General features: G+C 46.6%; 1 protein-coding gene across 2 annotated transcripts; it reads right to left on the bottom strand.

Annotated features, from left to right (window-relative positions):
* Nucleotides 1-5,062: 5,062 nt before the first annotated feature.
* LOC133357489 (cullin-3-A) lies at nucleotides 5,063-54,090 on the bottom strand. 2 transcript variants are annotated; one of them, XM_061575449.1, is made up of 16 exons: nucleotides 53,714-54,090; nucleotides 36,744-36,941; nucleotides 29,484-29,597; nucleotides 28,652-28,812; nucleotides 26,636-26,750; nucleotides 25,698-25,926; nucleotides 23,813-23,958; nucleotides 21,773-21,949; nucleotides 19,535-19,705; nucleotides 17,649-17,756; nucleotides 16,127-16,251; nucleotides 14,890-14,986; nucleotides 10,144-10,275; nucleotides 9,336-9,522; nucleotides 7,485-7,630; nucleotides 5,063-5,800 (listed from the first exon to the last, which is right to left on the bottom strand). In XM_061575449.1, the coding sequence occupies exons 1-16, from the start codon at nucleotides 53,780-53,782 to the stop codon at nucleotides 5,669-5,671; spliced, it is 2,307 nt and encodes a 768-aa protein (XP_061431433.1). In that variant the 5' UTR covers nucleotides 53,783-54,090; the 3' UTR covers nucleotides 5,063-5,668. The 2 variants fall into 2 exon arrangements, with proteins under 2 accessions (XP_061431433.1, XP_061431434.1); XM_061575450.1 differs by having other exon boundaries at nucleotides 10,144-10,272.
* Between the last annotated feature and the right edge of the window lie 6,669 nt (nucleotides 54,091-60,759).

Raw genomic sequence — 60,759 nt, 5'->3', positions numbered from 1 at the left:
TTGCGTTGTGGCCGAAACGTCTTGAGAATTATTTTAGGTTTTATTTTTATTATTTTATTATTTCCATTCTACGTGACTTTACCGAAAGAACCAAGAAGATGAATCCCTGCAGTCACGAAAGCTTTAAATCGAAAAATGCCTATCTCCTCAATCCACCCCACCCCACCACCGATTCGATGAATCGGCAATCAATTCTCCTCTTGTAGTATTGTGTATGTTAGCGGTGGGCTCGCTGCACCCCCCCCCCCGCCTCCTGCGCCAGCTTCTGTGTTACGCAAAATCGCGCGCACTCAACAGCTCGTTTAAAACAAGTATAACCCGTAAAAACAAAGTTTTTCACTATAAATCCTTTATATGCGTGGCGGCTAGAGTCATCTCGTCCTCTGGCTTGAGATGGCTGCCACCTATGGGTCAGATGATTGCATTGCACCATTAAGCAATTGGTAATTAAATATAATTTTTGTCCAAAAAAGTGTAAAATTTTGGAAAAAAAATTTCACGAACATTAATTGTCACGCACAACGAGTCTGTGTGGAAAATGTCAGCTCAATTGGATCACGGGAAGTGGGTTAAAAAACGACCGAAAGATTTGCACGGTCGTAAGCAAGCAAGTGAACTTAATATAAAGGATTTAAAAATGTTAAAAACTATGTCGCCCGTCTGTCTGTTCGATTGCCAATCTGGACATTGGTTTCGGAATCTCGACATGGGGCCCTTGAAAGTATTGGCGCAATACCTTTAACGCGTTGACAAGAATCTTTCTTGAGAATGGAGAGGAATCCGATGTCCAGTAAGAAACCGTGCCTACCAGTCTCGACTGTTTGACGCGTCAAGTGTTTTGCGTTAAGGATGTCAAATGATAATTGCACAAATAATGGATCACCCGTCGTGTGTGGAATAAAAAGCAAATTAACTAATGAGAAATGTCTCTGTTATATATACTTTTAATTCAATGATTGTACAAGAGAATCGTTGCTGGCATGCTGCTTCAATCCAGAAGGCTCCGTTGGCTGACAGGACAACAATTCCACTTGGTGTTGTACCATTCACACGTTTGTGTAAATCACATTCGTCCGTTTGAATGTATTTCGTTTAATGTTTTATTACGCAGAAACTAATGCAGCATTGGCAGAGGAGGGTTTGTGGATTGCCGTGCAAATGTTGACACATTTCCTTCCCGTGGGCAAGGGAGGTGGTACAGGAACTCTACTTGTTAGGTTCGTAAGTCGATTTGTTCGTAAAACCAACTTTACTCCCCGTCGATTACAAACACGTTGCACGGCGTGTACACTAAACACGGGGAATGGCTTTAAAAGTTGTATCATCTGTGGATGTAGATGCCACTGGTTCTTGATGTTCTGCAGATGTAGATGCCACTGGTTCTTCACGTTCTGCAGATGTAGGTGCCACTGGTTCTTCACGTTCTGCAGATGTAGGTGCCACTGGTTCTTTACGTTCTGCAGATGTAGATGCCACTGGTTCTTCACGTTCTGCAGATGTAAACGCCACTGGTTCTTCAAGTTCTGCAGATGTAGATGCCACTGGTTCTTCACGTTCTGCAGATGTAGATGCCACTGGTTCTTCACGTTCTACAGATGTAGACGCCATTGGTTCTTCACGTTCTGCAGGTGTAGATGCCACTGGTTCTTCACGTTCTACAGGTGTAGATGCCACTGGTTCTTCACGTTCTGCAGATGTAGATGCCACTGGTTCTTCACGTTCTACAGGTGTAGATGCCACTGGTTCTTGATGTTCTGCAGATGTAGATGCCACTGGTTCTTCACGTTCTACAGGTGTAGATGCCACTGGTTCTTCACGTTCTGCAGATGTAGATGCCACTGGTTCTTCACGTTCTGCAGATGTAGATGCCACTGGTTCACGTTCTGCAGATGTAGATGCCACTGGTTCTTCACGTTCTGCAGATGTAGATGCCACTGGTTCACGTTCTGCAGATGTAGATGCCACTGGTTCTTCACGTTCTGCAGATGTAGATGCCACCACCGCCATCTACTGCACGGCGGTTGAATTTACGACTCTCGGTCCGAACAGGCCATGAGGACAGGTTTGTTCGTATCTCTGAAAGTTCGTAGGTTGAAGTTGAGAAGTCAGTCTACAGAAAAAAGTGGACTCCACCTGTTCCATATGCAAGGAATAGCGCGTTTCTCCCTCGCACGAGGTGGGTTTCATCCGATTTCCTCGCACACGTAAAACCACTCGTTACACATCTGACTTCACTGCAAAACGTTGAGGACCGCAGAGCTTGGGACAACAGTTGAGGCCAGATCATCACTTGGCTTCCTCTCGCGCTTCAGAGTCGTTGAGATTGCCGTCGTCATTATATTTCCACGGCACGTAACGAGTTTTTGCACACTATAGCCATGGCGTAGTCATAATTGGCAAGCAATGGAGAGGAGGGGAAGGGAGGGGGACCCCCCCTCACCCCCAAAAGCATCGCGCGCTTTAAAGGCGCGTTTCTGCGGCCGTCTGGAATGCTCTTCCTTCCGATATTAGCAACCCACAGGGCAGCTATGCCTTTAAAATCATCTCGATTGAAAACTAATTTCTTAAAAACTATGTTTTTGTATCTTCTTGGTTCTTTCTTTCTACGTGACTTTACCGAAAGAACCAAGAAGATGAATCCCTGCAGTCACGAAAGCTTTAAATCGAATTTATTTTTGTATTTAGTATGTCCCCCCCCCCCTGCGCGCACACCCCTGATTAGCGCGGTTGGCTACGAACCGGTGGTGCGAAAGTTCAAAGTTCAACATACACAAAAGACGCGGTCGTTTCACCGTCGACTTTGATGGAATTGTCCCCCCCCCCCCCACCGCTGTACCTTTCCCCGGAGGCCATCGCAAAACACCACTCGTGCCGTGCGTCCTTATTGACCGTAACGTCTTTATTATTCGGCAGGCAAACCGCTGGGCACCCCACGGGTTTGGAGGGTGAACCCCATCCACTAATACTAAACATACAAACCATGTACCAAAAAACTGAACGCAACAACTGTTCGGATTCCAATGTACAGGTTTTTTTTTTTTTCCTCCTCCTCAACGTTATCATTTTACGTCTCGCGCTATATAATTACAGGACATTGCGGATTTCTTGAATCGATTGCGAGTGGAGAGAGCCGCGGAGGGGAGAGAGAGGGGGTGGAGAGAGGACGCATTGCGTGCACAGTTCCGTACACATCTCTCAAGAGGCGCTTTAAGATCGGGAAGAAATGGGCCAGTTAAACCGCCAAAAAAAATAAACCAATACATTTTTCCAGTAAACCCAGACAGAGAAGGGTGGGCAGCAGTCAAAGGACGAGGAAGAAAGGGGGGGGGGGGGGGGGGAGAGCCCAAAAATAATAAAACAGAAAAAAAAAAATATATTCTCTTTATGAAAACTAGAAAAAAAAAGAAATGCAGCGTTGCTAAATATATTCAAGATATTTAAATTATATTAAATTAAAACTTTTCTCCCAGGGCTGGATGACTAAGTAACATACCGTGTGTGTGTGTGTTTGTGTCGATGAAGCCGCTGGGGTAAGCGATGCTAAAGATTTCATTTAGTGGAAGCGTTGCCAGACCAGAAGTCTTGCACGTCTGCAAAATCTATTTTTTTTAAAACACGAGTTTTAGTTGGACACAGGATTTCACTGACAAGCTGTTTATAGAACTACGTAGGTCGGGGGAAAGCCTCGCCGTATCTCAAAGACTCAACTTTGACGGGGGGCGCCGCTAAGAGCTGGGCAGAAGGGTGCGAGATTTGTCGTTTCAGATGATTCTACCTCTTTAGAACGGGGGGGGGGGATTTAATTCCCACCGCTCACTCAGCGGTACCAATAGATGGCTGAAGCCCCAAATGCTCTTCATATGCGCGGTGGCCAGGAGGGGTGGGGTGTGGTGGGGTCACGAAGAACGACGATTTAAGTGATCGTAACTCATAAGTGCATCACGTATTCGTTTTCAATGCTCGTTTGAGACTTAAGCGCCTGACTTTAAGCGCCTTAAGGAGGCGTTTGGGACACTTTTTCCCACCGCCGCCGCACAGACTGTGGCCAAGGAAACCGGGGTGCTTTTGTTTGTAACCACCACCACGGAGAATTTTTTTAAAAGACGCCGAAACGCCGTGGTTCAAACGTGGCGGCGGCGACGTGTCCTCTCGCCGATCTGGCAACGCTGCGACCAAGGGCAAGGTGGGTGGGTGGGTGGGTGGCGGTCATACGTGTAAAGTTTGTCGGGGTGACGCGGACAGCCGAACGACACACGCCGTGCGTACACACACACAAGCACTGCACATCACTTGCCGAAATGGTCACACGCGCAATCAAGCGTTTTAAGTCGTGCCGCTTAATACCGTGTAGAGGGGGGGGTGGGGTGATGAACAGGTTCCATAAAAAAAACAATGGGCATGAAGCGCCGCATTTTTTTTTAACTGTTAATTTCTTTTTTGGTTTGTGTTGCTCCTGTTATTATCTTTGTTTTTTCCTCCTCCTTTCCTGCGTTCCTCCCAAACTCCCCGTCGAAAGCGCCGACGCTTCCGACGGAATGAATTTTACACGGCGGGTAGCGCGGCGCGGCGGCGGTCAAAACGGGGCGCTTGGCAATGGCGTGCGTGACACAACGCGCGCGTACGATAAGAGCCGCCCCTTCCCCTGTCCCGCCTGGCTCACACGGAGGGGGGGGGAGCGGGGTTACAACTTCCCCAGACGAGACGAAATGAGCGAGACGCCGCAAAATGAGAAAACGACAACAAAATGAAAATCAGACCGAAGGGCAAAAACAAACCGAAAAACAGACGTTAGCGTTTCAGCTCAGCTTGATGGGGCGGGGGGGGGAGGGGCCCCGAGATTCTGATAGGCCAACTTCCGCCAAGTTTTTTTTTTTAATACTCAACAGCGTAAAATACAGCCTTAAAATGCGGATCGCAGGGTCAGGGGGCTGAGTAGTTGAGGGGGTGGGTGGGGTTGCGATGAGAAAAGGTGACCTTGACCTTCGCGACAAGATCCTCAACCCTTCGGACAGACGGGCTTCACAAAAGCCCGGGCGAGCAAAAGAAAAAAACGTGAAAAGCGTTTGAACGCGTGTATTTTATTATTACCATCCTTTTTTTTTATACATATATAATCTTCGTCTTTCAATTACACCACTTATTTAACGGTTGTTTTTTTGTTTCTCCTCCTCACCCCTTCTCGTGTTAAGTTATCCGAGGGGTTTTTTTTTCTCTTTTCCTTTCTTTTCTTTTTTCCCCCCAAGTAACGGGAGCGCACGCAGTCCGGGACGCACGCCACACCGCGAACATGACCGGGCCGAGCGTAATGTGTGCGTGGCGCGCGTGCGCGTGCATGCACTTATACAATTAGTGTAAGATGGGTGAGGCGGGTAGGTGCGCGTGTCCGTGTGTGTGTGCGTGTGTGTCCCCGGCCCCCCCCCACCGCCCAACGCCCATCGCCCCCCCCCCCCCCCCACAGCAGCGTGAGTGACGGTGCGACGGCCTTAACGGGCGCTCGCTAACGGCGCTCCGACCCCACGCGTTTAGTCCGGCTGTTGGCGCGCGTGGGGGCGTGCGGCGGTCGGGGGTGGGCGAGTGAGCGGGCGAGCGAGCGAGCGAGCGATTCAAAGTGTGGCTGCCCCCCTCCTCCTGTTCCGCCACCACCACCACCACCACCACCTCCTCCTCCTCATGCCACGTAGGTGTACACCTTGCGGTCCTCCGGTGTCCGCGCCAGGTACTCGCGCTCGATCAGACCCTCGATGCGTTTCTTGATGACGATGGGACTCGGCAGGAAGCGAGCCTTGAGCTGCTGCGTGACCTGCCGGGGTCGGAGGAAGAAGGGGGGAGGGGGGGTAGTGAGCGAGGTGCACGGGAGAGGAAGGCGTGCAGAGAAAAGTAGAAATTCTAAAACTAAACTAGAAGCTCCGTTGGAACCTCATTTGCCAGTAAAAATATGATAATTGGTTTTTTACCCTTCTATCTGGCAACAAAACTGACACCTTTTTTACAAGGAGTCATTTTACATAGACCACAATACCTGCAGTCATAATGCAAACAAAAAACATAACTCTGATAATGTGCGCCTTTTGGCGTCATCTGGTCCAACCCATGTGAGACTAGGCTCTAAGGAAAGCTGTCTCGGGTGTGGACCAATCAACTTCAAGGACAGTGCACATTATCAGAGTTATGTATTTTGTTTGCATTATGACTGCAGCTATTGTAGGTCTATGTAAACATGACTCCTTGTAAAAAAGGTGTCAGTTTTGTTGCCAGAGAGAAGGGTAAAAAAACAATTATCATAAACTAGAAGCTATTTTTATGTGAGCAGGGAAGGTCCACTGAGCTGCACGGATTTTTTTCGGAAGCGACCTGGTCACAAAAGATAGAGCTCACCCAAGTGCCTCATCACATGGAAATTTACAGCAGTATCCAAATATTGATTGTCAATGAGGGGAAAACCGCAGGACCCGGAGAATAAAACAATAACACGACCCCGGGGACAACATGCACAGTCCACATATACAGCAGGCGTCAGGGTCGGGATCGAACCCACGACCGTCCTGTATACCAGGCGAGGTCGGTAAAATCTCGAGTGATGGCAAGAATTAGGCAGGAGGGATTCGGAGTAAGAAAGCGGCACGGATGGATGGAGAGGAGACAGTTTAGAATGAACGAGCGGGCGAAATAGCAAGCGGGTGAGAGTGGACGGGGGGCGTGGAGTTAAGAAAGATGGCAATGGCAGCAAATGTGGCGATGCGAATCTCCAAGCGCTCTAACACAAGAGCGTCAGCGGTGGCCGATGCCGTGGTGGCCGATGCAACCTGCGAAAGGGAGGAGCACTCCCCACTAAAGGACCACCACCGCTGTTCACTTCGCGCGAAAGTGGAAGCACGCCACTCGTAAACTCACGCGTTTACACGAACGACGGCAACGACGGGCCTTACCTGGTAAAATAAAAAGTTTAATCTTCTTGGTTCTTTCGGTAAAGTCACGTAGAAGGGAAATAATACAAATAATAAAAATAAAACATAATAAAATAATTCTCACGACGTTTCGGCCACAACGCAAGCAGCCGTCCTCAGGTGAAGAACAGGTCTGTCGGGGAGACAGCGTCTGAAGGACGGCTGCTTGCGTTGTGGCCGAAACGTCGTGAGAATTATTTTATGTTATATTATTTTTATTATTTTATTATTTCCCTTCTACGTGACTTTACCGAAAGAACCAAGAAGATGAATCCCTGCAGTCACGAAAGCTTTAAATCGAAATAAAAAGTTTCTTAGTTTTAGTTTAGGGTGCTTGGATAACGGGAAGGGGAGGGGCGGCAGTTCAACTCGCGACTATCCAATCACGAGCCAGACGCTCCCACATGGCATCCGCCCGGCACCGTCGAGTAGCCTCAGACACCTCAGAGAGCCCCCCCCAACACCGCCCCCACCACCGCCCGGCGCCTGTCCCCCAGGGGACATGGGATTAGCGCGGCACGGGAAGGGCTCCCCACCCACCTCTGCCACGAGGACATTGTGCTGCATCTTCTTGCGTGACTTCATGATGCGCACGATGGCCGCCTCGATCTCGTGTTTGCGATCGTCGTCCACCTTCTGCCGCGTCTCCTTGCGCTCGGGATCCGTCTCGCCCTGCTTGGCTGCCACTGCCAAAGAAATAAAGATGCCCCGCCGCCACCCACCGCCACGTATAACTTTTAACACACTGATAATTATATTCTTCGTTTTTTTCGGTAAAGTCACGTAGGAAAAAAAATGTAAATTGATAAAACTAAAATAAAAATAAAATAAAATAAAAATCACGACGTTTCGGAGGCAACACAAGCTTCCGTCTTCAGGTGGAACCGTCACAGCACGATAGCTGTATCAAGTGAGAGAAATTCCAAGAAACAGTCTTTGTATATATACTGGTTGAGGGTGGGAGGAGCCAAGGTAGGCCCTGAATATTATTTTTGTGAGGTTCGGTGCGGCTGAAGCACGCTGTTAGGAATGAGCCTTTGTTGTGTAAACTAGGTGCGGCTGATGTAACGGGGCGTGTAAAAGGGACTGAGCCTTTTTGTTATGTAGAGATGATGCGGCTGAAATCGCATCATCTTTACTGATAATTGGTTTTTTACCCTTTTATCTGACAACAGAACTGACACCTTTTTTACAAGGAGTCATGTTTGCATAGACCACAATACCTGCAGTCATAATGCAAACAAAAAACACAACTCTGATAATGTATGCATTGTCCTTGAAGTTGACTGGTCCACACCCGAGACAGCTTTCCTTAGAGCCTAGTCTCACATGGTGTTGGACCAGATGACGCCAAAAGGCGCACAACTCAAAGACAATGCACCATCAGCGTATGAGAGCTCAGGGTAAGCATTTACACCATTGGTACCTCATTTGCCAGCAAAACATATGATAATTAGTTAAACCAATTATGATAATTGGTTACACCAATCATCATATTTTTTTATGGTTTAACCAATTATGATAATTGGTTAAACAAATTATGATAATTGGTTAAACCAAATATAATATTTTTACTGGCAAATGAGGTACCAATGGTGTAAATGCTTACCCCTTTCAACACACTGTTGGGGCGAGTCCTGTTAGCGAAGGCTGGATGGCGCACGAGAGGGGTGGGTGGCCAGCACCACGCACCTTGATCCACCTCAACCCATCGCCCGACTTGCTCACTCGTCAAAATCACCCTCTCATCCATCCACTCACTCGACCCACCTACTCACCCATCCACACCACTCACCACCCATCCGACCAATGACCCAATAACCCCATCCAATCCTCTCGCCCATCCGGTAACCCACCACCCGCCAGCTCACTCAACCATCCACCCACACACACACATCCTATGGATTATACAGCCACCCACATACTGACTCAGTAATTAGCATGGTTGGCTACGTACGGTAACGAAAAAAGTTCAACAAACATACACTAACCAGATCCACCCTCTCACCCACCCACCTACCCAGCGCTTTCCACCCCCTCCCACCCCGACCCAGCGTACCCCCTCACACACCGTGCCTTTCTACTCACTCACATTTCCACCCACCCTTCAAAATCACTCACTCACCCAACTACCCACCCACAACTCACGCATCCTCTCATTTACACGGCCACCCACATACTCACTCCGCAACTAACCAACATCCGTCCTACCCACTCAACTCACCCACCCACCCGGCCTTCTACCCACCCAGCATTCCCCTCACTCGCCGTGTCCTTTCCGCCCACCCTTCAAAATCACTCGCTCGCTCACCCGCCCACCCACCCAAACCCAACCACCACCAACCACCTACCCCACCGAGCCCAACGCGCACACCGCCTTGTGCCGGGCACCTGTCTGTATCTTGACGCGGTGCAGCTTGGAGGTGAACTGGTCATTGACGGTGAAAATGTGGCTGGGCTCCATCTCCTTAGTCTTGGGCTCCTTGGTGAGGACGCGCTGCGTGGGCTTCCCGCACGCCAGCGACTGCAACGCTCGCACCAGCTCCTTCTCGGGGATGTCCGTCTCCTGCTGGATCTCCTGCAGAGGGGGGTGAGGGGGTGGGAAGGGCAGCAGCATTGGGTCAGACAACCCACGAGTCTGCAATACCCCTTTTTCCATTGGCACATGCGAGCCGAGCCAGCGCTAGTCGCTCACGGTACGAGTGTTGGTTTTCCACTGGCACATCCAAAGCCAAGCCATGCCAGCCACTCACAGTTCGAGTGTTGGTTTTCCACTGGCACATCCAAAGCCATGCTAGCGCTAGACACTCACGGTACGGGTGTTGGTTTTCCACTGGCACATCCAAAACCACGCCAGTGCTAGTCGCTCACGGTACGAGTGTTGGTTTTCCACTGGCACATCCAAAACCACGCCAGTGCTAGTCGCTCACGGTACGAGTGTTGGTTTTCCACTGGCGCATCTGGAACCACGCCAGCGCTAGACGCTCACGGTACGAGTGTTGGTTTTCCACTGGAGCTACGCCGAGCCGGAAACGGAACTGCGATACGCTTGGCCTCACGCGGCGTCCCGATGCTCGCTCGTTATCGGTGCTCGGAGCGCTTGACGGCGCCAGTCCTGACGCAATCCACCTACCCCCCCCACCTGGCAACCGTCAGAGGAGGATGTCGCTTCGCCCCAGTCGCCGCCGCCACCGCTCACCTCAAAGGTGTAGCTGTCCCTGTTGTTGAAGAGGATGAGGATGGTCATCTGAAACGTGGAGACCTGCAGGATGTGCTTGCGCGTGTTGCTCCCCGTGAGTTGCGCACCACCCATGCTCGAGTCCCCTTCCTCCTGCCCACAAACGTAGGGGACACCGCGGACACAGCAACGTTGGCAACTTAGCGTTGGTGGCTGCATTGGTTGGGAGGGGGGGGGGGGAGCGCTTTCTGCCACTGCCATTTGTGGGCAATCGCTCGCTCGCAACGCACTCATCCGTTTATTGTCCCTCCGCGATGCTGGCGAAGGGGAAAAAATGATGATTAAGTGGACACAGGTGTCGGTGGACGGTGTGTGTGTGTGTGAGATTGACTAGGTGATGGCGTGAGACTGGAGATGGGGGGGGGGCGGGCGAGGTGTGATAACGCCCTAGGGACTGCAAGACTCTAAAATACAAAAAAAAATTTTTACCAGGTAAGGTCCACTAAGCTATTTAAGATAGCTCTTTCTCAGAAGCGATCTGGCCACAAATGATAGCGTAACGGAAGTGGATTAATCATGTGGAAATTTATAGCTGCATTCAAATACTCTAAACGCGTGATGTTGATTCTAAATTGAGGTAAAAAAATGGGAGGACCTGGAGAAAACTTCACGGGGAGAGAGAAATGCAAACTCCAAATATACAACAGCGTCGGAGTTGAGCATTTAATCTCCCCGGCTATTGCCAAGCGTTACTGCGGGCATCTTCAGAAGTTTAGGAAGCAAAGGAAAACCTGCGTGCCAGACATGCGAGAAGTCTTGCCCGTTAACGGACGAGTCAGCAGAACTAAAGTCTGCGAGTGAATAGTTTAAAGTCTCTTATCACTGGCAATAAGATCAATGCGAGTCCAAGCGTGGTCTTGACCGTGGTCAAAGCCGGAGGGGGAAGAAATGTTTTAGCAATGCAGCCAAACCCGATAGACCACAATTGGACCACGGAATAGCCGTCAACACCTCTACCGTGCCAAAAGGAAAAAAAACCACGAGAGAAGTCGCACCCGTGGACAGAATGACTCTAGAATGGTATTTGCCGAGTAGGAGTAACGAGAGGAGCCCGTAGAAGTATCAATTCAGATTGTTCTTCTTGGTTCTTTCGGTAAAGTCGCGTAGAAGGGAAGTAATAAAATAATAAAAATAAAACATAATAAAATAATTCTCACGACGTTTCGGCCACAACGCAAGCAGCCGTCCCCTCAGGTGAAGACCAGGTCTGTCCTGCATACCAGGCGAGGGAGTTAACGTGTCATAGCCACTGAGAGAATTGACACTTGCGTCCGCGCAAATTCGGCCCCTCTTAAGACTTTATGACCAGAACACTGCCCCTGTCTGAATTCACAGGCTTACGTTGGTCTGGTGCTGGGGTCGGCAACCAAAATCCCTCAATATTATTCAAGAGACAGCGTCTGAATCAATTCAGATTGTCTGGAGATAAACCAACTCATCGGACCAGGGGTCGGCAAACCTGCAGGCTCTGGAGCTGCAACGTGGCTCTTGAAGGAGTGCAGTGAGACTCTTGAATAATATTGAGGGATTTTGGTTGCCGACCCCAGCACCAGACCAATGTAAGCCTGTGAATTCAGACAGGGGCAGTGTTCTGGTCATAAAGTCTTAAGAGGGGCCGAATTTGCGCGGACGCAAGTGTCAATTCTCTCAGTGGCTATGACACGTTAACTCCCTCGCCTGGTATGCAGGAGGTCGTGGGGTCGATCGCGACTCTGATGCCGGCTATATATTTGGAGTTGGCATGTTCTTCTCCCCGTGGTCGCACAAATTTTTCGTGTCCCCCAGTTTTTTACACGCTTTTTATTAACTCTGTTGTTGTTGTTGTATCCTCAAATCTTGTAACTCAATTTTAACCCACTTCCCAATGTGGTATCGACTGCAAACTTGGTATACTTATGTCATACTGATGACAATACCATATTCTATCATAAAAATTTAAATTATAGGTTATGTTTCGGCTTGGGTCTAATTGTCCACGCTCAACTGACGTTGGCTGTAAATCACCACGGTCCCCAACGTTGTGGCAAGCTTCAGGGCCACTTCCTGGAGTCGTGGAGTTCTGCCATTACGAGTTACGGTACATTTCATGAAAGCGTGTTTTTAAAAAAGTTTTTTTTTAAATATTACTCATTCCCTCCACATTTAGAATCAACGTCACGCGTTGAGAATATTTGGCTACTGCTATAAATTTGAACGTGAACATCCGCTTTGTTGAGCTATCATTTGTGGCCAGGTGACTTCTGCATGAACGCTAAACAGCACATTGGGCCTTACCCTGAGAAAATCTAAATAGTTTAGTTTAGGGAGCTCGCCCGTGCGTGTGCTCACGGGTAATTCCGCGCGTTGTTCGGCACGGCGTCCGACGTTTCGCCCCCAGCCCTGCTGTGGAGGCGTTTCGGCGCGGCGCGACTCAAAGACGACGCTGCACGAGGCACGACCGCCAAAAAACCTACGCGGGCGGATTCCTTCGCTTGGCGGAGAAACGCAATACCCGACGTTGCTTTACTTTAATCGTCTCGGCAAAAACATTGATCCACTGCAGCACTGCGGCAGTTGACATTACGCTAGCGTAAATAAAATAAAATAAATGCGCGCTCACGCCCTCCCCTCATCCCGTGCCGTCATCCTATCTGTGGACGGGCACAAATAGACCATCACACAGCGGTGCACTAATCGGCTGCTCGTGACACGGTTGTCTGGCTCGACCGCCCGAATGTGAATTTGTCGTCGCTGCTCCTGCATCTACATCAGCAGCCATAGGAAAGATTGTGGGTGTTCACATTCCCGTCTAAGTAAGGGTGGCGGGGGAGGGGAGGGGGTATGCAGGAGGTTGTGGGTTCGATGCCGACCGTCGTGACGCCTGTATAGGTAGTCCCTGACTTACGATGGAGATGCGTTACGACGACCCCATCATCGCAAGTCGAAAATATCGTAAGTCGAAGATGGCCTAGCCTACCCAGGAGTCTTAAAGAATGGTGATAATTTAGCAAAACAGAGCAATTTACAGTACCGTACTATATAAACTATATACTGTATGTATTTATTAATTACAATACTGTATTGCACAGTGAAATTTAAAGTCAAAATCAAGGTAAATTCTTAGCCTACCTATATGAAATGCAATTTCATAGAAATTTTTTTCAGGAAACATTCCTATCTGCTATAAAAACTTTTAACATGCATTGAACACCGAGATAACTTAACTCTGTCAACCGCTGGTGAGAGTGAGAGGCATCACCACACAAGGCGGGAGATGCGTACAGTACATCCCGGCAGCGTCCCAACGTACAGTACGCTGCTGCGTTGGCCTGCCGCGCGAAATGTAAAATATTTAACAATTTTGTCGTATCGCTATCGCCATCGTAAGATCGAAATATCGTAAGTTGGACCACCGTAAGTCGGGGACGACCTGTATACGTGGCGTTTGCATGTTGCTATCCTCCGTGGTCAAGTGTATTTGTCTCCGGGTCTTCCGGTTTAGTAAAGGGGAGTAAGGGGGAGGGGGGGAAGCAGAGGGGGGGGTGGTGGTCTCCCGCAAGGAGCAACACGTGGAGCGGATTCCAACAATCGGATTCCAATAATCTCAGGCGTCATTCAATTCCTTTGGCTACCATTCCATTGCTCGTCTTACACATTGGCGATCATCCACGCTGCCCGCGACCTGCCCCTGCCCAAACGCAATTCTTCTTATCAACCATCAGTGTGACGTCTCACTTATTCGGGAGCGTTTGTGTGCCGCTGCTCACCGTCCTTAAACTAAGCACTCCATCCAGCTGTTGCTTGTCTCTGCATGTCATCATTTTAAAACCAATCTGCCTCCAATAATTGCCCTTCTGCAACGCTGTCCGTCGATCACTTGATTTCTCTCAAGAGCCCCTTGTCGCGCGAGGCTTTTGTTCATCGAGTACATTTTGGTAACCGCAAAGTAATTTCTCAGTATCCACGCAAATATTTAAAGTTGTTTTTTTTTTTCCCCACAATCAAATCTCGTGCCAAATAGTCGCCGCCACGTCCCAAGATGCGTATTCCGCGCGCAAGGGCGGGAACCACTGATGAAAGGGGGGAGGGGGCCAGTGAATGATTCCATGGTGGCGAGGAGATGTTAGCTCCCTCGCCTGGTATGCAGGGGGTCAGAGGGATCGATCCCAGCCCTGACACCTGCTGTATATTTGGAGTTTGCATGTTCTCTGAGTGAATGATTCCATGGTGGCTAGGAGATGTTAACTCCCTCGCCTGGTATGCAGGGGGTCAGAGGGTTCGATCCCGGCCCTGACACCTGCTGTATATTTGGAGTTTGCATGTTTTCCCCGTGGCCGGAGGAATATTTTTTCTCCGGTTCCTCCGGCTTGTTTCCCTCCTCCACATTTAGAAACGTACGTTTAGGTTATTTAGATGATTTGGCTGCTATGAATTTCCTCATGATAACCCGCTTCGTTGAGCTATCATTTGTGGCCAGGTTGCTTCTGGAAAAGAAGCTAATAGCTCAGTGGGCTTTTCTGGGTAAAATAAAATTGTTTAGATGTATTAATCTTGCTAGCGATTTGCTTACCGTTCCCATACTTTGCACTCCTATCGTGTTTTTATATTGTTTCTTTGCTGTAACATTCTGACCCCGTGCCCCAACTGGACATCTGTGAGAGACAAAAAATAGCTTGATAGCGCATCGGATTCCTCCAGCAATAAACGAATATTCCGATTCCACCGTACCCGTCTGATGGGACCGTAGAAGGTGGCGTTGAGGTCGGCTGAGCCCATGTGGTGTTGAAGCGTGAGCTGGCGCCCACTGTGCTTGGCAAGGTAAAACCTACAAGGCACAACAAATAACACGCGCACGCACGCACAACGCAAGATAAGACAAAGACGCTCCCAATCAAGCCTTAGCCTTTGAGACTGTTAAGGCAAGTGCTGTTAGCGAGCACCTATGAAGGCCGGCAAGGCGCATGACGGGGTGGTGTGGCCAGCACCACGCCCGGCCGCCTTTGTGTTCCCAGAGTGCTGATGTTTACACACCGCGCCAGGGCACTCATTTGAGGCCGGGCTGACCTAGGGGAGGAACAGGACAGGTTAGCATCCAATGTGCCACCGATCTGCAGCGTGGCCGGGGAATTGAACCAAGGTGTGGATGGGGTAGCAGCGCAGTGGCATGAATCACAGAGTCACTGCAACCGATAGAAGAGACAGGCCCACGTACACGCAGTGACACACGTACACAGAGTGACACACACACAGGGTAATATTCGCGCACGCACATATACACACATATACCAAGCAGACAATGTCTACTTGTAGCTCATGAAAAATGTAAGCGCTGACGCCAATAATTTTTGAGATCGACACCTAACAATTTATCGAACCCATCCTCAATTTTCTTGCTTCTTTCGGTAAAGTCACGTAGAATGGAAATAATAAAATAAAATAATTTCTTTTTGTATGTTTTATTATTATTTTATTATTTCCATTCTACGTGACTTTACCGAAAGAACCAAGAAGATGAATCCCTGCAGTCACGAAAGCATTAAATCGAGAAAAAATCCATCCTCAATTCACTAATCTGTGCCTTCTCTGTACCATCCCGCACTGCCTCATTTTGCACCGTCTCATTTTTACCAAACTCATTCGTTCCAGGACGATTGGGCAAAGTACAAATTGTGGTAAAACTGCCATGAATCGACAAAAATCGACCCTCACACACGCGCAGATCCCACGGCACGCACGACCACGGGTACGATTTAAGCGATGCGATCGTCACACGCCAACTTTTAAAAGTCAAGCCAAAGCCGTGCCCTTACTAAAACGAGCGCGCGCCGCTCACCCCCCTTTTGACGGCTTTCGGCCAATGGAAGAAAAACTCCACGTTCCTATGCCGAAGACCAGCGACATCCACCGTCGGGATTCCTGGGGAACTGGGACTGCTGGGGTGGGCGGGCGGGGAGCGGAGCAATACCTGCGGAAGACTTCGAAGGCGTGGCGCGGCGCGGGGGGGATGTTGCACTTTGGCGTGGCCGCCTGCGTGGGCCAGTAACCCGTGGTGAGCACGCGCACCGTCAAGTCCACGCCGTGCAGCGACGTCTGAGGATGGTGGGTGGTGGGGTGGGGGGGGGTGGCGGCGACATGCGTGTGCGAGGTGAGCGTCGGCGGGCACGAGTGCGTGCGTGCGTAACGGTTAGCGCGTTGAGCTACGAACCTGATGACCCTAATTCGACTTACGCTCGCGGTCAATTGTCTGAACCGGTTCTGGGCCTCCTCTAGGTCGACTCAGCCTCAAATGAGTACCTGGTGCGGTGTGTAAACATCGTCACTCGGGAGACAAAGACGGCCCGGCGTGGTGTTGGCTACGCACCCCCTCGTGTGCCGTGCCGGCATTCATTGATGCTCGTTAAAAGCACTTGCCCAAACAGTCTATTAACACTATATGGGGTTTCTTTGACTTTCTATTGGCATGGAGACATATTTTAGCACGGGTAAACGTGTGTTTGTTTCATCGGCATGGGTACACTGAATGTCGAAACTGGCGCAGAGTTCGCTTGTCGCGAATATCAATGCCGTTAAAATTACTCACTCCCAGAAGGCAGTGAGGCCTGTAGGTTGTGGAGGAAACGGTACGTTGTTTTTAAGTGGAGAGAAGAAAAGGAGACTTAAGTTGTCTGCTTACCTATGTTATAATTTAACGTGCTCATCAGATGAGTCCGCTAGTCTATTGTAAAAAAAAAACATCAGTGATCGCTCTCAGTCTCGTGAAAACAAAACTATAAAACTAAACTAGTTTTATGTTACCAGGTAAGGCCCACTTCAGCTATAAAACGCTTTTTCAGGCGTGACCTGGCCACAAATGATACCTCAACGAAGTGGCTTATCACGTGGAAATGTATAGCAGCCAAATACTCTAAATGCATGTTAATTATAAATGTGGAGTGGAAAACCGGAGGACCTGGAGAAAAATCCAAGCAACCACAGAGAGGGAGACATGAAAACTCCAAATATACAGCAGCAGGCGCCAGGGTCGGGATCGAACCCACGACCTCCTGTACACCAGGCGAGGTAGTTAACATCTCCTTGCCACCGTAATGATGATGAGAGAGAGAGATATGCAAACTCCAAATATACAGCAGGCATCAGGGTCAGGATCGAACCCACGACCTCCTGTATACCAGGCGAGGTAGTTAACATCTCCTCACCACCGTGATGATGATGAGAGAGACACGCAAACTCCAAATATACAGCAGGCATCAGGGTCAGGATCGAACCCACAACCTCCTGTATACTAGGCGAGGTAGTTAACATCTCGCCGCCGCGAGATTAAACGTTCGATCCCATTGTCAAAAGACAACGGAGGGAGGGAAGCTCTCACTGGCCGTGCATTTCTACCCAGAGGCCGTTTCTACCCAACAGTTGTCACCGAATGTCGTCTACGTCACCGACGAGCGTGGAGGAGTCACGGGCTCCTGCTCCCGCGCTGCATGCCGTACCCCCGTGGTGTGCAAGTGAGTCCGGAATTCCTCCATGGTGGTGTTGGAGATGCTCATGTCCTTGAACATGCCCTCCAGCTTGGACGTGAACTGGCAGCCGCATTCCGTCTGCGAAAATGACGTGGGGGGGCGGGGGGGGGGTTGGTTGGAGCGACAGGGCGAGGGGAAGAAGAGTCAGAATATTTATTACTGGACGAATCCGATGAGTTGTAAAGCTTTTTTTTTCCCACAGATGTCCAGTAGGAAGGCACCGTCGCCAATCCCATTTCAAAACTAGCCTAGAGCCCAGAGAACCTCATCCCGAGTTGTTTAGCGTGCTACAACAGAGTAACACGTAATGCCACAGAGCAAAGTTTGTCGCACGGCATCCAAACAGGCACTGAATTGTCAGAGCCAGAGCGCGTTCACCAAGTGAATTGAAATTCATTTTTTTTTGTGCAGTCATCGGCGACAGTGCCGAGACCATCAACTCACTACACTTGAGAACCCGGTTAATTACACAGATGGGATGTCTGGATTCAAATCCCAGGATCGTAGCAGTGCCAAGCTCAGCGCCCGTGGCATCTGGTCAATCCAAGAGCTGGCTCAAAGAAATATTTTAAGATACTTTTTTAAAAATACGCTTTAATGAAATGTACTGCCCGAGCTGCCCCTGCCCCCTTCCCCTATCGCCCCATAGCCCCTCCCTCCACATCCCCCGCCCCTGGGCTTAGCTCCCCGAGGCTTGCCGTGACGTAAGGGACCGTGGTGATCTACAGCCAACGTGAGTTGAGCGTGGATAATTAAGCCGTTAAAAAGATTGTTTAAAAATATTTATTTTTAATTTCCAATGATAGAATATATTATTGTCATCAGTATGACACACCTATACCAAGTTTGCAGTCGATACGACATTGGGAATACGGTTGAAATTCAGTTACAAGATTTTTGGATACGACAACACATACAGTAAGTTAAATAAAAGCGTGTAAAATGTTTAAAAAATATATGTTTTGGATTTTTTTATGATAGAATATAGTATTGTCATCAGTATGACATAGCTACACGAAGTTTGCAGTCGATAGCACATTGGGAAGTGTGTAAAAATTGAGTTACAAGATTTATTTTTTGAGGATACAACAGATGAAGCGAGTTAAATAAAAAGCGTGTAAAAATGTCTTTTGTCGGGACTCCGTCTTCTTCATTTGTACGGCTGATGTAGATGCAGAGCAGCAACTAAAATTTCCCACCCAGTGGTCAAGCCTGACAATCGTCGTACGATGTCTCCTTCCTATTGTGGACTCGCTCCACCCTGGCTAGCCATCGAACAAAGACGGTCACCGCTTCGGGCTCTTTCAGACGTACTTCTGTGGCCGTCTAGAGCGCTCGTCATTCGGGTATTAGGAAGCGACTGGGAGCTACGCGCTTTTCAATCGAAAACGTCTTGAAAATTGCTTGCTGTGTTTAGTTTGTCGTCCTTCCCCCGCACCTCCGATTGGCACAGCTGCCTATGTACGGTGTGAAAAAAGTTCAACATACACACATACAGCACAGGGTGGTGGTTTGCCTTTCTAATTCATGTTTAGGATTTTGATAAAGAGTTTTTTTTTAGTCTATCATTTATGTATTATCCCTTGTGTGTGGATTTTCACGGGATACTTTATCTATGCTGAACGTCTTTCGCGCCGTACGGAGCCAACCCTGCCGATCTGTCGGCGTACAAAACTCTCGCAAACTTGGACTAGGACAAACGCCCAATGCGTTTGTCCTCCCCCCACACCTCCCATTAACACGGCTGGCTACGTACGGCGCCAAAGAAGTTCAACATACACGCACACATACATAGAGAGGCCTGCAAGGGGTGCGCGGGGGAGACGTGGCCACGGGGATCGGAAGGTCGCGTTCACCTTGAGCTTGGAGATCATGTTTTTCTCCGAGTCGTCCGACACGCTCTTGTTGGTGAGCAGTCGGCGTGCAAGGTGCTGCTTGTAGTAGCGCTCAAACACGTCCTTCTCTTGCAGGAAGCGGAAGAGGATCATCGCCTTGTCCAGAATCGCCTCCACCTCCTGCTCTGACAGCTGTGAACGCGAGCACACACACGCAAACACACACAAGACAAAGATCCCCCTCCCCCCGCCTATTAACTAAACTAAAAACAAAACTGCTTAGGACCGTGCAAATCTTTCGGTCGTTTTTTAACCCACTTCCCGTGATCCAATCGAGCTGACATTTTGCACACAGACTCGTTATGCGAGACAATTAATGTTCGTGAAAATTTTTTTCCAAAATTTTACACTTTTTAGGACAAAAATATTATATTTAATTACCAATTGCTTAATGCTGCCATGCAATCATCTGACCCATATGTGGCAGCCATCTCAAGCCAGAGGACGAGAGGACTCTAGCCGCCACGCATATAAAGGATTTATAGTGAAAAACTTTGTTTTTACGGGTTATACTTATTATTCTACTAGGTAAGGCCCACTGAGCTATGCCACTCCAATGCCATCTGCCTCTGCAACCGCAACCTGCCCTCAACAATCTCGCACACGTGTCCCACCCATCACAAAACCTCCTCTCTTCCTGGGTAACACACATTACATTATATATTGGTTTTTAATAGAGTTTGCATTATCTCTGTTTCAAAGAACCAAAAACTATTTATATTTTACCAGTTAAGGACCACTGAGCGACCTGGCTCAACGAAGCGGCTTATCACGTGGAAATATATAGCAGCCAAACACTCTAAAACGCACGTCGATTCTAAATGTGCAGGGAAAAACCGAAAGAAAAGGGAAAAAAATCGACGGGACCACGGGGAGATCATGCAAACTCCAAATATACAGGCGTCAGGGTCGGGACCGAACCCACGACCTCTTGTATACAGGGTGAGATAGCTAACATCTCGCCACCGTGGCAAAGCGAACGAGGGGGGTGATTGCAGCCAGTACCCAATGCTGATGGTGTGCACACCGCATCAGGTGCTCATTTAAGACTGAGGGGAGGGCCCGGGACGGGTTCTGATACCAAGTCACCGATGTAAGCGGTGGCTAGGAGCGCGGGTACCACTGTGTCACTGCTACCTATCACACATCATATCAGAGCGCGAATACGTGAATGCCCGTCTGTGTTTCCGTGCATGAATCACTGTACGTGCGATTAAGTGTATAACACAGGGTGCTACAAAAAATGTTAGCACTTATTTGATCATTTTTAATGGAAAAAGAATGGATAATACTCCGTAACATGATAACAAATGTATGTTAATAGCTTCAAAAAGTCGGTGTCTCCTCCACTCGTTCGCCATTATTGTCAACACGTGTCTGGTGGTCTCCAGAGCCCGGAGGCACATTTATCGTGGTATTGTTGCAAATTCTTAGAAGTGTTAACATATTTTTGAAGAGCCCTGTAGTGTGTGTGTATGTACACGTGAGAATGTGTACGATTATGTGGTAGCGTGCGAATGCGTGTGTGTTTGCGAGCGTTGATGTCTGTACGAGAGCCTGTGCATTTGTGTACACCACATTGCGTGCGCGTTAAGTTTGCACAGCAGGTAGCACAGGTGGTGTTACCCGACAGTAATCTCAACCCATAATACCTGGCTCTGTTCCGTGACATCCTGTCAGCGAGCATTCCAACGCTTCACTTGACCTCAAAGCAGAGTTCGCAACCGGGTACCCGATACCCGTACCCTACCCGATACCCGGCTACCCGTACCCGGCCGGGTACGGGTACGAGTACCCGTTTGCGACCCTGGTGCGGTCAGGTACGGGTAGGCCGTGAGTCACTGGTGAGTCACCGTTTGTCACTCATTTCCCAACGTCTTGTCTCTTCTCACAATTCAAGTTCCTAGAATCAACCCACCCGCGCCTGCAACATTGCTTCATCCCAGAGGTCGCAATCGGGTACCCATACCCGAACCCTACCCGATACCCGGCCGGGTACCGAGTAGGGTACGGGTACCCGTTTTCGACCCTGGTGCGGCCGGGTACGGGTACGGGTAAGGAATCAAAACCCGTTTGCGACCTCTGCCTCAAAGTGCACCTAGCTTGGCACAAGCGCTGTGGTGATGTCACCACCAGCAGTGAATGGCGGCCGTTGTTGGCAAGTGAGCGAGCAAGCGCGAGTGTGTTGCTCGTTCTTACCCCCTTCACTCCCTTCTTGAGTTTGTCGTCGATGAACAGGGAGAGGTATTCTGGCGAGCGCGGGTTGAGGTTCAGGAAATACTCGAAGTCGCTCGAGATGGTCTGCTTGAACAGGCGGTCATTGCCAAATGACTGCTGGAGGAAGTGATCGAAGCGGTCTTTGAGGTCCAGAAGACCCTACGGGAAGTGAGAATCACAGACACAGATTCACAGACTGTTGGTGCAAGTGTTACTAGCGAGTAGCTCCTACCAATTCTAGATTTGAAGCTTTCGTGACTGCAAGGATTCATATTCTTAGGTTTTTTCTGTAAAGTCACGTAGGTAAAAATTCTTAATTAAAATTAATAAAAGTAAAATAAAATAAAAATCACGACGTTTCGGAGGCAACACAAGCTTCCGTCTTCAGGTGGAACCGTCACAGCATGACTGCTGCATCAAGTAAGAGAAATTCCAAGAAAACACTCCTTGTATATATACTGGTTGAGGGTGGGAGGAGCCATTGTGAGGTTCGGAGCGGCTGAAGCACGCTGCAAGGAATGAGCCTTTGTTGTGTAGACTGGTTGAAAAGGGAGGTTCCAAGAGTTGTTAAGGTGCGGCTGATGTAAAGGTGCGTTTGCTGTATTTTTTTACTTTTATTAATTTAAATTTTTGACTTACGTGACTTTACCAAAAAAACCTAAGAATATGAGCTCCTACCAAGGCTGGCACGGCATGCGAGCGGGTGAGCAGCCAGCACCACGCCTGGCCGCCTTGGTCTCCCCAGTGGCGATGTTTACATATTGCACGAGGTACTCATTTGAGACCGAGTCGACCTGGCAGAGGCTCAGGACCAGTTAAGATAATCACCACTGGTGTTGGCCGTGAGCGGGAATTGAATTCGGGTCGAGGGGCTTCACAGCGCAGCGTGCTAACCACAACACACAAACATCCTCCTTTAAACATTAAAGACTAAAGGACCAAATAAACATTTGTGACTGCAAGACGTCCTTGCAGTCATAGACACGACTGCACATGCTACGGTTGGAAAGTGTTTCCGTGGTGAAAATATTCCCTTCTATTGGCCAATTAATGCTGCCAACATCATAAGACCTCCTTTGCCAGTACCAAAATATAATAATAGCGGTTTTCCCCTTTTTTCTGGCAACAAAACTGCATTAACCACAATACTTGTGGTCAAATGCAAAAAAAAACAATATGATAATATATGCATTGTCCTTGAAACGGATTGGTCCACACCAGGGAGGGATTTCTTTGGTGTGGACCAATCAGTTTCAAGGACAATGCATATATTATCAGAGTGTGTTTTTTTGCATTTTGACCACAAGCATTGTGGTTAATGCACACATAATTCCTTGTAAAAGGTTTCAGTTTTGTTGCCAGAAAAAAGGGGAAAAACCCTATTACTATAATGCTGCCAAGATGCTAGCAGCGTTGGATACAAATTACCTTTCTGATGTACAATTGCAGTTATGAATAAACATCGTTTGGGGCCATTTCAAAGTGGCAGGACTCTGGCCGACACAGTTAGATTCACCAATCCACTCACTGCAAGTCCCATATGCTGGTCACATTAAGTTAACAGACCAGGATTGTCCGACTTGCAAGAGTGACCTATCACCAAAAAGGGCACTCAAAATGACAATCGAAATGACAATCCCCGATACGTGTCGACATCTAACCCACGACATCTACCAACCCCCTTGCCTCCAAAGCATTGGATTGCACTGGATTTACAGGCGTTTCCCATCTGTTCGCGCGCCACTGGAGGGAGATGTGCGCTTTTAAATCTGATTTAAAAACTAAATTTTTTTAGAACTGCTTTTTGTGTTTAGTTTGTTGTCCTTCTAACGCACCTCCGATTAGAGTACGGTGCGAAAGAAGTTCAACATACATAACACAGACTCGCAGAGACCAATAGACTCACACAGAGACACAGACTCGCACAGAGACATATATAGTTTGCTGTCCTTCCCTGCACGTCCGATTAGCACGGTTGGCTACGTACGGTGCGAAACAAGTTCAACACACACACGCACGTACCTGGATGTAGTCGACGGGATTCTTGCCCTCCCCCTCTTCCGTGACGAGCGCCTTGCCTTGCTCACGTAAGTAGCCGCTCATGCACTCGCACATGGTCTTCAGACCATTGGGCACGCGACCAAACAGCTTGTACATACACGCCAAGTCTGCGGGGACGAGAGAGAACACAAACATACACCCACCCACGCCAGCGCGCTCAGCCTTAGGAGTCCACAGAGGAGGCGCCGTTAGCGAGCACTGAATAAAGATGCGTCGGCAGGCGGACGCTCTCGGTACGTGTGCATTGCCAGTCATCTCAGTCAGTCAACCCCATGGCACGCGGGTCTTTCCCGTGACCTGCAAGGGGGCCTTCCGACACTTCACGTGGCCTTGAAGTGCACCTAGCCTGGTACAAGCGCCCGTGGTGACATCACCGCTACTTAATGGCGAATGCCGGTTGGGTGCTGGTTGGTCAGCGTGGGGAGCGGTGGTGTAGCGTTTGGCACATTGCACTACGAAACCAGGCCACTTGAGTCCGATTACCGCTCACGGGCAACACCGCTGGCGATCATCTGAACCAGTCCTGGGCCTCGCCAAGGTAGACTCAGCATCAAATGAGTAGTGGGGAGACAAAGGCTTCTGGTCGAGGTTGTTGGTCATCCATCCCCTGGAATATATGAAACTCCCCCGAGGTCGACTCAGCCTGAACAAAGACCACCTGGTGTGGTGTGTTAAAAAAAACCATCAGCACTGGGGAGACAAAGGCGACCGGCCGTGGTGTTGACCACCGCCCACCCTTGTGTGCTGTGCCGGTCTTCATAGGCGCTGCTCGTTAACAACCCCAACAGCCTGCTAAAGGCTGTACGGGGGATATTTGTATTTTGGCCGTGGACAATTGAATCTCCCCTTGCAACACTGCAAGTGCGAGTACAATTCATAGGTAACTTTGTGTATATCCCTACACCTCCGCAGGAGAGCGATTTACGCTGCGCTTTACTGTAAACTGACAAGAGGTCACTTAAAAGAAGTGACTGAGGTGCAACCAAAATGCTCACTCGGCATGTGCAATTCCCACCAGTGTACCTGCAATTCTACTACTGCAATTACAACGGAATTGTTTACAAAGCTGCGTCTCAAATGATGCAACCACCACACCAAAGATGAGTTCGATAAATCATACCCGTAAGCGACAAACACACACCCTAATGACTCACACAAGCTGACAAGTTAACGAGCGTAGCAATGTACGCCCCAAAGCCTTGATTTGTTAACTTTGTCCACCTACGTCTCCTCGTTTATCCGGTAAAACCTACCTCAGCTAGACAGACTGATACGGGGGCGATCCCTAGTCCAGTTAGCTAAAAAACGAATTAAGATTAATGTAAAAAACACAACAACAACCCTATTACTGTATACGTATGAGTGTAAATGTATAAATAAGAGTGTGTGAGATTATTATTGTACAAAATAACACCCAGAGAAAATCCACGCCATCACGGGGCGGCGGGCGGGGAGAGACACTGCAAACTCCAAATATACAGCAGCAGGCTTCAGGGTCGGAATGAAACCAACGACCTCCTGCATACCAGGCGAGGTAGTTAACATCTCCTAGCCACTGTAATGATGATGATGAGAGAGAGAGAGAGACACGCAAACTTCGAATATGCAGCAGCAGGCGTCAGGGTCTGGATCAAACCCACGACCTCCTGCATACCAGGCGAGGTAGTTGACATCTCCTAGCCACCGTGATGATGATGAGAGAGAGACACGCAAACTCCAAATATACAGCAGGTATTGTCAGGGTCGGAATGAAACCAACGACCTCCTGCATACCAGGCGAGGTAGTTGACATCTCCTAGCCACCGTGGCGCCCTACCCCCACTCCACCACCCTCCGCTGAGCTCACCTTCGGTCTTGCCGTTCTTCAGCATGTGCACGAGGCCCGAGTTCTCCATCTCCACGATGGTCTTCATGTGCTTGGAGATGAGCTCCTCCTCCACAACGTGCACAATCGGCTCCTCGGTCGACTTGTCCAGGTAGTGCACGGCACGTTCCGTCTCCTCCGTGATGCGCGCCTCCACCTTCTTGATGTAGACCGACGCGCTGTTCTCGGCCAGGAACTTCTGGCTCTCCATCTGCGGGCGGAGGGAGAAACGGCGTTGCGGCAAGCGCCACGGTGGTGAGACGGTGACTACCTCGCCATGGGTATACAGGAGGTCGCGGGTTCGATCCCGACCCCGTGACGCCTGCTGTATATTTGGAGTTGGTGTGTTTCTGTCTCCCCGTGGTCGCGTGGATTTTTCTCCAGGTTCTCCCTCCACATTTAGAATCAACATCACGCGTTTAGATTATGTAGCTGCTGCAGGAAATTTCCAAGCGATGAGCCACTTCGCTGGGCTATCATTTGTGGCCAGGTCGCTGCTGAAAAAGAGCTACATAGCTCAAAGGGTCTTACCCAGTCAAAAAAATAGTAGTTCTAAATAGTAATTATCACCGCTTAATAATGATACCGTGCCCCCCCAGCCCACGCGGTCCAGCTTTAGATGCCCTGCTGGAGGGGACCCCCAGCGACAGCTGTCCCTGTGTGGGTGCAAGCTCAACGAACGCAGCAACAGCCTGCAAGCGGACATAAAGCCTCCCAGCGGCGGGCCGATGTTACTTTGTATGCATGTATATTAAACTTCTTTCGCTCCGCACGTCGCCAAACATGCTGATCGGAGGGTCCCGCAGGGGGGGGGGGAACATGCAATTGAATTAACTTAAAATTGGCCACGTTGCACATTACAAACTTTTCTCTTTTTTTATCAAATGACATTGCCGCAAGAGGTAAGAGTCGAAGCTGACCTGGAAGAACTCTGCCGACATCCGCAGGAAGGGGATCTCGAAGTCCTCCTCGTACACGGTGCGGCTCTCGATGCCGAGCATGAGCAGCATCTGGCACGCGTTCCGGATCGCTCCCCTGCCGATGCGTCACGGAGACGCACACGGGGTGACGCACACGGGGAGACACGCACAGAGACACGCACAGAGACACGCACAGAGACACGCACGGAGACACGCACGGAGACACGCACGGAGACACGCACGGAGACACGCACGGAGACACGCACAGAGACACGCACAGAGACACGCACGGAGACACGCACGGAGACACGCACGGAGACACGCACGGAGACACGCACGGAGACACGCACGGAGACACGCACGGAGACACGCACAGAGACACGCACGGAGACACGCACGGAGACACGCACGGAGACACGCGGAGAGACACGCACAGAGACACGCACAGAGACACGCACAGAGACACGCACAGAGACACGCACACGGGGAGACGCACACGGGCAGACGCACACGGGGAGACGCACACGAAGACACACGCACGGGCAGACACACGGGGAGACACACGCACGGGGAGACACACGCACGGGCAGGCACACACACGGAGACACACACACATAACATCCATCACCACGTGCGGAATACAGCAGGACATCCCTAAGGTTGTTAACGTGCTATGGGGTAGGGGGGCGGACACATTCAGTTGTCTGGGGACAGAAAATCACATACAAGCTGGAAGGCAGCCACAAACACAGGTGCCAACAATTGCCCAAGCTCTGCAGGTCTGCCAGGAGGCAGTGGGGGTATACTTACCCATATACAATCCCCAGTTGAATCATTTGCAGGCAATTTATTTTATTAACTTTGGAAAATGTGGACCATGATGACGCTGGCACACAATGGCCCACTTTTGCGAATGACGTCGTGGGATCTGTAACGTCCACCACGAAGCAGACGAAGTTACATTTTTTTGTTAATGGTTAATACACCGGCAGTATTAACCAGGGCGGCCGTTGGATTTGAACCGTTTACTTCGGTAATAACCATTGGTGAACGCGCTGCCGGACCGCCCCCTCCCCCCGACCGCACAACCACTCACAACACTCCTACAGACAGCCCGTGCACCGTCGCAATTCCAACGAACCACCGTCACACGATTCCGCTCAACAATTGATTCTATTTGCCTTTTTTTAGTATCATCTTGTTTGTATCCCTGCTGGTTTTTTTGTTTCGTCTGTGTCATTTTGATCGCTCCGCGAGCCCGACTGTAGCATGAGCAGATTATCGACGCGCAACTTGCAGTCTTTAACGGTGTTTACCCACCCTTCTCAGGATTTCCACGTTGATCAACGATGTGAGTTTTTATCGCGTATTTCACACGAGCTTTGCTGGCTGTGTCTTTATTGATCAGAGCCTTTCCGTAAGCACCCACACGCTTGCACCGGCCCAACATTCCTCCTCCTCCTGCTCTCTCCCCTCTCTCCCCTCTCTCCTCCCTCCCCTTCCCTCTCACTCCTCACTCTCTCTCCTCCCTCCCAAGCCTCTCAAACCTCCCTCTTCTCCTCCCTCTCTTTTTTTTGTTTGAAAGTTGTCTTTGTTGCCAGTGACAATGTACAGGAACAATGAGACCCCAACAAAAAAACACATTACCGTCAACTCGGCGAAAGAATGAGCAAAGCTTTCAAGCAATGGCCATCAACCGAGGTACAGGGTTAACCATGTTTTTCAGTACGACGAGCTTACTAATGGCAGTTATTACAAAAATAAAACTTAAAAATAGGAAATACATATTACTAATTACAAAAATACAATTTGCAATAAGCCTGCTAGTTCTGATGGTCATATTTATTTGGCCCGTGCTTTTCAAACAGACATTGACTGGTTGAACCTTTACACCAATTAAAAACTCTTTAACATTGTTTTGTTCAATCTGAAGCAATTACATCTCCTGCCTCGCCTCCTCCCTCTCTGACCCCTGGGCTCGGACGAGGGCGTCGCGACCGTCACCGCCGTCCCCACCTGTCGACGACTTCCCCGCGGCGTTCACGCGCGATCATGTCGAGCAGCGTTTGCCGTAGGTGGTCTCGGATGTTGCCGTAGCGCACCACCTGGTCGCGGAAAATGATGAGGCCCAGGTTGTAGACGTTCTCCACGTTGTTCTGCAGCACGTAGACACGGTCCTGCGCAGCGCCGCGCGTACACGCGCGTGAGCCTCCGGTGTGTGCGAGTGCGGGGCAAACGTGCCGGCATGTGTGTGAACATACCAGCAAGTGTGCGAGCGTGTGTGTGTGTGCGTGCGTCTTTGTGTAAGCGCGTGCGAGCTTTCCAACGTGTGTGAGCGTGCACGAACATGTAAGCTAAAAACGTAACTGTTTTTATTTTTATCAGGCAAGGCCCACTGAGATATGTAGCTCTTTTTCAGAAGCGACCTGGCCACAAATGATAGCTCAACGAAATGGCTTATCGCGAGGAAATTTAGAGCAGCAGCCACAAACTCTAAACGAGTGTTTATAAATGAGGGAAAAACCAGAGGACCTGCAGAAAAATCCACCCGACCACACATTTTGATTCTAAATGTGAAGGTGAAAAAATTGGAGGGCCCGGGCTAAAATCCACACGACCACAGGGAGAGAGACATGCAAACTCCAAATATACAGCAGGCGTCAGGGTCGGAATCGAACCGACGACCTCCTGCACACCAGGCTAGGTGTTAACATATCCTAGCCACCGTGGCACCCTAACTTCGTTGAACAAGGCAACGTGAATTTGCGTGTTGCGCGGATACGGGGGAGCAAGTGACTGCGCGCGAGCGTGAGCGTGAGCGCGTGAGCGTGTGAGCACGCCAACGCACCATGTACATGAGGATGTCCCGGATCATCACCATAGAAGTCTGGTGGTCGTTCCACGCCTGGTTTAGCGTCTGCAGGAAGTTGTTGTTCAGTGAATTGAGCACATCTGTCCGCACCTGCTCGCCAAGAGAGAGAGAGGCAAAGACCACCCACGTTCATCTTTCAAACGCCGTTGGCGAGCAGCGGTTAAATGGGGTGCGCGAAGAGGTTGAGTGACCAGCATCACACCTGGCCGCCTTTGCCTCCAATGTACTGATGTTTGTACACCACACCAAGTACTCAGTTGAGGCTCCGTTAACCAAGGGGAGGCCCGGAACCGGCTGCTAATTCTGCATAATGCACGGGCATAAGTAGTACTAATCACATAACTGCATTTCCCATAAATATGCTAAATTCCTCTTGATATGCATATTCTTTTGTCAAGGCACCCTTTTTCCCCCCTTCCAACCCAGCCTATATACATGCTCCAAGCACGTGTGCTGTTTCATTCAGATGCTGTCGCCTCGACAGACCTGGTTTACACCTGAGGACGGCTGCTTGCGTTGTGGCCGAAACGTCGTGAGAATTGTTTTATTATGTTTTTTTTATTATTTTATTACTTCCCTTCTACGTGACTTTACCGAAAGAACCAAGAAGATGAATCCCTGCAGTCACGAAAGCTTTAAATCGAATTTTCATTATTTAATGTTTTATTTTTATTATTTTATTACTTCCCTTCTACGTGACTTTACCGAAAGAACCAAGAAGATGAATCCCTGCAGTCACGAAAGCTTTAAATCGAAATTTTATCGGTTCAGATAAGTGCAAGTAATATTGGCCATGGCCAGGAATCGAACTCGGTTACACAACAGTAAATTAACTAATTCACTACCACTCCCAACATAGTATGCTGAACTTGCCGCACCATTTGCAGCCAACCATGCTGATCATTTATACGTACAGACATCCCCAAAATCTCAGTGCCTCTGGCATGAAAGAGAATAAGTATAACCCGTAAAAACAAAGTTTTTCACTATAAATCCCTTATATGCGTGGCGGCTAGAGTCCTCTCGTCCTCTGGCTTGAGATGGCTGCCACCTATGGGTAAGATGATTGCATTGCACCATTAAGCAATTGGTAATTAAATATATTTTTGTCCTAAAAAGTGTAAAATTTAGGAAAAAAATTTTCACGAACATTAATTGTCACGCACAACGAGTCTGTGTGCAAAATGTCAGCTCGATTGGAACACGGGAAGTGGGTTATAAAAAAAGACCGAAAGATTTGCACGGTCCTAAGCAAGCAAGCGAACTTAATATAAAGGATTTAAAAATGAGACATCATTGAAAGACAGAGTACGATTCTTGCCTTTCATGATATTCGTGACAACAAGTTGAGGCACATTAGCCTTTAATTTAAAAAGGACAGGTGTTTTTTGTCTCCTGCAAAAAGACCGTAGTCACCATGAATCTTAAATCCCACTCATCATCGCAAAAAAAGCTCAAGCAGGCACGGACACCATCAAGGGCAGGGGGAACTAAATAGACAGTTCTGCTTGGGAAGCACAACAAACTATGGTGGCTCTGCGCGAGTTTATATACGCATATACGTATGTTGAACTTCTTTCGCATCGTACGTAGGCAACCGTGATAATCGGAGGTGCGGGGGAAGGACAACAATCTACAGGTGTCTCTGCGAGTCTGTGGGACTCTGTGCGAGTCTCTGTATGTTTGTATGTTGAACTTCTTTCGCACCTTACTAATCGCATACCTGTCAACTCATACAGTTTACCCAGATTCTTGTACAAGGAAATTGAGTTCAGGGCCATATGGCACACAGCCGTTTCAATACAGGCAAAAAAATGTAAAGAAATGTGTCTATTTGTTTGTGTTTCTCCCTTGTGATGGGACTTTGCAGGATGAACGTTGAGACTTAAAAGGGGCACGGGGTGACCAGTAAGGTTTGAATTGGTCTGTAATAAGGTCGGCACTGATCAGGGGTTGACAGGTATGTAATCGGAGGTGCAGTGGCAGGGAAGGACAACAATCTAAACAAACACACAGCTCTATTTCCAATCTGGCCTTCGAACCCACAGCATTAAAGTGTACAAGGAATGCGTGCGAATTAGCAATTTCCAGGGCTCAGGGTTGGGGATGGGGGAGGATATACACACAGCGGTGTGAAATGACAGTGCAGAGCTTTGCCGACTACTTCAGCCAATCGCCACCGTGGGGGGAATTTCTGGCCGATGACCGCGAGAAGTTTTTCTGCAGTCGCAAAGCCTCGGCTTTGTGCCAAAACTTGCCGTCACGATAATTCAGTGCTCGGATGTATTCGCCGCCGCCGGCTGTGTACAACGCATGCCCCCAAAATGTTCCGTCACGAAATGAGGTCGCGTACAATTGGAACTCTCACAAAAGGCAGAGTGACAACGCTCCCATGTTAAGACGTTAGCCTGTGGAATATTACGTAAAAAACTCCTTTAAAAAAAGTTTTTTTAAACATTTAAAAGTGCACTAAAAAGTCAATAACTCGATTGGACAACGGCAAGTGGACGACATCTTGATCACAAGAGACACGCGGCGACTGCTTTTTGTGCGAGCCGATTCCACAGTTTAGAGACCGCTGCGTTTTTCACCTACACAAAAATATAAAATGAATATGCTTGAAAGGAGGCAATTGATGAATTGATGGCGATTTTAATACAGGCATGCATTGTCACTGGATCTGAGTACGTGTGCAAATTTTTGAATTGATTGGACAACAACAGGAAGTAGACTAACTTTTGATTACAAGATTTGGCCACGACACAGCTTTCAAGTTAAGTAAAACCGTTGAAAAATATAAACTTCCAAGGTGCCTTCAAATACCTCCTATGCACCTTCACAAATGCCCTGCTAACGAGCTGTTTGTCACGCGGCAATCAAACTGTTGTCTTGATTGAAAAGAGAGCTGGAATGTCAAATAAAGCGACAAAACTGTTAATATTGGTAGGAACCACCTGGTTACATCAGCCCACAGAGGATTATTGTGTCCGTCCGTCCGTCGTGCATCCAAAAATGGGAGGGGTGGGGCTGGCTGGAGAGGGGAGGGTGGGGAGGGGCTGGGTAAGGAGGGTGGAGAGGGGCTGGGTGGGGAATGTGGGGAGGGGCTGGGTGGGGAGGGGCTGGTCACTCCGTGGTGCCCTTATAAAACTCACCGTTCAACCTACTCACGCCGGCTTGTGCCCGCCCTCACAGTCAGGCATATTTGCGGAATACACCACGCCACCGTTGACCCTGGCCACTGACCAAGCAACCCAAAATTCCTACCAGCTCCCTCCGCAGGAATGGGTTAGTGTTTCATTGCTTTCATGGCTTTATTTTGGTGATTTCGAAAAGTTTTTTGGTTTGGCCATGTTTGTTTGTTGTAGTACGTAGTTAGACTGATGGCCTTAATCTAAGTTGTCTTGTGGTTGTTGTTGTTGTTTGACTTGCATCCCACTGGGATTTTTGCACAGAGCGTTGGTGTACGGTGCTTTTTCTGCAATATTTAGCTGTTTTATCTTGGATTTTATGTTTGCACATAGTCACTTTAAGATGTTTTCTTGTTCATGTTTTAGTTTTTTGTCTGTTGCAGTTGCACCCGATTCAAGAGCCGAATGGCTCACAGGGCTATACCAAATAAATGAACTTGAACTTGAGAACCCAATTTAATCACAAGTGGCTGAAACCTTGATTACAAGCCAGGACCAGCGTTAGCCAACTTGTCACCTCCAAATATTCTTCATAAAAGTTTATAAATCAAAAAACCGGTTGCCTTGGACAACCGCTGCTAATTTGCTACGATTATCTGTCAAAACGGTAAATGAAAGAAGCAAAAAAAAACCTTTAAATTCTATAGCAAATCGGCTGGAATGTATTATCTGGGTGAAGATACACGGGTCAAGTTCACAAATGCAAGTGCCCAAAACCATCAGGAGGAAGTTGGATTCAGGGTAAAAAAAAAAGCCACTGGGGGCACGTCTCTAAACGGCGGAGGAGCGAATTAGTGCGCCATTTGCAACGCGATATTAAACATCCATACTGCAATCCTCGTCCGATCGATTTTTATACCTGCAAGGGGATTCTGCGGAATATTAACGATTAAAAAAATGCAACACGACCCGACACAAATTGCAGGAGAAATTATAGAAGCAAACAAACAGGTGCCGACAGCCATCGGCATTTGATGGCAGTGTAAAAAGACAACGCTGAGATGATTAAAAACCTTTACCCAGCCGGGCCTGAGACATTCCACTGTTATTTCAAGTCTCCTCGTTACAATCCGGCAGCCCTGAGCCAGCGGTAGGAAACTCCATATTTCTATGGCAGGTGTCAGCAACTAGATAACATGTATATTCTTGGTTCTTTCGGTAAAGTCACGTAGAAGGAAAACAATAGAATAATAAAAATATAAAACAATAAAATTCTCACGACGTTTCGATTGCAACACAAGCAATCGTCATCAGGTGTGAAAACCGCTTTTTCAAATTTTCTTGCTGTGGTTTTCACACCTCAGTTTAACACGTAGGCTTTCGCGACCAAAATTATTCATAATCAACGTTTTTGGGTTTAGATCGCGTTATTTATAAATGTGTCGTAACCCTCCACCACCCGACACGGCCAATCAGTAAAAAAGTGTCACGTTGACAAAGGACAAATAGTTCACTGCTTGAGCCCACCGGTGTGTTGAAGCGTGAAACCACAACATTTACAATTTGAGTACTCAAATTGTAAATGTTGTGGTTTCAACGTGACACTTTTTTACTGATTGGCCGTGTCGGGTGGTGGAGGGTTACGACACATTTATAAATAACGCGATCTAAACCCAAAAACGTTGATTATGAAGTTTTCACACCTGATGATGATTGCTTGTGTTGCAATCGAAACGTCGTGAGAATTTTATTGTTTTATATTTTTATTATTTTATTGTTTCCCTTCTACGTGACTTTACCGAAAGAACCAAGAATATGAATCCCTGCAGTCACGAAAGCTTTAAATAAAAATAGATAACATGTAATATATACTTATACCAACAAAGCCTCAGGTTTTTTTTTCCTGAGGGTCCTGCATTGGGCGTTTGTCCTATTGTAGGTCAAGGAGAATTTCGTATGCCAACAGATTAGAACGTTTGGCTACGTACGCACGTATGGCGCGAAAGTTAAACATACAAAATATCCAGTGAAAACCCACACACAGGGGATTCAACAGAAATTAATAGGTTGTGTGCTGATAGACTGAAAAATAAATTTCATATCCTTTGGGTCTTTTGGTAAAGTCACGTAGAACAATGTTTTAGTTTACAGAAAACTCCGACGTTTCGATCGCAACACAAGCAATCGTCATCTTTTTCCTCCTGATGACGATTGCGTGTGTTGCGATCGAAACGTCGTAGTTTTTTGTAAAAAACAAATTGTGTTCTACATGACTTTACCGAAAGACCCAAAGAATATGAATTCCTGCAGTCACGAAAGCTTGTCAAGATGAAAAATTATCACAATCCTAAACATGAATTAGAAGGGAAAAAAGTCTCCCCCTGTGCTGTATATATCTATGCTGAACTTCTTTCGAAAAGTGTATTGGTTTAGCCATGTTTGTTTGTTGTAGTACAGAGTTAGACTGATGGCCTTAATCTAAGTTGTCTTGTGGTTGTTGTTGTTTGACTTGCATCCCACTGGGATTTTTGCACACAGCGTTGGTGTACGGTGTTTTTTTCTGCAATATTTTGCTGTCTTTTCTTGGATTTTCTGTTTGCACTTAGTCACATATTCACTTTAAGATGTTTTCTTGTTCATGTTTTAGTTTGTTGAGGTTGCACCCGATTCAAGAGCCGAATGGCTCACAGGGCTACACCTAATACATGAACTTGAACTTTCGCACCGTGAACGTCGGAAGTGCGATGGAAGGACAACTAAACGCAAAAAGCAGTTCTAAAGAAATTAGGTTTTTAATCTAGATGATTTAAACGAGCATGGCTCCAGTGGCTTCCTAATACAGGAAAGAAAAGTGTTCCAGATGGCCGCCGAAGCACATCTGAACAAGCACGCAATGCGTTGACCGTCTTTGTTCGATGGCCAGCCAAAAGCCGCTGCAAGTATAACCGGAGTTTGCATGACGGTTTATGCAAACCATCACTTTCCAACATGCATTTTTATTCAACGTGTTAATTAATTAGCAGTAAGGAAACAAATGGGTAGGTGTCAGGACAAAATGCATTTATATATACGCATATAAGTCCTTTTTGTTTTGGCTTGTAACTCTAAGTTTTGGGCAGCCCTTTAAATTGGTTGAGCCGGTTATAACAAAGTAAGCTCCTAACAGCAAAACAACTTCCTACTAACATTACATTCAGATTGAATCATCATTCCAAGAGCTATAATTCCCCTGCCATCTTCCCTGTGACATACATACAAACAGACAAAGAGGACCAACACAATGCAACCTGATTCGGAAAGCATTAAAAAGATACCATTCTAGAATTGAACCACGACCTCTGAATCGTAATAATACATTAAATCGCTTGACCAGGGGGGGATGGGAGGAGTGAATCATTCATTCCAAGTCTAAAACTATGAATAAGAAACAATTTTTATTTCACCACGTAAGGCCCACAGAGCTATATAGCTCTTGTTCAGAGGCGACTTGGCTATCACAATTGACAGCTCAATAAAGTGGCTTATCGTCACGTCAAAATTTATAGCGGCCAAATACCCTCCACGCGTGATGCTGATTATGAATGTGGGGGGAAACTCCAAATATACAGGTATCGGGGTCGGGATCGAACCCATAACCTCCTGTATACCAGGCGAGGGAATTAACATCTCGCCGCTATGGCACCCAAAGTTAAAAGCCTGTGTGTCCCCAGCCATCAATTGCGAAAGACAAGAGGGAGGGAGGGAAGTCAGGCAGGTGCCTTCGCCGCTATGGTGCTGGTAGCGCAGTAGCAGGGGATCTGGTGATGGGTTTTTGGGGGTGATTTGTGTTTCTTGTTGGTGTCTATGAACACAGTAACACACAATGGGACTAATGTTACACGGGAAACTCGCGTTATATCTTTGATTAAAAAAAAGGGAGCACATAAGTAAAAAAAAAATACAAACAAACGACATGATGAACGAAGTAAAGTGCCGAAAGACTGAGCATCTTTCTCGTCTGATCGTTTTTTAAAAAAAAAGGAGGGAGGGAGGGAGTAAGTGAGTGAGTGAGGGAGTGAGTGAGTGAGGGAGGCGTTATTGCTGATGGACGCCATGCGGGGCCTCGTGCCTTATTGATGAGGTGTTCCGTGACGACCTCGCGCAGGCCCGTGTAGAGCTTTTCGCCGTGCTTGTGCAGCACCATCGTGTACGCGTTGCGGTACAGCTCCTCGAAGCTCAGGCCGCTGTTGTTCTTCTTCTGGATCTCCTGGATGGCGTTCTTGAGCAGGTTCCAGATGTTCGCCACGTACTTTTCGTCCATCGTCATCTGGAGGAGCGTGCCACCGCGTACACGCACAAGCAAGTTTCGCACCTCCGATTAGCACGCTTGGTTGAACAAAGTTGAACATACGTACACTTCTAGATTTGAAGCTTTCGTGACTGCAATGATTCATAACAAAGGCGCAGCCTGTGCTACAACTCGGTGGGCTCAACCATTATTATGCAGTCTATTCTTAGTCTTAAGCCTCACCTTACCATATTAATAAAAGTATGCGGCCCTTGCCCCACCACCATTTTCAACCATTATATAAACGGAGTGGTAGCGCTCCTACAATCTCTCATTTACTTGATACAGCCGTCGTGGCTGTGACGGTACCACCTGAAGACGGAAGCTTGTGTTGCCTCCGAAACGTCGTGATTTTTATTTTATTTTCATTTTATTTTACTTTTAATGTTTTTACCTACATGACTTTACCGGAAAAAACCTAAGAATACTTGCCTATAATTGAAACATTCTAGGTATGTGACAAAAATAAATACCGATTAAATGACAAGGAATTGAACTCTCACGCTCCGTGCTTCGTGTTTGAGCGAATATTTTTGGGGTTGTTGGTAGACTGGAGCAGACATGTGACTGGTCTCCAATCACTGATGGTTCCTCTTTCTTTCTCTCTCTCTCTCAATGTACTGTAGTTCCCAGCGTGCACCTTTCAAAAGGCTTCTTGTGACACTTTTCGGCTTTTGTTCCATTTCTGATCCATGGCAGAGCACTAACTAAAAACGCTCCTACTGGGGCACGTGCGTACGCTGAATATCATCTCATTCGCAAGAGTCCCAAATGCTCTTTTTTTTACGGAAATACATTTTTAACAGATGTACATATCCTATCGATTTCTAAAAAACACATTTGAATCAAACCTGCACTATTCAAGCAAATGAAACTAAGAAAATGTCAAACCGAGACTATCAGAGAAGTTATAGTAATAGGTTTTTACCCTTTCAACTTGTACAAAACTGACACCTTTATACAAGGCATCATTGTTTGCAATAACCACAACCAGTCAAAATGCAAACAAAAAGAAACAACTCTGATAATGATGATATGCACTGTCCTTGAAGTTGATTGGTCCACACTCGAGACAGCTTTTTTTAGAGCCTAGTCTCCATTGGTGTTGGACCAGATGACGCCAAAAGGCGTACAACTCAAAAACAGCGCACTATCAGAGTATTGAGAGCTCGGGGGTAAGCATTTACACTATGAGACCTCATTTACCAGTGGAAAAATATAGTAATAGGTGTTTACCCTTTCAACTGGTACAAAACGTTGAAAGGGTAAAAACATATTACTATATTTTGCCACTGGTAAATGAGGTCTCATAGTATCAGAGAAGTTGTTTAAAGGTCCCCTCTGCTCTCATGAGAAATCCTGAGCCAGTGGTGGAAATTCCACTTCTCTATGGCAAGAGGAGCAAGTCTTCCAGAGAGCTTCATTTGGAGGGTCCAGTCAGCAACCAACCGAGATATGAAATCGTGACATTCGAATAATAATATCGGTCACAAGTCCTCCGACCGCAGCATCGCTTGGGCTTGGACGTGGTTTGAATACGAAGGCAAAACTGTAATATGAGAGTACCGGCAAACATCACTCGGAATGTTATTGCGACACCTCTCAGCTGTTTGAGAAAGTTTAAAGGTTTAAAGAGGTTTATTTGAAATGTAATATCATCCCCCACTCAAGGGGGTACCCATCACAACATTATACAAACAAATCCAAAGATGAAAAAAGAGATAAAGATGAAAAAATAGAGGTACAAAAGATTTTAAAACAGCAAACGAACACCCATGAATACTACCAAAGGAATCCCGGAGATAAAATGCACAGAGATAAAAAGGTGGCTATTTTTGCACAATGCTTTGTTATCTTACACACCCAGTCATGAATGATACAAATTCTTGGGTGAGAAAAGCTGATATTAAAAAACACAGCAGTCAAAACTGTGCTCATAATCAGAAAAATCACGACAAATAAATGTTAGACACTCCAAAATTGAGGGTTTACATTTTTCATGTAAACCTTTTCCTTTTTTCAACATAGGCTCACGAAAATGTAGTTTAACATTTCTGCTTTTCAACATAGCCCAACAATATCGTTTGCTTCCGAAGACTTTCCATGAAGGCGAAGCCAAACGTGACACAACATATTTAGGATCTCCTTTTTGTATCGAGCACATTCTGAAATAATGTCACTCACTGAAGCCAAAGGAAAGCATGGCAATGCCAACTGCAATTTTTTGAATGATAAAACAAAGCTGGAATGGCCACATAAGTTGTGCACATCACTGAATGAAACAGAGGGGTTTTTTGTTTTGTTTACAAGGTAAGGCCCACAGAGCTATATAGCTCTTGTTCTGGAGTGATCTGGCCACAAATGATAGCTCAACAAAGTGGCTTATCATAACGTGATAATTTATAGCAGCCAAAACACGCTCAACGCATGTTGATTCTAAACGTGGAGGGAAAAACCGAGGACACGGAAAAAATCCACGTGACCACCATGGGGAGAGAGACATGCAAACTCCAAATGCATCGCAGGGTTGGGATCGAACCCACGACCTCCTATATACCAGGCGAAATATTCGTTTTACTGCCAGACGCAGGCTTTGTCCGTTTCCGTCGTGGCTTCCCCCACACGACTTCCTGTGTCTGTTCTTGCCTGCAAACACGTATGTGTGTGTGCATGGCTGTTCAAGGTATTCATATTTAGAGCAATGGGGTAGTTATTTGTCGTTTTGTATAATCTTGCCTTAAAACCGATGCAAACGTGGGTTCGATTCCAAGCTATGCACGCATCTTTTTGGTTCTTTCGGTAAAGTCACGTAGAAGGGAAGTAATAAAATAATAAAAATAAAACATAATAAAATAAATCTCACGACGTTTCGGCCACAACGCAAGCAGCCGTCCTCAGGTGAAGACCAGGTTTGTCGGGGAGACAGCGTCTGGCCGAAACGTCGTGAGAATTATTTTATTATGTTTTATTTTTATTATTTTATTACTTCCCTTCTACGTGACTTTACCGAAAGAACCAAGAAGATGAATCCCTGCAGTCACGAAAGCTTTAAATCGAAATATGCACACATCATTGAGAATTGGTATTTTGTGCCGACTGGATGCCTCCCCTGGGTTTGCTCAGCCTGAAATTATGCTTGAACGTTTGTCGGCAACGTGGGACAAATGTGAGTGGCAAGAATTGCTGATGGCATAAACACTTTGTGAAATGTTACAGTTAAAGTGGCTCACAGCTCAAACAAGCATGCGGACAAGCTTATGTCTGTTGGCAGTTGGAAGCCAGTAGTGGAAATTCCACATTTCTAGTGCAAGGGCCAGTCCCAAACAGTTACATTTCCACAAACTGATTCTCACGTTATTAAACCTGAATGGCAATTAGCCGAATCAACCTCAACCCGTAGTAGAAACTCAGAACCTGTCAATTGCAATTTGAGCACTCGTATGACAGCACGACCAACACTAAAGTACTCTTGGTTCTTTCGGTAAATTCATGTATAAAGATAAAATAATAAATTAAATAATAGCATACGACGTTTCGATTGCAACACAAGCAATCATCATCAGGTATAAATGAAATAGCAACAAAAATTCTAACCATCTTTATATGTGACTTTACCGAAAGAACCAAGAGTAATTCCTGCAGTCATGAAAGCTCCAAAATTAAGATTGAAACACTAAAGTACCCTTAGGTAGTCAACCAACAGCTACTGCCCCTAAGGGTCTGTAAGAATAAACTGGGATTTGTATATTTTTCAGCACATGTACTCATGTGCACAAAAAAAAATGCTGTGTTACAGTGGTTCACACACGACACAACAACCCCCAGCAACCTGGGTTCAATCCCAGGCCACACAGAGGAGGAGTGGGCCTCCTGTAAGACAATTTTGCCTCAAATGACTATCTAGTGTGAGTGGGCAGATATCAATGGTGGGGAAACAAAGATGACAGAGAACATGGTGCTGGCCACACCACTTTCTTGCGTGTATTGCAAGCCCTAATAGGTCTACACTCAAAGCACTTGATCCAACTAGTTGTGACGTAACATCCGAACTCGTGTGTCAGGGAAAACCAGCTCTTTGAGGTGAATACAATGTGCTGTGAGCAGGACTGGCTCCATCACGGGAATGTGGCATTTTCAATTTTGTCCCTTGAATGCTCTTACCCGGCAGTTATGTGGTACAAGTCAGGCAGCGTCTCAAAGCCAACATTGTAACATAACCGTACCACCGTCCAATGTAAATAAAGGCCGGAGGTCAATGGGGTCATCACGGTCAAAGACACCGACACCAAAACGCCTTGCCATCGCTTCCTTCCTTCTGCGAGATCCTGCAGCTGTTGCACAGTAAGACACCCAACCTCCGAGGCTAGCTCTCACAGTCCCATCACCAATACCGTCTGGATTGAGGTCTTCCTCATGTTACGCTGTTCACAAGTGTGCCGGAACGACCACTCTTAGAAGCTCATTTTCACCACCGTTTGGCCTCAAGGTACCCCCCCCCCCCCCACCCTAGGTCGCTGAGCTCTGAGTGCCACTCCAATGCCACCTGCCTCTGCAACCTGCCCTCCTCAATCTCGCACATGTGTCCCACCCATCACAAACTTCCCTCTTCCTGGGTCACACGCATTACATTAAAACATGTTTTTATAGAGTTTGCATTATCTTTGTTTCAATGACCTAAAAAATATTTTTTTATTTTACCAGGAAAGGCCCACTGAGCTATGCAGTAAAACCTTGGATTGCGAGCATAATTCGTTCCGGATACGTGTTTGTAACCCAAAGCACTCGTACATCAGTTGTGATCACGTGACGCTCGGCAGACAAAGCGTGTACACGTACTACTCGTATTGCAAGACCTCGCTCGTTTATCAAATTAATATTTATTTTTAAAAATTGCTCGTCTTGCAAAACACTCCCAGACCAAGTTACTCGCCATCCAAGCTTTTACTGTACACCTCTTTTTCATAGGCGACCTGGCCACAAATGATCGCTCAACGAAGTGAGATATCACGTGGAAATTTGATCAGCCACAAACTCTAAAATACATGTTTAAAAATGTGGAAGAAAAGCCAGAGGACCCGGAGAAAAATCCACACGACCACAGGGAGAAGATGCAAACTCCAAACACAGGTAGTCCCCGAGTTACGATGGTCCGACTTACGATATTTCGATCTTACGATGGCGATAGCGATATGACAAAATTGCCATCAACAACCTAACATCGATAATTGGTTCTTTACCCTTCTATCTGGCAACAAAACTGACATTTTTTTTATAGTGTAGATGTTTGCCCCGAGCTCTCATACTCTGATGGTGCATTGTCTTTGAGTTGTGCGCCTTTTGGCGTCTTCTTGTCCAACCCATGTGAGACTAGGCTCTAAGGAAAGCTGTCTCGGGTGTGGACCAATCAACTTCAAGGACAGTGCACATTATCAGAGTTGTGTTTTTTGTTTGTATTATGACTGCAGGTATTGTGGTCTATGCAAACATGACTCCTTGTAAAAAGGTGTCAGTTTTGTTGCCAGATAGAAGGGTAAAGAACCAATTATCATATTTTTACTGGCAAATGAGGTCCCCATAGTGTAAACCTAACATCGTTCAAGTATGCAGACGACGGACAGAATCTTGGTGAGTACAGAACAATATGATACGTTACGATACGTTCAATGCATGTGTGATACGTAGCTTTAGCGATTTCATTTTAAGGTTACCACGATACGATACGTTCAATGCATGCTAAAAGTTTTTATAGCAGATAGGATTGTTTCCTGAAAAAACTTTCTGTTAAATTGCAGTTCATATAGGTAGGCTCAGAATTTACCTTTTTTTTCCTTTACATTTTACTGTGCAATACAGTATTGTAATTAATAAATACACACACTATATAGTTTATAAAGTACGGTACTGTAAATTGCTCTATTTTGCTAAATTATTACCATTCTTTAAGACTTCTGGGTAGGCTAGGCCATCTTCGACTTACGATATTTTCGACTTACGATGGGGTCATCGTAACGCATCTCTATCGCAAGTAGAGGACTACCTGTATACAGGCATCAGGGTTGGGATTGAACCCACGACCTCCTGTTATGCCAGGCGAGGTAGTTCACATCTTGCTACCGTGCCTTATTCCCCCATTAGTATAATATAATGCATGTTGAAATTCTTTCATACCGTACTTAGACAACCGTGCAAATACCTTATTTGTACAAATCATATCCAATATTACGTGCATACATTATATTTTGATTTAACGCTTTCGTGACTGCAGGGATTCATATTCTTGGTTCTTTCGGTAAAGTCACGTAGAAGGGAAATAATAAAATATATTTGCATTATAAAATGTATTTGTATTATTTTATTATTTCCCTTCTACGTGACTTTACGGAAAGACTCAAGAATGCTGATACATTATATTTAGCCTATGAACTGACTTCATCCCTTGGATGCACTTTCATTCGAAGGCCTGGTGATTTTTCTTCTTTTAGTTGCTTTAATAACGTACCGGCTTTCTTGACTCGTGAGTAGTAAAATTATCCTCATTTAATAGACGTCCATTAAAAACATAAAACAATCGCATTAACTCAGAAACCCAAACGCAGTGTGCAGGGCTCACCTCAAGTGCACAAGGTAATAGCAATGCATTACACTATCTTCTCCGCGTGATAAAACTTCACATCGTCGCTTGATCTTTCTTTTCTTATCTCACCCGGAGGCTAAGATGCCAGGTACACGTGCAGTGAGGGTCTGCCGTTCGAGTCACGTTCGTACAAGACGAAGAAAGATCCCCCGTATAACCTTAACAGACTTTAGGGGCGAGGTGCTGTTTAGCAAGAATCCTATAAAGTCTGGTACGGTACATGAGGGGGGTGGAGTGGCCAGCACCACGCCGGCCGCCTTTGTCTCCCCAGTTGTGATGTTTTTACACACCATACCAGGTATTGATTTTGAAGCTAAATCGACCTAGGGGTGGCCCAGGACTGCTTTAGATCATTATCATACCTGGTATTCATATTCTTAGGTTTTTTTGGTAAAGTCACGTAGGTAAAACATTAAAATTAAAAAAGTAATACAAAATAAAATAAAAATCACGACGTTCCGGAGGCAACACAAGCTTCCGTGTTGCCTCCGAAACGTCGTGATTTTTATTTTATTTTTATTTTACTTTTATTAATTTTAATTTTTTTACCTACGTGACTTTACCGAAAAAACCTAAGAATATGAATACTTGCAGTCACGAAAGCTTCAAATCTAGAATCATACCTGGCGTTGGTGTAACTTATGCATATAGAACTTCTTTCGCACCGCACGTAACCAACCATGCTAATCGGAGGTGCGTCAGCCGAAGTCGAACTCGGGTGGCTGGGTTCTTTGCGCAGTGCGCCAATCGCTACACTACCGCTCCCCACGTCCGTACACACACACACACAGCTGACAGATGCCTACACGTGCTGCACGTTGCCTTTGCCAGCGTCTCTCTAAATTCCACGAGGCTCATCAGGGGCACTGGTTTTTCCAGTGCCAGTCCTGGCACCATCAGTGCATTTTCCACAACTGTCAGTTCAATAATGTTCACCATGCAATTTGCTTTTATATGGCAGTGTCAAAATACAAAGGTATATCTGACCAAGTCGATGCCGAATAACCCCAAAGGAATTATTCATGGATCAGTTTAAAAAGATCCCTACATTTCCTGAACTTACGTAACTTATCTGTCAAGTAAAAACATTTCCCGCACAGGGTTGTGTGGCCAGATCCTTATCAAGTGCTTTGCATGTAGAAATAATATGAATTAGTATTTTTTAAACACACATTAATGAAATGTACCATACTAGTAATGGAAGAACTCCACGTTTCCAGGAAGTGGCCCTGAAGCTTGCCATAACGTAAGGGAGCGTGATGATTTACAGCCAACGTCAATTGAGCGTGGACACTTAGACCCAAGCCGAAACATAACAAATAAAAAAAATGTTTAAAAATATATATTTTTTAATTTTGAATGATAGAATAAAGTATTGTCATCAGTATGACATAAGTATACCAAGTTTGCAGTCGATACCACATTGGGAAGTGGGTAAACATTGAGTTACAAGATTTGAGGATACAACAACAGAGTTAATAAAAAGCGTGACATAAAAAAACACCCAGAGAACCTGGAGAAATATCACCACGCATTACGAAGGGCTAACACTTATACAAGATCTGATCAGATCGCATCGCTAACCCACTTACTACTGTACTATCTGCAACCTGACCACCCTGCAAGCTCGCAGGTTTGAGACATTCACAAACATAAGTGATCAATAAACCCTTGCAGACACAAATCACTGCATTCAAACAACAAACTAGAAACCAATATAAAATTTCACATCAAACTTTGGAACCAATAACAACCAGAATAAAGCATTCGACCACAAATTTTAAAATGGGGAAACTAACCCTGTGTGATGGAGCCCATTAACAATGGATTGACAAAGGCCTGTACAAAAATCACCCACACCTCCACTGAGCACGTTTGGCTACGTACGGTGCGATAGAAGTTCAACATATGTACGTACAGGTGGAACCGTCACAGCACGATAGCTGTATCACAAGTGAGAGATACAGCTACCGTGCTGTGACGGTTCCACCTGAAGACGGAAGCTTGTGTTGCCTCCGAAACGACGTGATTTTTATTTTATTTTTACTTTCATTAATTTACATTTTTTACCTACGTGACTTTACCGAAAAAACCTAAGAATATATGTACGTACACATATCATAGGCATGTGCCTAAATAGGAACACCAAGCCTGGCACTCTCTTCATTTCCCTCTACCCCCAACCCCCTGTCCATAACCCTCTGCTACAGTAACTTTGGCTTCCTGTCAACACCACGGGTAAACCTCTACTCTGTCGGACGTCACTACTTTTCCTCCGCAGCAGCTCGTAAAAGTTTGCAATGGCTCGCCCCTGCTGTCAAAAACTGCTGACTTTACCTTTACCCAAGTCCGAGTTCAAGACCCTATTCTCTATTCTCCAGCTATGCTGTGCTCTCTGTGCCAACGCACTTCTCTTACCATTCTGACAGCATCACATCACAGCCCTGACTTCCTTCATCCGTATCACAAATCTCCCTACCCAGCCTTTCATTCGGCTTTTCTCACAGCTCATTCTCCCCACTCCTGCACAGCGGCTTGAGATCCTGAAGCCTTGTGACACTTTATAAAATACAACTTGTCGGCATCACACTATTTGCAGACATGATACAGTCAGATCACAACAATGAACGCGAGTTAAAAATAGAAAGCAGAAAATAATTAGAGCCTGTTCTCCTATAACGCGTGTTTTCATGATGCGAAATGGCTATAACGCGATGAACATTTTTTATAACGCGGATGCCAATTGGATATAACGCGATTGAGTGAACGGAACTACGTCGTGCGAATAGGAATAAGCGGTTGTACGGCTGCCTCGGCATAGCTGTGCACAAGGCGGGATGCTGCTGGATGCTTATAGACGCTACCCACGCACATCAATCTTTGTTCGGCCAGTGTACGCATCTCACGCGTTTTCGCGGACTGTGCTTTAACCTATATTACATATTATTCATTATAACGCAATGTTTTCATAACGCAGTGTTCTTCAGGAAAGCAACTGCTACCTCGTTATAGGAGAACAGACTGCACGGCCAATATCCACATGTTGAAGTGTCCTTTGATCAGCAAACGAGACTGGACCCTGCCATAGTAATGTGGACTTTCCACCACAGGCTCAGGGCAGCCAATTAAAGTCAGTACCAGACTCATATGCATGTGGTAAAAGGAATAAAAAATATCAGCTGTGTTTCAAAACCTACTCAAATCAACTTTTTCTAGAGCCACCTCTCCCAATTACATTGGCAATGAGCGATTGTCCTAATTTCAAAGAGATGAAGAAATGTCCACTGGGAACTAACTCTTGGGACAGCAAGCAGAGCAACCATCGTGTCGGAAAAAACACCCCATGAAAAACGGCATCACAGATTTAGTTTTTTTATAAATCACCCCAAATGGCCTCGATATTCACAACAGGGACAAAGTTTTTTTTACGAGCGCTCAAAAAGAGTGATAATTGCATGCCAATGACATTTAAATCTTCCATTTCTCACAAGGGGAATAAAATGTACAGAGAGAAAATCTACATATTACGTAGCTTTTTGTCGTGCAGCAGATACCAATCGATTGTCCACTTTTAGAATTCTGTTCAATCACGGGTTGATGAAGCCTAGATTCAAACCCAGGTTTCTACAGGTGCCAGGTGGGTGCTCTGTCCTGGTATTAGTCCTCTGAGCCACCTCCAATGTATAAAGTATTCTGAAGCGTGTAAAAGAACCAGAGGAGCAAGTGGGAAACACTTTTGTAATAAACATCAACAGGCCAACACCCTAATTGCAGCACTGCCTAATATACAGTTCTTCTCCTCCTAGCCCCGCAGGTAGGCAATTCACACACGTGACCATCACAGCATGAGCCACCGTCCACACCGACATAGCAGTGCTCAGATGCACCGACTATATTATTGGTAGGAACCCACTGGTTCCACCAGCCCACAGGGGATTATTGTGTCCGTCCGTCGTGCAGGGAGGGGCTGGGTGGGGAGGGAGGGGCTGGGTGGGTGGGGAGCGGAGGGTGGGGAGGGGCTGGGTGGGAAGGATGGGGCTGGGTGGGGAGCGGAGGGTGGAGAGGGGCTGGGTGGGGAGGGTGGGGCTGGGTGGGGAGGGGAGGGTGGGAAAGGGCTGGGTGGGGAGGGTGGGGGAGGGTGGGGCTGGGTGGGGAGGGGAGGGTGGGGAGGGGCAGGGTGGGGAGGGTGGGGCTGGGTGGGGGGTGGGTGGGGAGGGGCTGGTCACTCCGTGGTGCCCTTATAAAACTCAATGTTTAACCTACTCACGCCAGCTTGTGCCCGCCCTCACAGTCAGCCATATTTGCGAAATACACCACGCCGCCGTTGACCCTGGCCATTGACCGAGCAACCCAACGTTCCTACCAGCTCCCTCCGCAGGAATGTGTTAAACCACTGGTAAAACTCGACATTTAAAGACGATCACTGTGTCACGTGCTTTCAGATGCGCTTCTGTGGCCGTCTGGAATGCTCTCCCTTCCATTATTTGAAAGTCACTGGAGCTATGCACTTTTAAATCTAGATTAAAAACTCATTTCTTTATTAACTGATTTTTGTGTTTAGTTTGTTGTCTTTCCCCCGCACCACAGAATAGCACGGTTGGCTACGTACTGTGCAAAAGAAGTTCAACGTACATATATTTATATGGCACTGCCCAGTTTCTGCTCAACAGTGCAGTTCACTTTCTTGCACTTAGTAATGCAACCCCACCAAGTAGTGCTCATTTCCAATCCCTGTACGAATGATGACCATAAATACGATGGTAATAGTGACGATGAGGTGTTAAGTATGACCCTGTTTAAATATCTCAAATTAGTGAGAGTCCAATTCTGTACCAACTGAGCTACAAATAAGTTACGTGGATTGCCTTGCAGGTGTTGGTTTTATTTAATGCCACGTAGAAAGCACTCAAAAGGCGCTTGTTCAAACGTCCTACCGCAGGACACTCTTGAAAAACACTCTTCAGACTCAGTGAGGCTACACATAGAAATAATTCTAATTGTCTCTTCGTTCGTAACAACTTACGCAGCAGAGGTAACAGGGGGGGGGGCACTCATCCGTGTCGCCCTGAGCTATTGACGGAAATTACAGATTCCTATTGTGGAAGCATATGACAATCATTTTGGCCTACAGCGCCATGGTATCAAGATGTTAACTACCTCGCCTGGTATACAGGAGGTTGTGGGTTCGATCCCAACCATGACGCCTGTAGATTTTGAGTTTGCGTGTCCTCCCCGTGGTCGCGTGGGTTTTTCTCCAGGACCTCTGGATTTTCCATCCACGTTTAGAATCAACGTGCGTTTAGAGAATGTGGCTGCTGTAAATGTCCACGTGATAAGCCACTTCGTTGAGCTTATCATTTGTGGCCAGGTCGCTTATGAAAAAGAGCTACATAGCTCAGAGGGGCCTAACTTGGTAAAATAAAAAATAGTTTAATCTTTTTAGTTATTTTTGTCTTCCCACAAAATGGACCTACTTATTTTACTGACGCCGGGAAGATGAGTTGCCGAGTCAACCTTTGACTAAGAATTTAAACTGTAACACTTTTGACCGAGTTGATTGTGAGCACAGCATCACCCAGCCGAGTGGTTAGTTTGTGGCACATGCAGAAGTGAATGGAAATCCAGTGGCATAAAGCCAGTGTGCCCTGGATGAGAATAGAGCCGAAGTAGCCATATCAGGTCACAAGGAATTATGCAGTGACCCCAATGTAACAAAGGACGTTAACTTTACATTTGAACGTAACAAAAAACCACCGGTGAATCGTCGAAAGGGAGGCCAGAAAAGTGGCGTTTAAGAATGACCGTGAAAACCACATTCATAAATACGAGGTGACACAATTGACATTGCCGCTAGACGAAACAGGTGCTCTTGCTGCATGGAATTGTGTTTATATAAGTGGAGTGTAGGCAGGGTCACTCCAACCCCAAGATGGGCAGCAGACCAATGGCACAACAGAAAATGATAATCTTCAATTATCACGCTCTCTCATCAGTCATTTTCCATCCACAGCCAGATGGAGGCATTCCCCATATTGTCACTGCCTCGAGCACTGTGCAAATACGATCATCCCACGCCCGTGCACACTCTAATTGCCACTCCATGAGTCTTTTAGCGTCACTTCATGCATCTTAATTCTGTCACTCCTCTCGTAGCTCCTCTTTAACATGCGACATACTGCATCATTGTGCGTCTTAAGGCAAGTAAAAGATGGGGTTAATTTAATCTTAACTCGAATGTTAATCCACAACTCAAGGTCAGGTGGTTTTACCAACAAAGCTGCATTGTGACTATGTGATCTCATATTCGTAGATTTTCTCTTCTCACACACAAATCACTCAAAGTGAGAGTAAATGGCTTGACGCTCAGTGTAGATTATCTGTAGTGTCAATGTGTCTCGATTCAAGTGAGCAATGTGGGGGGAGGGGGTATGCTCATCTGCTGGTGGCCCCTGACCCAGTTCACGTGTTTTTCCTATTTTTCTGACATGAGTTTCTACTTGCAGTACGCGTTTCCCTTTCTCTTACTGAGAACATCGTGCATGTGCCTGCACGTTGTGCTTGCAAATGTAAGCACGCCGATAGATCTGCTGAGCTTAATATTGCAGCAACACAAGCATACGTGAAACTTATAGAACGAAAATGATCTGCAATACCAACAGCAACACTTGCCAGACTTGGTATGACTACAGCTTATTGTCCTAAATCTGTAATAAATTGAAGACCCTTATGGGATGCTCATGAACTTCAAAACACACATTTGCATACGAACAATTTCCTTTAATAAAATTACTTTAGACGGAGCCCTTCAGGACATAAATTACATGAAATGAGTCTCGTGGTGCCACGCTAATCCATTAGATTATGACGTGCTTTAGGAGTTTGCAAACTGCTTTTCTGTGCTCAAAACTCCACACATTTAAACATAAGCAGTGGTTCAGTGTGGTTCAGCACGTGCGGACTTGTCTGAGCTACAAAACTATGTTTACACATACTTTTAAACACACGCCAGATTGAAGCGCGCACAACTGCTTTCTAATGACTTGACACTGCATATTAAACACCCACGAGACCCAAACTACTTCGTGGTTAGTTCTCTCTGGAAAAAAACCTGCTGTTTAACACACTCTCTCACTTTCTCTCAAGTCACCATACAACTCCCGTAAAACAACTTGCAGTTGTTGTTTTTACTGATATCTATCACATTATGACTCGTCACTAACTTACACAGTCCGATCACCATTACTCATGTCACGATGTCACGATATACACGTTAACGTTCAACAACAGGCGCTGTTGGTGAAATTGCCCACAAATATTAACCGGGCACAGGCAGCAGGGAATCCAACTCCAGTCTTTGCTTTGAAAAAAAATCGCCCAGCCACAAACGTGCACCGATCACAGTGCTACTAACAAAGGCTTCTCCTACAAGTCACTTCATGATAACATGACCACGTATGTAGAGCCATGTTGTACTTGATGTATCCAGCCGTGCTAATCAGAGATGTGGGGTACGTAGATGCACACACGTTGAGAACACATCCATACAAAGAAATCACGTGTAGCCTTAACAGAGCTGTTGGGGCAAGTGCTTTTAGCGAGCTCCTATTAAGGCCGGCACAGCGCACCAGGCCCGACCGCCGTTGTTTCCCTAGCGGCGATTATTACACAACGCACCCAGTACTCGTTTGATGCCGAGTCGACCTAGGGGAGGCCCAAGACCGGTTCAGATAATCGTCACTGGTATTGGTGGTATCCGTGAGCGGAAACTCGTGTCGCCGGGTTCGTCAAGCAGCGCAAAAAACGCTACACTACCGCTCCCCGTACACTCTCTCTCACAGTCACACACACACAGGACATCTGTGAAACAGAGCTTCATAGCTCATCCGATTCCTGCGGTATACACATTCTGACAAAAAATGCACACACACACAGGACGACATGACAACGAGCACAAACCCCCGAGCCAGACTTCGACTTCAGCAAACCGCAGCAAAGGAAACGTCGTGGGCTCTCGCGAGAACGCTTGACACAGACTTTGCCGTTCAGAAACGGGACACCGTCACCTCGATGTTTTTATATATCTGCCGCAAAGATGGCTGGTGATGACTACAGTAATACCAGGTGCGCAGTGGCGATAGGGAGAAGGAGGTGGTGGTGCGCTCTGGTTTTGTGCACTTTTCATCTCGACGAATGGTCACGGGGGGGTTAACACATCTCCGCTGCAGTGGTGAGCCGAAGACCCATTGTGTTACTGCTGTGTTTTGATATCGTGCACCGCCGTCGCCTCCTCCTCCTCATCCTTCCACAACGGAACGTGGTTGTCTCTTGATCTAAAGCAAGGGGTGGGAAACCTTTTTTTCCGGCCAAGGGCCATTTGAATATTTATAACATCATTCGCGGGCCATACAAAATGATCAGCTTAAACATTAGCCTGTTATATATTTGGTCAAACATTGAATTAACTCACCCCTAATGTCATGGGCTGGAACCTGCTTCTCATTGGTAAGGCGTGTGATGATGTTAGCTGGTATTGATGATGTTGCTGCTACTCGCAACTGCTTTTCCAGGTTTGCACCTAGATTTATTGAATTTCGAGTCCCGCCTGCGGTTGCCTTGGCAGGGCCAGACCCAAATGATTTCACGGGCCATATACGGCCCGTGGGCCGGACGTTCCCCACCCCTGGTCTCAAGCAACAAGCTGAAAGGGTCCCCCACCCCCCCCCCTTCTTGCAAGGGAGACGCCACCCGTCCACTTGTGCAAACGCGTTTCAGGTTTAAGTATCAAAGAGATGGCAACTGCAATGCCTGCGTGGGTAACGTATCGTGAATGACTACCGGTCAAGGCTCCCAGGTAGACGCTACAAACATGCGAGCATTGTATTCCGTCAACGCATAAACACGTATCGTACAGCGTGCATGTGTGCACACACACACATCAACAACCACCGTGCACTTATACACGACTGTATAGTGCGTAATGTACAGTAGGAACGTAGGTGCATTGTCACAACCATTAGCACAATTAACGACCGTTAAATATGCGTTGTACGAAATCACTTGGTATTCTACACGATGTAATGCCACGTGCATCTGCCAAACGATGACAAGACAATTAAACATGATTAAACAATAATTGCACACGCCCTTTCCCGTGTAAATGTCTCAACTATTAATACACACGTGTGTACGATTATTAATATACTGCATAATAATATCTTAACGCTGCAAATGTGTGTTGTGAAATTACTATCGAAATTGAATTTAATTAACAATAAGACATTACACGTGTCTTGTCATGTGGAAATATAGCAATTGTTATTTATCTAGACCCGAAATGTACATTTCATAATAAATGTTTATATCATATTCATTATACAATGTTATATATACTGTCTTGAAAACACGTACTGCCCCACGTAGCTATAAAGTATACTGCGGTGACATAAGCACAGTACAATACACACTATCTCAATTGCATCGTTTTAACACTGATTAGTCATGTCACATGTACAATTATGATCACTACTACTGTGTACAGTAACGTCTTGTATCGTACGACTACGATCACGTATTGGTGTACATTGCTATGTTCTTATGCAGTTGATTATATGTACTGGACACTGTACTGTTGTAGATAACCGCCACGAAGAGCACAGTTAAATGTACAATTACCCTCGCTATGGAAGCTGAAGATCACTAAATGATTAGAATATTAGATTGTGTACCATCTTTATATAACAATAACATGCTCTACTATGCACATAATACATTATACAACCGTGCAATGCTATGTGCATATTCCTATTACCAAAAAACAAACCCCTATCGCAATCAGACCGATTAAACGGTCATTAAATCGTTCATAAAACAACAAAAACGGATCTCGATAAACATTACCGACTGTTGTGTTAGCGTCAGCAGGTCTAAAATACACCGAAGGCCATTCACGGGGTACAGGCCAAAGCATCGGGGTCGCCCGGCCAAGTACGCCGAACCCAAAGGAGGGTTCCCGGCAGGAGTCTCAGGCAAGACCGAGGCTCGCTTGTCAAACTAGGCCCAACGCCGGGGGGGGGGGGATTGTCAAAACTTCCGACGAAAAACAACGATGTAAACTCACGGGAAAGGCGCGTATTCTCATTTTCGTATCCTTTTTGGTGGAACCCGGTTTCCCCAAATTGGAAGTCATGTTTAAAGCGTCTCTTCCGTCCCAAATGTCAATTAAAACCGGGGGGGTCTGGGGGTGTGTTGGATAGGGGGGGGAAGGCGGGATTGGTTTTGTTGGTGATTGTGAGTGATGATGGTGGGGGTAGGGGATGAGGGGAAAGAGGGGAACGAAAACAAATTATATGATCAAACTGCTCCGCTTCGCCGAGCGAGAGCGAGAGACGCGAGGGAGTTGAAACTGCGCCGGGCGCCGCTAAAAATCTCGCCGTTTCTCCTCTCTCACGGGATCCACTCCATCATGGCGACAAGACGGCGCGCACTGCGCATGCGTCAAGTGGCCCCGCCCCCCAACTTCCCCCCTAAACCCCCTCCCCCTATTCCCCCCCCCACCCCCCCTATCTCTATTGTTCAAAAAGCGTAACGATGATCATTAAAAGCCGTTGTGGAAACAAAAGAAAATTAAATTGTGTTTATATATAAAATTAAGTCGTAGTAACCGCTTCCTTGCAATATTTCTCTGCCCCACACGCGTAAATATTCTTAGGTTTTTTCGGTAAAGTCACGTAGGTAAAAATTAAAATTGTACTTTTATGAATTTTTATTTTTTACCTACGTGACTTTACCTAAGAATAGAAATCCTTGCAGTCACGAAAGCTTCAAATCTAGAAGTGTGTAAATAAATATTGCCAAATGCCATCAGCAGCAGCAGCATGATTGGGTTTATTTTTATATTCTTAGGTTTTTTCGGTAAAGTCACCTAAGAATATGAATCCTTGCAGTCACGAAAGCTTCAAATCTGGGTTTATTTTGTTAACTACAAGCAAAACTCTGGGCCGGTTTCGACATACGGTGTCCCTTCAGCAGTCAGGCTCGTTTGTAACAATACTAGCCAAATGTGTCTGCGGGGCATCTATGAAAAAAATAGCTTGATAGCTGATCGGATTTCCTCCAGTATACATATTCTGATAAGTCTATTTAGTGTAATACATAACACAATAATTGTATAGCATCGTTGCAGAGAATATAAGCAACAGAACAGATTACTGTATTGGTCTGAAAAGCCAATAGGCCGATGGACTAGAAATGTTTATGTGTGGACACATAACTTTACATAATTTTAGCAATAGCAGATTTTTTAAGTGCAATTATTATTTTTTTCGATTTAAAGCTTTCGTGACTGCAGGGATTCATCTTCTTGGTTCTTTCGGTAGGTGTGAAAACCACCTGATGATGATTGCTTGTGTTGCAATCAAAAGTCGTGAGAATGTTGTTTTATTTTTATTATTTTATTATTTCCCTTCTACGTGACTTTACCGAAAGAACCGAGAATATGTGCAATGATGTCTACTTTATTGAATGCGCTATTGGCACATTAAATTGCTTTTTTAAATCCTTTATATTAAGTTCACTTGCGCGCTTGCTTGCTTGCTTACGACCGTGCAAATTATTCGGTCGTTTTTTAACCCACTTCCCGTGATCAAATCGAGCTGACATTTTCCACACAGACTCGTTGTGCGTGACAATTAATGTTCGTGAAAATTTTTTTCCAAAATTTTACACTTTTTAGGACAAAAATATTATATTTAATTACTAATTGCTTAATGCTGGCATGCAATCATCTGACCCATAGGTGGCAGCCATCTCAAGCCAGAGGACGAGAGGACTCTAGCCGCCACGCATATAAAGGATTTATAGTAAAAAACTTTGTTTTTACGGGTTAATTTTTTGTTGCTTTAGAAAGGGGCTGCATCGTCGAGATGAGGTGTTCCAGCGAATACACCAACACGCAGCGTCTTTGGCAAGCCCGACGCTCTGATGAGACCCAGCATGTTGAAACCGCTCGATAGATTCTAGATTTGAAGCTTTCGTGACTGCAAGGATTCATATTCTTAGGTTTTTTCGGTAAAGTCACGTAGGTAAAAAATTAAATAAATAAAAGTAAAATAAAAATCACGACGTTTCGGAGGCAACACAAGCTTCCGTCTTGTGTTGCCTCCGAAACGTCGTGATTTTTATTTGTATTTTATTTTACTTTTATTAATTTTAAATATTTACCTACGTGACTTTACCGAAAAAACCTAAGAATACGCTCGATAGATCCTTTTCCTGTAGCAAAATATGATAATGGTTTTTTATCCTTTTATCTGGCAACAAAACTGACACCTGACAATGCATACATTATCAGAGTTGTGTTTTTTGTTTGTGTTCCAACCGCAGGTGTTATGGTCAATGCAAACATGACTCCTTGTAAAAAAGGAGTCAGTCTTGTTGCCAGATAAAAGGGTAAAAATTCAATAATCATATTTATCGCTCGATAGATGTGTTGCTTAAATGCTGTTGGACACTGATGGTCTCCAAGGTCAAAAAGGTCGATGGATTAAAATGTTTCGAATTAAAGCTTTCGTGACTGTGGGGATTCATATTCTTGGTTCTTTCGGTAAAGTCAACGTAGAAGGGAAATAATAAAATGATAAAAATGAAACAATAAAATTCTCACCACGTTTCGCCACTTTTTAAAAAAAATTCTTGCTGTGGTTTTCACACCTGATGATGATTGCTTGTGTTGCAATCGAAACGTCGTGAGAATTTTATTGTTTCATTTTTATTATTTTATTATTTCCCTTCTACGTGACTTTGCCGAAAGAACCAAGAATATGGCTTAAAATGTTTTTTTTAATATTGTGCAGACGTTGAAAGTTGCATTTGCTTTTTCCCCGGTTATTTGTGATGCAGCGTTGACAGTGGTGCACAAGAACACTCGATAGATTCGTCAATAAGAGCTTTTCATTTTCATATCTATATGGACCATTGCCCGAAACGTTGCATATATTTAGCCTTGTGAGGCTTCTCCATTGCAGTTCAGAAGTCAGATGGGAGTGACGTCATCGCGTCGATAGGGGGGGGGCTGGGGGGATGGTGACGTCATGCACTTTCATGCGGAACTCGTGCACTGCAGTTTGCGTGACGTCATCGCGCGAAGTGAGCGATGCTCCGGTCGGGAGTGCAGAATTTGCGCGATGACGTCATCACGCCAACACGGTTGCGGCGGTGTTCTTATTGATGTAGGTGACGTCATCGCGCTACGGGAATACCGTATGGTTCAGATACAAAGCGCATTGCTACCCACCCACCCCCACGTATTCAGACACAGGTGTTAGTGCGTTTCATTCTCTGAGGCATACGGTAATATGAATAGAAATTGGTCCAATAATAAATCACATTTAAAGCACGTGTAGTTGGAATGTTCAACTTCACGTAACTAGAACAGGCAAATGATGTGGCCATTAAAATAAAGTATTATTTATTAAAGTACCTACGTGACTTTACCGAAAAAAAACCTAAGAGTATGAATCCTTGCAGTCACGAAAGCTTCAAATCTAGAATTAAAATAAAGTAACCAACATTTAAGGACTAACTTAAGGTAGAACGCCCGGCCAAGTTATCGTAATTAATAATGGCAAAATCGCCAATGCATGGAACAGTTAGAAAATAAATAACATCTGCACTGTTAAGAGGTTGTAATAGAGTTGTGGATGGGTGAGCAATTTGTGTGAGTGAGGTGAGTTTCTTGTTGTTACCTGCAGTGAGTGAGTGAGGTGAGTGTCTTGTTGTTACCTGCAGTGAGTGAGTGAGGTGAGTGTCTTGTTGTTACCTGCAGTGAGTGAGTGAGGTGAGTGTCTTGTTGTTACCTGCAGTGAGTGAGTGAGTGAGGTGAGTGTCTTGTTGTGACCTGCAGTGAGTGAGTGAGGTGAGTGTCTTGTTGTTACCTGCAGTGAGTGAGTGAGGTGAGTGTCTTGTTGTTACCTGCAGTGAGTGAGTGAGGTGAGTGTCTTGTTGTTACCTGCAGTGAGTGAGTGAGTGAGGTGAGTGTCTTGTTGTTACCTGCAGTGAGTGAGTGAGGTGAGTGTCTTGTTGTTACCTGCAGTGAGTGAGTGAGGTGAGTGTCTTGTTGTTACCTGCAGTGAGTGAGTGAGTGAGGTGAGTGTCTTGTTGTTACCTGCAGTGAGTGAGTGAGGTGAGTGTCTTGTTGTTACCTGCAGTGAGTGAGTGAGGTGAGTGTCTTGTTGTTACCTGCAGTGAGTGAGTGAGTGAGGTGAGTGTCTTGTTGTTACCTGCAGTGAGTGAGTGAGGTGAGTGTCTTGTTGTTACCTGCAGTGAGTGATGAGGTGAGTGTCTTGTTGTTACCTGCAGTGAGTGAGTGAGTAAGGTGAGTGTCTTGTTGTTACCTGCAGTGAGTGAGTGAGTGAGGTGAGTGTCTTGTTGTTACCTGCAGTGAGTGAGTGAGGTGAGTGTCTTGTTGTTACCTGCAGTGAGTGAGTGAGGTGAGTGTCTTGTTGTCACCTGCAGTGAGTGAGTGAGGTGAGTGTCTTGTTGTTACCTGCAGTGGGTGAGTGAGTGAGGTGAGTGTCTTGTTGTTACCTGCAGTGAGTGAGTGAGTGAGGTGAGTGTCTTGTTGTTACCTGCAGTGAGTGAGTGAGGTGAGTGTCTTGTTGTTACCTGCAGTGAGTGAGTGAGTGAGGTGAGTGTCTTGTTGTTACCTGCAGTGAGTGAGATGAGTGTCTTGTTGTTACCTGCAGTGAGTGAGTGAGGTGAGTGTCTTGTTGTTACCTGCAGTGAGTGAGTGAGGTGAGTGTCTTGTTGTTACCTGCAGTGAGTGAGTGAGTGAGGTGAGTGTCTTGTTGTTACCTGCAGTGAGTGAGTGAAGTGAGTTTCTTGTTGTTACCTGCAGTGAGTGAGTGAGTGTCTTGTTGTTACCTGCAGTGAGTGAGTGAGGTGAGTGTCTTGTTGTTACCTGCAGTGAGTGAGTGTCTTGTTGTTACCTGCAGTGAGTGAGTGAGGTGAGTTTCTTGTTGTTACCTGCAGTGAGTGAGTGAGTGTCTTGTTGTTACCTGCAGTGAGTGAGTGAGGTGAGTGTCTTGTTGTTACCTGCAGTGAGTGAGTGAGGTGAGTGTCTTGTTGTTACCTGCAGTGAGTGAGTGAGGTGAGTGTCTTGTTGTTACCTGCAGTGGGTGAGTGAGGTGAGTGTCTTGTTGTTACCTGCAGTGGGTGAGTGAGGTGAGTGTCTTGTTGTTACCTGCAGTGAGTGAGGTGAGTGTCTTGTTGTTACCTGCAGTGATTGAGTGAGTGAGGTGAGTGTCTTGTTGTTACCTGCAGTGAGTGAGTGAGGTGAGTGTCTTGTTGTTACCTGCAGTGAGTGAGTGAGGTGAGTGTCTTGTTGTTACCTGCAGTGAGTGAGTGAGTGTCTTGTTGTTACCTGCAGTGAGTGAGTGAGGTGAGTGTCTTGTTGTTACCTGCAGTGAGTGAGTGAGGTGAGTGTTTGGGTGAGTGGGTGAATGAGGTGAGTGTGTGGGTGAGTGGGCGAGTGAGGTGAGTGTGTGAGTGAGTGAGGTGAGTAAGGTGAGTGTGTGGGTGAGTGTGCGAGTGTGTGAGTGAGGAGGCGAGTGAGGCGAGTGTGTGGGTGAGTGAGGTGAGTGTTTGGGTGAGTGGGTGAATGAGGTGAGTGTGTGGGTGAGTCGGTGAGCGTTTGGCTGTGGCCTGGGCAGTGAGGATGGCACGAAGCTGGCCTCATACCGAGCGAGACGTTCTCACGCCGTTGGAGGATATGACAACAACATTCGTGTGAACTTCATGTTCCACGTTCAAACATAACAAAGTGATTATGTTTAGCAACTAAGACGAACAAAGGCCGATGCGTGGGTTTCGAACCAAAGTGCATTTTAACTTTCCCCGAATTACAGAAGTCGCCAACAGGCGCAACAGATACCTTGCGAGTGCCGATTAAACGTCCACAATCGATTACAATCTCGAATCTCTCCTGCAGTAGCAGCATTCCTAATCATACACAGATGACTGTAGCTGTGATGGCATCAGCCGTGATCAGTCTACTACTGGATGAAAGAAAGGTGCTTCATCCACCCAAACCAGATTGCCAGCCCCGAAGCAAACAGCAGCTTGCACGCAGCGAAGATGCTTTCAAATCATCGCTCCATCTCTCCACGGATGCCATCGTTGGGGCAATTCCCGGTGACTTGTGACTGCCACTCTGTCAATTGTTCGTTTGGCCATCTGACGGAAGGGGTGGGTGGTCGATGTACGTTTTACAAATCAAGACTTGATGCAAACAAAACATGTCCATGGAGTTTCGTTGTCTGAGCCGGGTGTTCTTCCCCAAGACTCGACGCAATATCTGAATACAAATGCGCGCGTCTTCCCTATCCCACCGATGTATTTGTATTCATCAGCAGTACCGTATATATGTATCCAGCCTTCATATACAATTGTAAGTGCAATCGAAGAGAGGTATAATTCAAGCGATTAAAACTCTTCCCGTATTCTTCCCTGTCGCCAGAGGTCGCAACCAGGTACCCGATACCCGTACCCTACCCGATACCCGGCTACCCGTACCTGGCCGGGTACGGGTAGCCGTTTGCGACCCTGGTGCGGCCGGGTACGGTACGGGTAGGCCGTGAGTCACTGGTGAGTCACCGTTTGTCACTCATTTCGGGTAGGGTACGGGTAGGGAACGGGAACCCGTACCTGGCCGGGTACGGGTACGCATTTGCGACCATGGTGCGGCCGGGTACGGGTACGGGTAGGCCGTGAGTCACTGGTGAGTCACCGTTTGTCACTCATTTCGGGTAGGGTACGGGTAGGGAACGGGAACCCGTACCTGGCCGGGTACGGGTACGGGTACCGATTTGCGACCATGGTGCGGCCGGGTACAGGTAAGGAATCAAAACCCGTTTGGGACCTCTGCCTGTCGCTCCCGTCTCTTACTTCGCAATCGTGACCCATTAAGCACAACTATTGCTGCGGCTGGGAGAAGTTAAACAGAATTACCGTCACTATTTACATGACCGACGTTTCGCGTTACCACCACGACAAGCGAGCCGCGTAAACAACTCCTCCCATCGGCATCAGCGGCGGACATGGTCAATCTACTGCTGGATGAAGCCTGTCCAGACATCGTTGCGAACTACAGCCGGTGAAACGCGCACA

This window comes from Lethenteron reissneri, chromosome 58 (genome assembly GCF_015708825.2).
Source record: "Lethenteron reissneri isolate LAM-NWPU_2019-01 chromosome 58, ASM1570882v1, whole genome shotgun sequence".
NCBI classification, from domain to species: Eukaryota; Metazoa; Chordata; class Hyperoartia; order Petromyzontiformes; family Petromyzontidae; genus Lethenteron; species Lethenteron reissneri.
The sequence above is the reverse complement of the archived record's forward strand: the minus strand, read 5'-3'. Positions and strand labels throughout refer to the sequence as shown.

Coding starts and splice junctions, on each gene's coding strand:
- LOC133357489 (XM_061575449.1), bottom strand. CDS start 53,782: ATGACTTCCAATTTGGGGAAACCGGGTTCCACCAAAAAGGATACGAAA. Junction 9,523..10,143: donor GGGACAGCTACACCTTTGAG/GTGAGCGGTGGC, acceptor CCCCCTCTGCAG/GAGATCCAGCAGGAGACGGA. Junction 7,631..9,335: donor CCGCGTCAAGATACAGACAG/GTGCCCGGCACA, acceptor TTTCTTTGGCAG/TGGCAGCCAAGCAGGGCGAG.